Below are 72,089 nucleotides of genomic sequence, written 5' to 3'. Positions count from 1 at the left end.
ATATATTTAAAACGTCAATTTGGGTTCTTACTTGATAGCACTATTCAAGCCCGGAACTGTTCAAGAGCTACTCGTAGAGCATGGTCAACAATAAATATCTATCAGACATATTGGTATTTGATGTAAATGCGTGTTTTTGTTCAACAAAGTTTTTTTGATTGGACTTTAACAGCAACATATATTCATTTGTCTCATAAACACGATATCTTAAATTGTAAATCGTTAGGAAAGCCGTAACAAATAATGCGTGATATGAGTTATGAACACGCGATGCTTGTCATGTTCATCTATTTTCAGTAACTTCGTTCTATGCTAAGTTGTTTCATTAAAGCAGATAATTTTGACACACGTTTTAATGATCAAGAATTATTTTCTAATGCTTTGATTGCGACGTAGTTTAAATGATGAGTAGAGCATAATCATGTATAAAAAGTTGTTTATGAACGAAAAAACTAAACGAGTTAAATTTAATTTCAATGCAATACATTGACGTTGGAACAGTGTCATAAGCAGTAGTTTTCTACTTCTTCTACAACTACTTAAACAGAATATCAACAGAAGCATCAACAACTACTACTACTATTTACGGTTCTACTACTACTATATGATTACATTTAACGCCGTCATGTTAAATTCGGAAAATTCTTGAGTTGTTTACTTCAAATGCGAAACAAAAACATTCGTTCAACATGACATTTTGTTAACTGAGCAATATGTCTATAAGGACATTTTGTACAGTTTTGTGTGTGACATTTTGTCGCATTCTAAGGTTAAGGACACATATATATTCGCGGAAAGTGTAAACATGTTGCGGTATGACGCACGCCATCTGTGAATGTTTTTAACAAAAGGGTATATAAAATAAATAAACATTTTATTTATTGTTGAATTTTACATGTATGACAAAAGAACGCAAATTTTTATAGTACACTTTGTCACAATCTTAACACTCAAATCAATCTTAAATTGTTATTGTTATAATACGCTGGTCTAATTTGTGTAAACGAATAGATTCTGTATTTCAGTAAATAATCCATAACAAATAGCGCGTGATTTGAATAATAAACATGCGATTTAACATGTTCATCTACTTTTAGTAACTTAATGCTGCATTTTTTCATTTAAGCATTTAATATCGCAGAAAATTTCAAAACACGGTTTTAATGATTAGGAATGTTTTTCTTTATTGCGATGTATTTTAAAATTATGAGTAGACAATCATCATCTTTTAAACAATGTCTGAGCAATTTCAAGGCAACGGAAAAACTTTAGTACAGTTTTCTAAGCGTTAGTTTTCTACTTCTACTACTAAACTACATAGTCAAATTCCTTGATCACTTTTATTTCAAAGGATGAAATTATTTTTCATCACGACGTACAAATGATCCAATAATTATAATGGCATGTAAATCAAAACACAATCACAATAAAACATACTTGTAAGGTTATGCCCTCCCCTTCCCTATGATTAATAGTCTTATTCACATATCAAAATGAAGGAGTATGAAAAAGGATGACTGCTATCTGCACTAAATAATGATCGAGTATTAGTTATCTCCCCCCCCCCAGGGATAATCTTTTAAGGCTACGTCAAAAACTTAGTAAATTAAATAAAAAGACTAACAGTGTATGGAATTTTGACTTAAACAAAACTACTTGATGGAATAGTCAATAGTGGACTGCCATTAAAACTGAATCACTATCATTATGGAACAAGGCCTTCAAAGTCGGATTATTTACACGGATTGCCTAAACAATTTGATCACAAATCACAACATTACAAGGCTATCCCTCATTGTCCTGTCTCGAAAGTCGAAAAGGTGCTTATTTACACCCAGACTGGTTGTGCGGTTGAAGACGAGCAAGAGAACGCGGTACTCGGGTCGCAGTTGGCGTAGAGGTCTTATTGTTCAGTTGACCAAAACTAAGGTGCTTGGGATTCAGCCCTGGATGGTCGGTTGACTTTGGAATGAAAGCACTGGTTGGCAGTGGTCTTTGTAGTCATGCCGATGAGCTCCTTGGCGGTGCTGCGTTGGTGTTAAGAGGCGTGTGGTGAACTTCTGGCAATGATGGTGTGGAAAGCATCCATGCTTGACGCCCGTGATTGGTGGTCCTTGTTGGATCTGTGTCAGGGTTGTCAGGCGTGCCCAAATCACAAGGTGGAATAGTAGGCACAGACACAGAGTAGCTGTAATTGGAGTCGAGCCATTGGTAACTACCTCAACTGATTGTTCTACAGTGGGTGCACTTGATAAGCTTGGTGTGCATGGTGAGACAGAAACTAAGTCCAAGTTTCATGAGGAGTGTATCTTCCCATTGGTATTGGAATAGCATCCCGGATCGGTCGTCAAAACAAAATCAATGCAGGGGACACTTTGGTCTCCGGGTCAACAGAGTTACGGTACATCAGTAGAGCTCTCTGGTACTTGTCTATATCCAGAGACCCTGTCGCAGTAAAATTGTCCATCAGCATGCGCTTGACACTTTTCACCGCTAGCTCAGCATTACAGTTGTCATGTAGGTTTGAGACGTATGATATTCTGTGTCGAAAACTCCGACCTTCACAAACGCTTGAGTCTTTCCAGATGTGAACTGTGGTCCCTCATTAAATGTTAGTTCCTCGGAGAATGCCGAACGTTACAAATGTCTCCGTTAGCCGTTTCACAAGGACTTCGGCACCTGACTCTGATCTTTATACCACGTCCAGTTGGAGTACCTGTCTACAGTGATCACATATTCTTTACTGTTGAAGGTGAAGTAGTCACTGGATATCATCTGAAACGGGTAGTCTGGCAGAGTAAGGTCTGACGGGGGCTGCATCGGGTTTGACTTAGCCGAACGAGGTCCATGTGTACTTTGGTCCCTTATCCTTGCAATGTCAATTGTGATATCTGGCCAGTACACAAAATCCATTGCCCTTGCACGCATTGCACTTACTCCTTGGTGAGCTGCATGGAGTGCATTGAGAACTGACTGACGAAATTCTGGGGGAATGACTATTCATTGGCCAATTAGAATTACACCGTCCACGACACTCTCCAGGAATTTGATAAGGCTTTGAAAGGTAGGGTATGATGTTGTGGCCTCACTATCATGTCCCATGTGACAACAGAAACAACAGATTAAGAGCACATGTTGCAGCTGCGACCGTAGAGAAGTCATCAGCCACATCAATATCGCCTGCATGCTGGAACATACAAAATGACCAGTTTTGACTCCAACGTCATAGTTAAAAACACTTTATTTGTACCTTACCACTTTACCACTTTACAATTGTTTATATCAAATACTACAATGCGGTTACAGAATACAAATCGTATAAATATATTATCATATTAAAGTGCATATAAATCATGTGATTTTCGGTTTGTGACCAATTGTAACTCAAGGTGTATTATTTGAATAAATCTTGTACCGCTCAATTATAAAATGTTACACATGACTATACAAGGGGCCTTTTCACTCTTTGGTAAATTGACAAAATTGAAAAAAATTGTTTCAGATTCGCAAATGCTTCTTGAAGTTATGATATTTGTGAGGAAACAGAAAAACTGAACATTTAACCATGCTCTAAAATATCCATTATGTGCATCTTTTGACGATTTTACCTGAAAATTATAAAGCGTTGCAACGCGAAACGATTGAATAATTTGGAGAATTCGGTTGTTGTCGTTGTATTTTTTTGATACTACGAGGATTAAATATATGAAGAAAAAACTATATTGGAAATGGCGTAAGAGTGGATGGTCTAGTGGATAGAGCGGTAGACTTTTTCTCCATGGCCCCAGGGGACAGTGGTTCGAGTCCTGTTGAGGGTTACTTTTTTTAAATTCTTTAATTGTATTCTTGTTTTTTTTACTGGAGATTTTTAGACCCAATGTTCACATTTATCAATACAAAGCAGCATTTAATGACAAACTTCAAAACATGCCAAAATCTGTGAAAAGGTCCCTTTAAATCCTTCGGCCTTGTGGTTTAGAAGCAACGGCCAATTACGTTATTATCGAATAAACGTGTATATAAACACCTTGACTGACATAATATGATCAGTGTTTGGTCAGACCTGCGTGAATATTTCTTTTCAACGATCCGTCGGTGGTGGAGTAAATCATGGATGGTCGGTCGGTCCACAGACAATTCCATTTTCGCGAGCTATTTTTAGAACGCTTTGACAAAAACTCACTGGTCTGATTATTACTTAGGAGGAAACCAACACGTTTATTGCATTTGATATCAACAGTTATAGGTCAAAGGGGCTTTTAAGATGCAATGCGTATACTTTTTGTTTTCGCATTAACCTTCGATCAGGCCCATTATAAACATGATTTACACTACAGAGTTATAATTGTCACAATTATCTTAGAAACGGTTCTCTTTTTAAATAATTTATAGTATTATTGACTTACGAAATTGTAAAAGTACGAAACGATAGTATGAATTTTAATATAAATTAACACATTTTAAAAATCTTGCTGATAAAACAAATGCAATCTGTTGTCAAGAGTATGCTTGTAATAGCTTATATAAGACATTAACGCGCAGCTAGCTCGCCCATTCCAGTTCTTTAGTGGTGTTTATCACATACAATTGTGATCAAATGTTTGAAAAATGAATTCATCACGTTAGTTAAAAAATCTTAAAAACGCGCTGGCATGTATAGCATTTCACGAGGAAGAAATCGTTAAATCGGTCATTCTTCACATGCTGCTTATTAGGTGCCAATACAATAAAGCTTTATTGTATTGCTGCCAATGCAGTTAAGCCATAAGTTTGTTTTATGTCGTTGTCATTTTTTTAAGTTTAAGTACGACTGCGAAGTCCAATTTATTATTATAACGGTTTTTGTAATGACGATAAAAAAATATAGTCTCATATGGGTCCAGTAAATCTTGAACTTTGATTGTTCGAATTTCGACATATTGAAGTTGATTGAAAATAAAACATATAAGCGTACAGTTGCGTATCAGAGTTATAATAATCATACTCCGACAAACAGACAAAATCAAAAGAGTTAAAGTGCCATACATTGAACATGCGATTGTTTAAGATGATAACTTGAAAACAATAGATTGCGCAGATTATCACATGTTAATTGAAATAGTTACAATGCGTATTATTGTTATTGTTATTATTGTTGTTACGATGAGGTGAATACTACTTATTGGTTATGCATTAAATCACACAAATGATATAAAATAGTAATTATCCATATTTGTTGTTTTTCTATCTCAAACTCAGTCATTAATTGTTATATAGCTCAATTTATCTTGTATTTTTCTCTTTACCATTTTTTGGAGCCGTTGGGAAAAATTTGTTGCTGAAATGTCCTTCCGGTGTGTTCGTATGATGGAAAGGTGAGGCGGCTTTAACAGTGAACATTCACTTCTGTGCATTGATTTACATCGTGACAAGTAAAATTTTCCGTTATGGGCTGATTTGATTTCCTTGAAAGTATGTCTATATCATGCAAGCATTATTTTAGATGTCTGTAATAGATGAGTCAATCTTGGAAAAGGAAAGTGAAAACGTATAACTCTTAAGCTTGATTAATGAAAGGCTGTATTAGAAGTGTGTTAAGCTCATTCGGAAGATAATCCGCCTTGATTGCAGGAGGTTCCGGGTTCAAGTCTCGGACTTTTTCAACGGTTAGGTGAAATATCTTTAATTATCGTATTTTGTTTGAACATTATAATACCAGAATTAAAACATTCAACAACAATGACATTGACTCCAAACAGTGTGTTTCGCATATCCAAACCATTCTTTTTAGAAAGTATTAAAACATAACACGAAAATGTAATACTATGTAAAATATGTGCTTCTTGGCGTTTTTTTGGTTTAACATGCTTCTTTAAAGAATGGATAAGAACCTGATAACTGAATGAAAACAAGGCTCCGTGGTGTAAAAACATGTGTTTATTTTTTAAGAGGTGAGGGTTACAATGGAAATTGGGCAATAACGCCATGATGTTAAGCAATAAACAGCTCTTTTTAGGTAAAGGACGGCATCGTTGACGCTCCGTATTATTTACTTTAAAAATTTGAAAAAAAGGAACCTGTTAATTATTGCTGATGGAGTTAAAACTAAAATAATGAATTCCAAATTTTTAATTAATGATGTTTTCTATACAATTCGAAAGCATAACATGAAAGGGGATCGGAAAATTACTAGAGACATATGAAAACTGACACAATATATTTTTATTAATGCAATCCATAACGTGTATATGTTTTTGTATCCGAATTAATACCCACATGTATTTCGATCAAAATCATCACCAATTGAGAGTTTGGTCACTTCAAAACTACCGTATTTGTTCTGTGCGAAATAATCGTTACGATGTGTGGTTCTAATTGTTAATTAACATTGGATTAAAATCGTAATTCTGTACTAATGAACAATGTTTCTTTTAAAAGGTTTATCTACCAAAACTAGAGATTGGTCACAGACGTGACGAATACCCCCACATGCCGCATTGCCACAGAATATGTTGCATGTTGTCTAAAACAAACAGCGGACACCATGCTCAATGTTTAAAACGCACTAAGTGACCTCGTGACATAGTTTTTGACCCGGTATGACCCATATTTAAACTTTACCTACACATCATCTAGATACAACTTCCTACCAAGGTTGGTGAGGATCGGATGAAAACTACTTGAATTAAAGAGCGGACACCATGCTCAATGTTTAAAACGCACTAAGTGACCCTATGACCTAGTTTTTGACCTGTCATGACCCATGTTCGAACTTGGCCTAGATATCATCTAGATGCAACTTCTGACCAAGTTTAGTGAAGCTCGGATGAAAACTACTTGAATTAAAGAGCGGACACCATGCTCGATGTTTAAAACACACTAAGTGACCTTGGGACCTAGTTTTTGTCCCGGCATGACCCATATTCGAACTTGACCTAGACATCTAGATATAACATCTGACCAAGTTTGGTGAAGATCGGAAGAAAACAACTTGAATCAGAGAGCGGACACTTAATACGGACCGACAGACAGACCGACAGACCGACAGACAAGCTCACTCCTATGTACCCCCTAAACTTCGTTTGTGGGGGTATAAAAACATTACGTGAATTATTCTATCAACTTTCGTATCAAAGCATGTCATTAGAATTATTTTTTTATAATCTCGCTGAAGGTAATTAAATACCCCTACTAAGTGTCGTCTACAATTCCTTTTGTCTGTTTTCCCGTTATTGCTAATGCGTTAATTGTGTGTTAACTCATTTGGGTGATATATTTACAGTGTGCTACATTATGTTGACGTGATTTTCTCGGAAATAAGTCTACTTTAGTGCATTCAGTGCTTTGATTATTATTTGTTAGACCCCTTTTACTGCCGAGAAATTCTGAAATGTATTACAAACAATAGGGAAAAACAACTTGTTGATTGAAAACAGGCAAACCTATTTTTGAGGTATGCTTCCATCATGTCATTTTTTAAGTCTCTTAGGAATTGCCTCGAAAATAATATTTAAATCTGATTTGTTGATGTTTGTCTGTGAATCAAGACATCTTTACAACCCGAAATGTGACATCATAGAGCGGTATGGCGCAAACTACCCGCGAACGGATCTAAGCATTACAACATATAAAACAAATATGCGATGAATTATTTCACGAAGCGAACACAGAACGCAGATGCTGTTTTACGGCACATGTCAAAATTGTATTATCAAAGTACTGGTGGGACGATTTTGCTCCATTTGTGTGGTCGTAAAAACACTTTACACCGTGATGCAAACCAATCACCTTTGTTGAATAAAACAGTCGGAATTAAGGAAGGGTGACAGGCTGTCAATAAAATACAATTTTGATTATTATCATTTGAACTGGTGACCTAGGTTTTTACTCTGACTTAGTATTTTATTAATGAATTATTACCCATATATATATATATATATATATATATATATATATATATATATATATATATATATATATATATATATATATATATATATATATATATATATATATATATATATATATATATATATATTATATATATATATATATTAATTTATTTGCTGGATTTTAAGTCACACCGACACAGTCTATGTCATATAGCGACTTTATGGGAACAAAAAAATAAATGTTGATAATGTTCTACTGTTAGGACGGCCATATACGAGATTGTTATGATTAGTTGGAAAACATTAAGGTTCATGGGGGGATAAATTTCATTAAAACTACGCTTTGGTTTTTCTTCATTGAATGTGGTACAATATGGTCAAACTATATAACATTTTAAAGCTAAAGACGGATAGAATAACATAAACACATTTTTGACATTCAATATTTGTGTGCTTTATTCATATTTTGGTTTAAAACCAATACATCATTACACTATTTTACAAAATCTCAATCTAAAGTTAGGAAGGATATGCACTACCTTAAGTTGAATAAATACAAAGCTATATACATATACAAGGTCAAGTTAGAAACATTTCACAGAAAATAATTGTCATAAAACAACAAATGAGTTTTTATTCTACTGCCTTTTTTGGATAAATATCCTAAACAAAGTTCTAAAAATAACTAAATCGTAACTACTTTTTAAAAATCCAGGTATGGTGGATAATAAGAGTCACTATTCTATTTCAAAGGCTTAACAATTTTGTTATTAACCTCTCAACCAAATTGCAAATTTTAAACCATCTCAAATTGAAATAGATTGCAGACGACATATAAAATTGTAAAGGAATAAAGAAATTGGCAAAACTATTGATTTTATATTTCGATTTCTTATATTCTTTTTGAAAGCGTGGCCATCGCTGTGATCCGTAGAAAAACGTGCAAAACAAATCGGTCGAAACCACGTGCAGTGGTGAGAAAACCGGGTATGTGTATACACATACCTGAGAAACACACATGCTTATTTTGACAGTTGGGTGGCAACTAGTAAAACAACTATTAACATTAATCAGCAAGAGATCGCACTAAATAACAGAAATGACCACGTAGAGATATCATCACTTACCCTATTTCGAATATTTTCCAGCTGAAAATTGTCCCCCACACGTCTTTTTTAGTTTATTTGTTTTGTTTTTCTTGAGCCGAAGTGCATCTCACAGAATATCCATCCAACTTCCGTTGTTTTCACTTACGTTATTAAAAACTCCGTTTAAAAGCATTATTTCTACTTTTAGATTGTTAAAGCGATGTATTAATATATATTATCAGTAGAATGGTATACCGTGATGAATTGAAAGGAGTTACGTATCGATCTTTCTGTCAGTCTGTAAGCGTACTATTTTATGCGCAATAATATAAGTACAGTGATTCGACAACGATTGTAAACATTGGTGAAATGCTTCTTACATAGTTATTCTTTTGAGTGTTTATGAGGTCTGATCGTGCAGTTTGCAAACATCAAAGGAAAGATTTCAATCCAATGCATTTGTCATCGTCAACCGTTTGGAATGTCAATAAGGCGATGAGTGAGTTTTTAGCATGTTTCTTTCTATTTTATTAATTTAAAAATGGCTGCCCCAATGGTGATGAAATGGCATGTGTTCGAGTTTTGATATTTCTAGATATGTAAACTTTTTTTACTATTTAAGCGTAACTTGCCCTCGTCATTGTCGATATTATTCACTAGTTATATAATTTTTCGCCGAAATACGTGGAATAAACATGATTCAGATTTTTGAAAATAATGTATATTTTAGTATTAAAATCGCTTTGTATTTTGATTGATTTTGTGGATGTTATGATACGTTGATGTACAAAATTGGTAGCAGTTTGAAGGAAAAAATCCTTGAAAGCATATATGTATACATTTTCAATGTGGCACGCTTCCTTTAGTCAAATTTGAGTTCAATGCTAGGGGTCCCACATTTTTCAAAATGAAGCCTCTACATGAACCTTAACGCAAGTTACCGGTAACGAACTGCTGTGAAACTGACAACCACAACATAAATTTCGTGTGAAAGGAAAAAGTTCAAAGCTGGCATTACTAGCATGGTCGAATTGTCATATGAAAACTTTGTAGCGCAGAGAACATTGCGATGTTTACTTTGACAGTAAAAAAAATGAAGTACGTGGTAAAGTATGTCGCTCATATCGCGAACGAAGTTGCTTTCTTAAATCGAAAGAACATAAATGCGCTGTATCGGTTAAGAGTAGATAGTTCAGTATTGAACCGATATTTCGTCGCTGTATACACCTTCCATGACGACTGAGTGTAACTCGGGTGCTAATGCCACAGTGAAAGGACGTTTCCATGGATGGAACGCGCTCATCGGAGCTATTATTGTTTGCGAATGCAGAATCTGATAGCTAAGTAGTCAAATGCAGTAACGGACTACATTCTTCGGTATACGTATATTATGTTACCTATGGGGCGAATAGCAGGAGGTAATCGCCCCAAAAATGTATTCTTCCTGATGTAAAGCAGTTGATATTTCAAAGAGAGATTGAAGATTAACAACAAAAAAGTGACAGCGGATTAAATAAAATGCACGATATATGCATGATAGACGCTTATTAATAAGATACGCATTGGTAATTGATGTCCACACCTCTAATCGATGTATGTTACATCAACAGGCTTGAACATACAATTCCCTATTTTTGTAACAGAGAAATTTATCTCAAACAGAAAAGAAACAGACAGAAGATGGACAGACGTAAATTTTATTATTGCGAAAGGTGTATTACATGTGAAGCTACTCAAATGAGGGTAATAATCGGTATGCTATTTTCGGAAACTTAGTCTTGAAAAACTGGTATGTTATCTGACATTTGTGACGTTGACAATCTTTCTTCACTGATAAGTGAACCATAAATGGATTATCTTCAAATGCACAGCCTTTGTCCACTGGTGTTTTGTGCTGCATGTTCTTTTTCTTTTAATGGGAGGCAGTAGTGGCAAATCATTTATAGTGGCAATACATTTTCTTGGATTTGAGGTGTCGCTCTAGAAGTGCAATGCGTATATGTTTTTGCTTTCAGACGTGTCTCGTATTTTTTAAGCTGATCAATGTCATATTAAAAGAAATAGTAAAGAACAAAACTTTCACATTCCGTCATTAGAATTTGTTGTGGTATTCTTTTAAAAGTGACTTATTCGAAACAAGAAAAACAATGCCATCTGCCACAACCATATATTCACAATTTGCAAAGATTTTCACCCTCTGCAGGCTTTTAAAATGGGTACAACTTAAATCAAACCGTTCTATGTTTATTCTTGTAATGATTGTTATTGATCTGTCCCCACACAATCTATTTATATGGCAATTTGAATTCGATTTAACTGGTACACTCATACAAATGCGCTCTATTAAGTTGTGTTTGTATTTTGTCATACGAACACGATATGTGGGAAGAGAATGCGGAGATCAGCGTTATAACTTCTGTGTAAATACATATTTGAATGCCATTTTTACAGAAATATGACTTATTTTGACTTTGTTGCTGATATGACGAAAACATTACACAGATTTATTGATTTTTTTAAAACAAAATGTGCATATATTGAACACGTTATGATAACAGAGGGATAAATTTTGTAAAGACTATTTTACAAATACAATGCTAGATAAGTTTTCCTCCCCTTAGAAAAATTATCATGTATTACTTGTGGTTCAGAAAAAATTATGGAATATAGTCAATGTTTAAATTATATACTTAATATATTAATATACATGTATAACAATTTGAGCGACGTATACAACATAGTATTGTACATAACAATCATATATGAGTCATTATACTGAGCTATGTAATATATTCATGTAGGAATAACAATCGCATTTACACTTAAACTGAGGAACATATACGATACACTATACACACTGATTTTTGACAAAATTTGTCTTGCTTAATTCGTGTGTACTACACATCCTTGTAAGGAGAACACTTCTAATATGTTGAGTTTTCGTTAATTACCGTGAATTCTTCAATACGACACGATTGTGGAACACGGTTTATGAGGCATCTCTTCCATTTCAATGGTTGTCGGATTATTTCTATATTCTCTGGGACAACTGGGTTTTATGGATATGCGTAAAGTTTCTCCGACATAAGCCAATGCAGTCCGCAAGGCTTATCAGAGACGTCCCTTTCCTTTGTATTGTATGTTTCATTCAAAGGAAGCTTCTTCTTAGCAAAAATGCAGTTTAAGCGACCATGATTAGCTTCTGGTCAATCAAGCTATGGAGTTTTCGTTAATCACTGTTACTTCTTCAATAGGTTCAATTGGGGGTTTATAAGACGTCTCTTCCATTTCAATTGTTGGCAAGTTACTCCTGTATTTTGATGTCAAAGCTTTAAGCGAGGACACGCTCTCCATTATAGGCACCGTATTCATTCGAAGAAGTTTTTTCTCGCGTTCCACCATTGTCAATGACATTTTACGGCTGTAGTTTTTGTAAATAATACTATCTTGAGGTTTCTTAACTATTCTTATTGTGTGCAGATTTTTTGGACTGTGCTTGAAGCGAGGTTCCTGTGGTTCTAATATCCGAATATTATCCCACTGCTTCACAAATAACACCATTGCGCATGCCCAGAGACACACTACTATAAATAGAACAATGGCTTCCTCCAACTGTATTCCCCTGGCTGTGCTCTCAACAAACTGTATCCCTGAAAAGAAAGAAAAGTAAGGATTAAACTAGTAATGTTACCATAGGAACATGTCCCATTATATTCAGCCTTTGTTTGAAAAGGTTAAAGCCACACACCTTGCAATGAAATACATGTTAATCAATAAATAAAGATGTAATTTGAAAAGTGTGCAAAATTGTCATTAAATATATAGCCTACTTAGCAAGTAATTTATTATTTTTCAAACGGTAGGTACGCTTTTAAAACCGAAAGTAGGATTTCTATAGGTATACTTTCATTTTGACAAACGCGATCATTTTTTAGTTTTAAAGCGCAAAAAAGACGGACGTCAACCTTGTAACCACCAGATGTATTCTTATTGGCATAGATAAAATTAAATCTATAGCCTAGTTAGACAGTAATTTTCGATTTTTCAAACGGAACCGCTTTTAAAACTGAAAGTAGGATTTCTAGACGTATACGTCCATTTCGACAAACCCGATTATTTTTAAGTTTAAAGCGGATTTCTACCTTGTAACCACCAGATATATTCTAATTGGCATTGATAAAATATGTTTCTTATTTATACTTAAATTTACTATGCCAAATAAGATGTGTGGCTTTAATATCAAAGATTGCCATGGTGTTATCTTAACGGTGCAAGTAATACGAATCGCAAATAGCGTATACCATGAAGATCCTGATCACATTTATTACATTCGCAATGCAAATATATTAAGTTTTATATATAAGGCAGACGTGAATTATGTTTAAGGTTTAATTTCTTCTACAACATCTAATATTGTCTGATGAACAAAAATGTGATCCGGCATTGCTCTGTTACTGAAAGCCTTAATTAGACATTTGACCTTTATCTTGCCCTTTTTATTAAGACGTAGTAGTATTTTTGTCGAAAAAGTCTCTGTTTCAACACAAGTCTTAGAAGACCGATTTAATTTTCGGACTTCGAATGTAAACTCTGTATGATAGTGATGGACATCATATCATTATATCAACATAAAGGACTAAATTGTGTAAAATTACTTACAAATGCCAAATTAATGTGTAATACATGACAGAAATTAAATGAACAAAAATGATTGGAAAGGAATGATTTAACATCCATGAATCTGTCCGCATTCAACAATATACCAATGCATGTATTAAACAAGCGTGTTTACGAACATAATAGACAACTAGTATGCAACGATAACTTAAACGTTTTGCGAAGTGTGTACACATGCATAAGTTTGCCATTAGGTGACAATTTTCTTCAAATTTAAGTGCTACGTAACAAGGTAAACAATGACGAACACTTACTATATAATGCGTGTTTTCTGTTTTCAGTCAGTCGTTTATAACATTGTAAATTATGGCGAAACAAATCTAAGAAAAAAATATTACATATTTCTCCGAATAAAAATTAATTGTATTTATGGCATGAATAAGTTATCATTCATCCTTACTATAATTCGAAAATGTTTGAGTGGTAATCGTATAAGCTTCTATAAAGATGGGACTCGTTCAAAAATTCCTTTCAGAGCAACGTTTTATTTCTCTTTGAATGTGTTTTTTCTGACATTTATACTTTAACTGTTTAGTTACTTGGCACTGATATGTGAAGATAAGAAAATGACTGACGTACTTAAAATATATCAACAGATATTGGAAGCTATATTTAGAACGTAAACTAATGCAAATCAAGTCATAATTTCTCATAACAAATTTGTTCAGCACATAAACACCGACTATATTAATTTGAATATGTAAGAATATGTAGTGCATGCGTTTTATCGTATTGTAAACCAATATGTGTTCAAGCGAATTGCAAAAGCCAATTAGTCCCCTATCGGTGAAAACGGTGAGGAATTTATGGTTTGCCCTCTGTGTGTCTGTCACACTTTTCTGGATCCTGCGATAACTTTTAAAGTTCTACATATTTTTTTATGAAACTTGAAACACGGATATATGGCAATATGGAAAGTATTCACGTGATTTCATTGTGTTCCTACGTCAAGAATTCTGGTTGCTATGGCAACAAATAGACTAGAAATATTGCTGAAAATGGTGAATCCTGCGATAACCGGTAGGGAACTTTTATTGCTTGGTAATAGTCTTGTTACCTGTGACATTGTTTGTGGTGAACTCCACCACCTCGCTTTGATTCCTTCTACCCAGATCCGTTATCGTAACCATGTATATACGGTATCTAAAACAATGTATTAGCAGAGAATGTGCATGATACGATTTGATAGTATTGCATTTATAGCAAGTTTCCAATTACTGATATCATCCAATACAATACATACGAAAGTACTTGACAAACGAAAAGACAGGTATTGTAATCATTGTATGTCAAATGCATTCTCTCGAAATGAAACGGAAAATGTCAATGTGTTTGAATAAAACTACTTTCTAACATCATACATTAAAGAGGCGATATCTTCAAATATAGTTTTCAAGCTTTATGTGTAGCATAAATATATCAGCTCTGAACTCAAAATTATTTTGTCATTACCAACAAAAAAAGGGGCCAACATATCACATATATAAAAAAGTTTAGGCAAGACATATTATCAAAAGAGAAATTTGTGTTAATCACCGGTAGTGTTTTATTTTAAGCGATGGTTAAATGTCTACACAATACAAGTTTAACACATTATAAAGGAAGCTGCATATGAGTAACACATAATTAGCAGAAAGAGGGAATGAGAGGTGCACGAGATAAGTTGTTTCGTACTATCCTTACTAAACAAAGGTTATACGATAAAACAGCTCGCAATCCTGGTCGCAGATCAACAACAGTATGTTTAAATGCGTTTGGAGTTTAAACAAAAACCCAGTTAAATGCAATTTTGAATAGCATCAGTAGGAGAAAATTCGCATCATCTCTACGATGTATTTTCGGCATGTTACAAATTGCACAATAACTTAACATGTGAAAAATCACATTTAAACTTTTTAAACATAAGTTAACTGTAAGACTGCATCTGACAAACAAGACAAATTCATACTTGGTGAAAGGTAAAAGGCCTATGATTCGAAAGGTTCTCTGGAGACGGCTTATCCCATACGTGAATATCGCAGTACCACTTGATTCTACGAGCTCGTAGAATAATTCAAATCCAGTCACGTGATCGGGGTTGCCTTCTATTGACCAATGAACAAACGCGGTTGTGTCTTGGATGAAAACGCTCAGATTTGTTTCTCTTTGGGCTTCACCTGCAATGACAATACAGTGTCATGAATGATAATGCGTTATAAAAAAAAACTTGAATACGTGACTTGACATAGGGCTGTGTTGGAGTCATGCGCTAAAATTGTGTTTTGTCTAGGTAACACATGTAATGGCAATATTTGGAAATAAAGTGTCACCTTTCGTTAACCGGATATTGCTTAAATAATCTCTATAACGCAAGTTAATTCTACCATACACCTGAAACAGTAACATGCGCACTGTTCTCTCACAGAAATATGTTGAGTGTACAAGAGCGCGTTGCTCTTTTGTGTAACAACTGTAATTGAAATATACGGTCACTTTCTGTAATTGACCAAATATTAATACCTAACTAAATTATATAGTTATCACAACTCGTAGAACACTCTTTCTGAAATAGAAATATAATATAATGTAAACGATTAAATGTGTTGTTCGTTAGACATCGAAAGTATGGTACATATTATAAAGAACTATATATTTTTAGTCAAGGTAATTGTCAGGATACTAATGTAACATATATCTGCTTGAAACTAAAGCAAGCACAATGTAAAGATCTACTAAAAACCCCAACTTCTTTTGAATAAAATCACGTCTTACATCTGTAGACCTCATATCTAAAAGCGATAAACATTTATGACGAGCCCAGTCATTCATAAGAATTTGCGCCATATCAGTTTTCCACTCTTGGGAAACAAATTCGATCCGTATAGTCAACTTAATGTCGTTGGCATTCGTGATGAGTAATTTTGTTTCATGCCGGTGATTGAACTTCGAGGCGGCTTATTTAGCAACTTTGTATTATGAAATCACACTATGAAAATAAAGTTTGACTTTAGATGTTTAGTATGTTTCTAAGATAACAATATAACTTATTCAGAGGAGCATGAAATTTGTTTACATTTGAAAAAAAACATGCAGGAAAAACAAACGTTAACAGCAAACAAATGTGTGCATATATCCACATTTCTTTAACCAATGTGATTATAAAACACGACAAACATTCTTTAAAATAGGTCTGGTTAAATAATAATTTTCCTTATCACTATGAATACATGATTACGGTAAAGTTAATATAGTTTGAATCGTTGTTAAGTGTCCGTTCTCAACTGAACATTCATTGGAATAAGGATAATGATTTGCGAAAAATGGTGTTGTTTTTTCACAATAAGAACTGATATACATTTACATCAACATACCGTGAAAATTATATGACGCTTCATCACATAAGTAGTACAGTGGTTATGTTATCAGTTAATTATTTCTTATTTGCAGTAATTTTACAACCTAAGCATTTCACCGATTATTAACTCTCGCACGTTCTTTATCCAACAACAATACAATGGCTAGATATAAAACACAGCGTATTACATGGTCGTAATCACCTGTGAAAAATTGATTCACGTGTTTTAGTTTTTTTCATCGTAAAGGCAAGGTTTATGTTTTAGGCTCGCAGAGTGCCTACTGTTTCTTGTAGTTTTCGGAAAACACGCGGACATCTTTTTTTATTTTCATCGATTATCAACTCTCGCATGTTTGCTATCCAACAACAATTCAAATGGCCTAAAAATAAAACAATGTTTTACATAACCTTAATCACCCTTGAACAATCGATTCACAAGTGTGTGTGTGTGTGTGTGTGTGTGTGTGTGTGTGTGTGTGTGTGTGTGTGTGTGTGTGTGTGTGTGTGTGTGTGTGTGTGTGTGTGTGTGTGTGTGTGTGTGTGTGTGTGTGTGTGTGTGTGTGTGTGTGTGTGTGTGTGTGTGTGTGTGTGTGTGTGTGTGTGTGTGTGTGTGTGTGTGTGTGTGTGTGTGTGTGTGTGTGTGTGTGTGTGTGTGTGTGTGTGTGTGTGTGTGTGTGTATGTGTGTGTGTGTGGGGGGTGTGTGTGTGTGTGTGTGTGTGTGTGTGTGTGTGTGTGTGTGTGTGTGTGTGTGTGTGTGTGTGTGTGTGTGTGTGTGTGTGTGTGTGTGTGTGTGTGTGTGTGTGTGTGTGTGTGTGTGTGTGTGTGTGTGTGTGTGTGTGTGTGTGTGTGTGTGTGTGTGTGTGTGTGTGTGTGTGTGTGTGTGTGTGTGTGTGTGTGTGTGTGTGTGTGTGTGTGTGTGTGTGTGTGTGTGTGTGTGTGTGTGTGTGTGTGGTGTGTATTTTATCGTAAGCAAATAGTTAATGTTTTTAGGTTCGCAAAGTGCCTAATGTTTTTTTAGAGCTGCATGAAATATTATTTGACACTATGTTTTCACGGTCAAAACATGCCGTATAACTATATTGATGTTTATTTACTGCATATCTAACCATAATGTTGTTGCTTATAATATGCAAAACAAAAATAATACAAAAACGGTAAACATGAAGAGCTCATTGTCAATCGTAACCGAGATCTCTCTAAAAGTGTATACACACTAAAATAACTAAAATGGCCCGGAGTTGACTATGTGTTGAACAGATATATTCAGCGAGCAAAGTACTTGTATACTCTGATTTTCGTCCCTGTGACTTTCTTGTCTACCATTGCTTTAATTGACCAATAAATTTAGAGGAATCGTGGCACCAAATTACCCCCGTGTCCCGTTATTGAGATGCAAACATAAATCGGAAATATTTCCATTATCTTATGTTACAAGCCCCCCATAAGACAGATCTTACTACTTCTTTGTTATTGTAACAAAAATATATTGCGATGAAGTCAATTGATGGCGCAATTTGCAATATGAACCGAACGACGTTAGTGCAAAGGCGCGTTGAAAGTTTTCATAACAACAAAAACGGACGGATGAACAAGAAAAAAAATACTTATTTTATAATAAACTTTACATAAATATGACACATATGATCTTATCATTAATTGATTTAAACATAGGTTTTCCATCTAAAAAAATATGTAGTTTTTTATATTAACACAATTATGACTGTAAAAAGCGCAGTAACGCGCACACGGCACTACGTAATATTTATTAACAAAACCGAAAACGGTTCTTATCGCCTTTGTCCTCTGTGATTACACTTATCCCATTATTTGCTCCATAATGTGTTTTAGAGATCAATGCAATGCCGCCATAGGTGCATTCGACATGCGAGTAATGGCTTGTGAAAAGTCTGAACACACAATAAATGACGTTCAATGTATTGCTTTAATCTGTTGTCTCAGATAGTATACATCATAATCCAGGTTTCGAGAGAAACGCTATTTGAGTTGTTAAGTTCTTTCAAAGTCATGTTTAATTTTCATTTGACAAGTTTATTGTTTGTAGCAGAAAGATTCCGCTTTGGTGTGATGCATTTTTGTATTGATATTAGCAATATGTGTTTGAATCCGACATTCCTTGTTTATCTGGATCATACTTGCGCATACTAGAAGCTTTTCTTTCTCGTATACCGACCGCACACATGTGGCTTGGTATTTTTTATAGTACTGATTAGGAACAAGCAATTAAAGAGTGGTTTCAAATATATATTGAAGGCTAGCCTTAAAGTATTACCTTAAGAAATTGATCAAACCATTAAGACTTCTCGTAAATGGATATCATATACAATAAAGCATACACAATATGAAAAGCGAGCATTAGTTATGATCCGTTTAGTACCAACGGTCTTTATAAGTTATCGTATATTCAAGTTTAGTTATTGACTGTAACTATTCTCCGTTATGTAAAACATAATACGCCTCTCAATATAAAAGAGCACGTAGTGTTTGCTAACCCCTCAAACGCAGCAATATAAAACCCCAACTTGTTTAACGTCCATCGTTACATCGTTCCTTTATTGCCGAAGTGTTATAAAACATTGTTTATCGGGTAATAAACAGGTCGGTGACGAGTAAGCTGACCCTTACACGTAGTTTATATGAGTAGAACTAGAACTAATAACGCAGGTATGCTTTCGAAAATTAACGGACAATATTAACCATACTCAGTGCCAACATTGGAATAAATTGTATCGCGCTATATAAGCAAAATGGATACTTTAACAATATTACTACTAGTATAAACATTCAAGGAAATCTAAAATCCCTATGCAATTGTAGGAAAACAGAGAAGAATACAAAATATTTCGTGTACCAAGAAATTGTTGTAACATGTGTGCAGACATTGCTAATACACTATAGAATGACCTTTTAAAGTCTTTTCCTATTTGCGCAAAATTCTTCGAACAACTTATCAAACCTCCAACTTAAGTAGCTTCGTTTTGACGAAGACCAGATACAATTGTAGGTTTGTAATTGTACTACTATAACAATAAATACATAGTTCTTCATTATTGGAAAATATAAATATTTGTTAAAAAACAACAGATTTATGTTATGTAACAAGATTTCACATTCAATATGCAAGCACACACAATGTCGATTTATAATTAACAATAATATAGTATTGTTTGATCTACAATCGATTTGAAAATCGAGTCCATATGATACTCTAGATATCTAATTCCGATCGTCGATTCCAAATTACCATTGTTCAACATATACAACTGAAAGTGTTTTCGCATCTGGTGTATCAATGGACGGGAATTACGCTCACACACACAACACTCTAAAGGTATTCGAGGTATTAGAGTTCAAACAGAAACAAAGTGTCTGCTAATTGCAAACACAGACCAACTTTTCCAAACCTCAGCGGATTTTTTATTAGTTCATCTTCGAGTTCCGAAATGTCCTACGCTCGTCACTTTATACTAGTTACATAATGAATATGGCACATATAAACAATAACATTTAGTCTTGTATAAAATTGACAATATATATACGAAAACGGATTTGAGAATTAATTTATTCGATATTTATCGATAATCATCGAAATTGTAATACTGCATGTTTTATTCTAAGATAGACACAAGCATAATAATATAGGCCACAAGTTGTTGCATTTCGTAAACTATATATAACGGTTAGTAGAAAAGGGTCAATATATGCAAAGTACTACTTTCCGATATTTAGCAAGTACAACACCTTGTTTGTCAAGCTTCTTAAGCATCACATATTTTTGGACCTCCCACTTCACTTTGCCCTTCAAAAATGAGTTTAACATGCGAACATAAACAAAACCGCTTGTTAATGGAAGGAACGGGGTGCTTATCATAGTGCAAATTAGTTTGTAAAACATATTAAAAGAAAAACAGAACAAATATTTTTTAACATATGCTGTGTATAAGGATGAATAGAAGTGATGTTTGATCACATTGAAAAATGACAATTTGAAACCACAAAGAAAAACTTTAACTAAAGGACAATTGTTTTAAAAAGTGATATAAACCTCCTGACTCAGATGCTGTTTTTCTAATATTTATTTAGTTATAAATTGGTATTATTAAAAATCATATTTTGATCGACTGTTTGGCTTATTTACATATAATATCATCAAATACATTCCAAATAGCTATTATAAAATTTAAGACTAGTCAAACCAGTATATACTTATTAATTAATATATTGCACGACAGTCACACAACGACAATATGTGCTAACAATTTAGTTGTTAGTATAAATATTTTTTGCAACTTGTTAAAAAGCACCACATTGTTGTACCATCGTTATTTGCATAAAACTAGAATATTCTGCATTGATATGCAGGTTAACCGAAGAATATTATGCTTGTTTGTGAATAAAAAATACATACTTATAAGAACAGTTCATGAAAGCAAAATGATGCGATTGGTCATATGTGTACATGTATTTACCTGCGAATTAATATTCCATAATAATTAAGGAATATAATACGTATGCTTGAAAACGATCTAACACCTTCACTTTTGTTCACCACCAACCAAAACATTTAAGTAATCTTTTTAACAGATATTGTAAACATTAAGCTGTTCTACGGTCGTTTGCATAAAGGTATTCCAACGCATTTATGATGCGGTGCAGTGTCAACGGATATTTCTATCTGATATCAACTGATATTGATGTTGCGACCGTCAATGGAATATACCAACTCCGGAGGTGTTATTTGGAATTTGAAAGTCCACTCCCAAGCTTTTAAGCATGAACCGTGCTTTGTGCACAGGCTAATCATGAATGACACTTTCCGCTATTATTGATTTTTTCGAAAACAGAAAGTCTTCTTAGCAAAAATACATTTAAAGCGGCAAGTGTCGTCCCTGAATAGACTATGCGGACTGAACAGGCTACTCTGGAATGATAATTAACGCACATAAATTAACCCCTCCCCCTTTTCACAGAGCACGGCCAAAATATATCCCCGTTTTCTTAAGGATTGGTTAGTTAACCGTTATATAATCTTTTCTAACAGCCATCAGTTGCGTACTCTAGCTAGTTCGAGGAGCGTATCGTTTATTAGAATGGAAGCGCGATTTCAAAGAATCAAATCATGCATATTTAAGGCGCTTGTATCTAGATTTGTACTAATTGAAGCGTGATTACACTCCATGGTGAATTAAACACATTATGCTTGACAATGTAATTAGAATTAAGTACAGTATCACATACATTGTTATCGGGTCGTCCGATCGTTGGTCCAATTGCCAATTAAATTATTGGGTAACCACTTCAATAACACCTAACGTGGTGTAACTTGATTTCATCATAAGTAATAGTTAATGCTATTTTTGCGCATTCCGCATTTATCTCTACATTTTGGAAGGGGATGTTAATTGCACATGATGATTTTTATGATACACGACAGGTTCCAATCATCCGTTTTACAAACAATATTTTGATGACATACAAATACAACCTGCCGTAACAGATTGCGAAATGAGTATCCTTTATGTGTATCGACGTGTTAATACTCGAATTAGTTAGTAAATCACGTATCACTCATCAACCTAATTGGACAACGGGGAAAATGTTTAGAGTTAATACATTCTATATCCATTTATTTAATACGTATTTTTACAACTATCTTGTTGATATATAAAGAGTATAATCGGACATTGAAGATGACATAGGGATGTAAAATACACAAACGAGGTAAACAGCGAGACGAATGAGATATGTAATATGGGATGCGCTTGGTAACATATAGAAACACTACAACAGCAAAACCAGTCTTTTGATGGACAAACTGCATGTTACACGCAGGTTAAATTTAAATTTAGGCAACTAAAGAATGCTTTAATTGCATTGCAGTACACAAAATATAACATATCTTGTAGTAGAACGAATGTCCGCTACAACTAACGCCCCACTTGCCACAATTGCAATATCAAGACATTATTATGACATTCAAACCTGACATTGTCAGCATTGTCAAAAATAGCAACTTTTTTATAAACGTGTAACGATATCAGCGCTACATGTATATAAGCTACAGGGATTTGAACGGATAATATTTATGCACAAAACATATTATTAATGATCAGTTTAAAATTGATTGATGAGAAAACCTATTAACGAGCATGCACACACACACACAAATAAAACGTATGTGAACATCAATAATCTTTGGAATTGCTTAGGCACGATAACTATGGAAATAGAAAGCTACGCCATCGTGGTTTAATTCCTACGCATCGGAACTCCATACCGTTGGTTATTACCGCAATAACCAACGGTTACCCGTGGATTATTTCTTAAATATACCACTGTTATATTGTTCTCTCTCGCTCACATTGTTAAACGCTGTACTAGCAATACCTTTCTCTTGATCACATTATTAAACGCGGTACTAGCAATACCTTTCTCTTGCTCACATTGTTAAACGCGGTACTCACAATACCTTTCTCTTGCTCACATTGTTAAACGCGGTACTAGCAATACCTTTCTCTTGCTCACATTGTTAAACGCGGTACTCACAATACCTTTCTCTTGCTCACATTGTTAAACGCGGTACTAGCAATACCTTTCTCTTGCTCACATTGTTAAACGCGGTACTAGCAATACCTTTTATGCACTTAGTACAGGTAATAGTGAGGTTTATTTTAATATGTTTAAGCGCGTTAAACATAGCTACACATGTCACAATACAAAAATCTATATTACTGTTAGTTACAAAATTATTTCAAGACGTGATGTAATACAATCACGAATTATGCTGAATGTTCGAGAAACTAAAACACTAAACAACAACATGTTTGAAGCGTAAATGCGAGTTTCGATAACATAACACTTTTGCAATTAGAGATTGATCAGTTTTATTGAAAAAGTACATGTTATATAATGGTGAATAAAATCAAAACAAGGCCGGTGACCCTATGTTTTTATTTCATTTTTCATATATTATTTGTATGTATATCTTAAATATATTTTTTTGACATAATCTATTTGATAGAAAAAAACACATCAAAACTGCAGCAACACCCCTTAAAGCAACAAACATCCATTTTTTCTTTCTTGTTTGTATATTTGTATTTTAACCCTTATTGACCTGTGTAACGTTACACCATTTTTGCAAACTTTTAAATATTGTTTGAAACTATTTCAAACATATTCATTTCACGCCAACTATTGTTTTCATAGATGCTATGTTTCACAAGTAATATAAAGAACTTTGTGAAACATTTTGCTCAATGTATGTATTTCTAGTAATATGTAATAAGCAAAATACACATGCTTTATCTACAACAATCATAGTATTTGCAAAATGCTATGTACCATTATATAGTTATACATTGTGAAACAAACATACTAATTGTTTGTATATTTGACATATTATGTATTATGTTATATGATATATATATATAGTAAGTGTATCATGTTTACGAAGGAAATAAAAAATGGAATTAAAAAAAACACCATAACACTTTTGTTCCATTCGATGTCAGATTTTAAGCGTCTTCCTCGGTTCACCTGTATATCAATGCAATACGGTTTTGAATGAAATCCTATATATCTAGTCATACATGTTTAACTCAATAAAAAACATTATTTCACCACACTTATTCGTGCAAATGTTTCACATTAGCATAAAGGTACCGATAATTGACCAAACTCCTTAAAATCCATTCGTCCATAATTGTATTTGTATTGATAACTTTCCCCTTATAATAGACCATGAATAAAATGGCAAATCCAAATTAAAAACAAACCATGTGAACTTCAGAGATATGTGAAAACAAAATTACATTAGCTTATTTACAGGTTGCTTGAAATATTCAATATTTTCCCCTGAGCTTTATAACGTAAGGCTTTCATATACAAACTGTATTAAATTATTGAAACCGTTAATCGAAAAGTGTGCTTATTGATCCGATAGACTTAGTCGAAAGGTTTTGAAGTAAGCGTGGATTAAATGTTTTGAGGCAGATATGACTTAATTCCTTATAACCTTCTGTTTCCTCGACGTGAGGTTTTGAAGAAAAAATACGTTTCATAACGATGGTTTAGCGCAAAAGCGTCATATCATGATATTACAGGTGAAGCGGTGTACCTTAACCGTTCGATATGAGTGTACGGATTAAAAAACATATTAATACGTACACCGCATATTAAAGTGCAAAATAGTCCAATAAAGTTCGAAATCCTATATTAAAAATAATACAGAAATGCAAAATACTTACCAGTTCATTACTACTCCAGAACAAGTATACTTTGCACGCATGAAATGTTTCTTAATTTTAAAAATATATTACATCAAATTCCAACAGCCTCGAACACATTTGCACTCCGACTTTACTCTGATACCATAGGGCTGCAATTACTAATACTATATTCCAAACGTTGTATGCTGCTTTGTGAAACAGATATTGACAGACTGTGCCACGTATTACGTCTGTTATGGGTTCATATTGGAAATTTTATCTTCGCTCTGTGGTTGTTCAGTTTAATTATCCCGCATTTTATTCTCTTTGTTTATTTGCAATAATATAATACCAAAATGTTGCCTTCTTACCAGATGTGTGCTTCGTATTCAATACATACGGCGGCATAAAGGGGACATAGGAAATATTTTATTTAACTATTTCTATGACGTGCGCACGTCATAGAAATAGTTATATAAAATACTTCCTATGTCATATTATTTAACTATTTCTATGACGTTCGCACGTCATAGTTATGACGTGCGCACGTCAAGGCTATGACGTGCGCACGTCATAACTATGGCGTGCGCACGTCATAGCTATCGCGTGCGCACGTCATATCTATCGCGTGCGCACGTCATAGCTATGACGTGGGCACGTCATAGAGACTGTCAAATAAAATATTGCCTATGCCCCCTTTATGCAACTCTATGACGTGCGCACGTCATAGCTATGACGTGCGCACGCCATAGAGACTGTTAAATAAAATATTGACTATGTCCCCTTTATGCCACCGTAAATACATAATCAATATTAAAGAAGTAATTAAGCATTTTGTAATAGTTCATAATTAAAGCTATTTTCGTTGACACGCAAGTTGATATATGACAGAAAATGATGTCATGTGTAGAAAGCAAAATTATCAATATCAATACGCAACAAAATATAAAGAGACATTTTAAAACAAGGCTGTGTTTCAGTCGAAATGTGTTTTATAAATGACGCATTACTTGCCTTATCAAAATAATTATCTCAGTTGGCAAAGTAATTATACGCCAGTTGTTGGCACAGGTGGTTAGCGTGTGGCTATGATATTAATAAGTGAAAACATCATTTTGAATGATAAATAATCATATTATAACGAAAAATTAACTTTTCTGAAAAAAAAATATTTCACTATCAAATATATATATAACAAGGTATGCAACTCAAAATCAGCCCAAAACGGGGTGCATCGCTTTGAACAGCCATATCTTCATAAATTTTGCAGCGATTTTCACGATCTCGGTCTTATTCAACGCAGAAATGAATTTCCTTTCTGGAAATGTATATGTCTTGCAATATTTTAACAAATGCTGGGTCAACTTTTAAGAAATAACACGATACACAACACGCATGACCCAGTTGACAGTGATCATGCTGTCTTTAAGACTGAAATCTTCACGGAGTAAAGGGCAACTTCCCTACAAAGTTCATGTAGTTCGATACCAAAATTCAATAAAACGTATGAAAAAACATTATTACCGTTCTTGTCGTTACATTCTGCATCAAGACTAACTGTCCAGCGCCGTTTGAAACCTTTGTTTACATACATTTCAACTAACTGACATTTTAAACATACGAGTGATTTCATTGGTCCAATGCGGAGGTGTGTCTTTACAACTGGAGATTTCATTCATAAAGAATACATGATCACTGTCAACTGGGTCATGCGTGTTGTGTATCGTGTTATTTCTTAAAAGTTGACCCAGCATTTGTAAAAATATTGCAAGACATATACATTTCCAGAAAGGAAATTCATTTCTGCGTTGAATAAGACCGAGATCGTGAAAATCGCTGCACAATTGATGAAGATATGACTGTTCAAAGCGATGCACCCCGTTTTGGGGTGATTTTGAGTTGCATACCTTGTTATATATATATTTGATAGTGAAATTTTTTTTTTCAGAAAAGTTAATTTTTCGTTATAATATGATTATTTATCATTCAAAATGATGTTTTCACTAATTAATATCATAGCCACACGCTAACCACCTGTGGTTGTTGGCGGTGTACTCAAATAAAAAGTTTTGCTCACTTAACTGCCAATACGAGCCACAGTGGTCGTAATCGTAACAATTTTCAAATGCATTTAGTCATAATTGTTATCACAAATTTTAGCGTTCTTATAACTGATTCCCGCAGTTAAAATGTCAACCATTTTGATAAATATGTTCACTAGGACCACTGTACGTGGTTGAATTACTACAAGTACTACTACCTGAATCAATGTTTGTCTTGATAGAGGAGAACATTCTAAACAATCTTATATTACCCATTATGTCATACAAATACATTCCATCGGGATATTGATGGGCTTTCCCTATTACTAAATAAAATGTACGTTCACAACTCGTCTAAAGCTACAGGCCAATACCAAAGTATAAATGAAATTTATGTTCGCACCAGATTGTTTAATTTTAAATGTTTTCTTTCACGCAGCTTTTATTTGAATTGTGTTCTCGAATAACTGATGTAATAAGTGAACTGACAGACGAAATTTAAACAAGTACTGTATCATTGTCGTAATATAATTTCAACTGAATGAAGCACCTCTCATACATTTTACCGTTTGGCTTATATTTCATTCTAATGTAAACGCAATATAGACACTTTAAATCTGTAATGTGCTTGAAACTTGTTCTGTTGGCAAACCAATTATATTAGCGAGTTAATTCGGAAACCCAACATGCCTGCCAGACAACATTACGGTTGTGTGAACAAACATAATCAAGCTGTCGACTACATGATATGCATTTTACGTCAAACTTATCTTGAAAAAATAATATAGCTCATTAACTGCCATTTCAATGTTTTTAATTTAGTAACTAAAATACACCCAAAAACAAAATAACTGGTTTTCATATTTATACACAATTATAAGAAATATGTTTTACACAATAATTCTAAATGAACTTAACATCACAATCTGATGATAATAATCATTAACGGGAAGAATAATTATTATATGCCATAATCTCTTGAATAAATTTGCTATTAAACACTAAAGTAGCGCTTGGACTATGTACAACAAAGTTATATTCTGCGAGAAGTGTACTTTTGTACCATTATTTCCGTTCCAGTGAGTCTGGTCTACCATTTGTATAATCGGACCATAAATATAGCTTAATCGTGGCGTCGTAAACCCCTCTGTGTCGCATTATAGATATTTAAAAAAAAAACATCAGTCAGATTTATATCATTATTGTAGTAAGCCTACCATTAGACAGATCTTACAGCTTCAGTGGGATTGTTCACAAATATATGTCCTTGAATTGAATTGATTGGACAATCAATGTGAACCGAACGATTTGTCAGAGCCAATGAATGATGACAGTACTGATAACAGCAAATACGAATAATATAAATATCAAACGTTTAGTTTCATTACAAACTTAACATTTATGATAAATTGTTCACGTATCATGTATGGCTATAAACATGTTGGCATAGGCATAGAGGCATGGTAACGTGCACACAAATTAAATAGCAAATTGCAACGTTTACAGAAATAACACTGCTCATCCTTATTGAACTCTGTGTATAAACTAATATGTTCCGTGCAATGTTTTAGGGGTTAATACACAACCCCCATAGGTGCATCGAACATGCGGCTGAAGTTTTTTGGAAATTTTGAGAAAGCATTCTGATTAAGTTCAATGTCATATTTAAATGTTTTGTTGGTGACAAGTTTCACCGTGATCAAGGTAAGCCATTCATGACGATGTTTTATTTCAAAGTCATCATGTATTTGTCTTTTAAATATTCACTGAAACTATTTCGTTTGGCTATGATTTGATACATTTCCTTTTTATTGCAATAAGCCATGCCTTTTTAAGAGACATTCCCTTATAATCTTGATCCTACTGGCACTAACTGGAATCTTTGCCTCCTCGTATACCGACCCATAACCTATGGTTTCGTATTGTTTCATATACTGAACACGATTACCAATACACGACAGATTTCCAACATCAGCCGGAGGCAATCGAAAAACAAAATTCACCTTCGGACATAAAACATTTAGATTTCTTTAACGTGGATATATATTAAATACAATTACGTATACGGAACATTAAAACGGTATTATTATTTATGATCAGTGCAATACCAACAGTATTTATCAGTTCGTTCGTATAATAATAATTATTTATTGGTTTTCCAATATCAGATTAGTTAACAAGCCAACACTCATTCTCCTCTACGTTATGAACAGAATTAAGCAAACACAATAAAAGACGAGCTGCTTCAATAAATAAGAACTGAGGAAAATGTATATCCTTACTTTTTCAGGCTTTTCATGATTCGTTAAAAAAATCGGCGTATTTCAAGCATATTCTTTAACTCATTTTAACTCGCTGTATTTTCCAACCATCTTACTCTCACTTGCCATTGGCATTAGTTTCTACCCCCCCCCCCCTCTCTGCTACACATCTTTCCCAGCCGCACCCCTCCCACACTCTAAATTGTCCATTTGTCATACAGAAATAAAAACAACAAAAGTTAGTTGAAATAAATATTAAAAATCGATGCCTTTCACAATCGCTACGCCATTGCCCAAGAACAGTCACACCTCTTTTATAAACCAATGAGAGCACAACTTTGTTGAAAACTATTTTAAACCGGACAATGTTTGATGTTTGTTATCACGAAGCATCTGGTATCTATATCCTGTGTATCAATATGCAATTAATTGGACAGCCCGAATTAAAACACGCGTTGTAAAGATAAGTTCTCTGAGAAAAGAAATCACTTTGACAATAAATTGTATACGAATGCCTTAAATATTCGATTGTATTATTATTTTTTTTAAAGGATGGCATACTTTATTAAAACGCCTTTATTAAATTGTGGAAACCGTTATTCGGAGACTGTGTCAATTGATGTCATAGCAGGTGAATCGGTCTTCCGTTACACGTCGATATGTGCGTTAAATTAGAAAAACATATTGTAAGAACTTCACATATAAAGGAACAAATTTGTGTAAATATTTTTTTTTTAAACTATATGACATATACAACGGAAAGTGTAATACACTAACAGTTTCATCAATACGCCAGAAAAAAATGTTAACTTGACGCACTTGAACTGTAACCTAATGTTTTAAATTAACTATAGTCATTTGCTGCAACCACGACTATATTTGCACTCAAACGTCGCTCTCATACTAGTTTAAAATTGATCAAACACGCATGCCATACGCTGTGCGCTACCTTTTTTAAGCAGATATCGACAGACAATGCCACGGTCAGAGTCTTAATTGAAGGGTAGTTATGAGTTAGTCAATTTCAACAATAGTCTGTGGTAGTTTAGTTCCATTTCCCCGTATCTCGTGTTTATTGACAATACTACAAAATCAATGTCACCTGCTAGCAGGTGTTGTGCGTCGTGTTTCAACACACATTCAAGAGTATAAGATTATTTACAATGTAAGCTTATGCAATTGTTCATTAAATACAGCTATTTTATTGACATGCTTTTTGTTGGTTTTACTGCAAATAGTGGAATATTTGAAAAGCAACAAAGGTTGTTTAAAAATGAGACCCATTACCAGTCGAGTATGTCTTATAAATGGCGCGTTACTTACTTATATATACCATTCCCATATATTGAATACATAATACGCTGTGTTTTATTACAATAACCAAATGTTTGGTTTATGAATGTCAACACAAACCTTATATTGCTTATAAGCAAATTTCAGTTAAAAGTGTAAATCATTTTGGTACATGAATCCATCAGAAAAAATGGGTGATCTACTGCAAGCCTAGTTCATACCGGTATTAATACTTGTCTACACAATGGAGAACATTATAAACACATTGATATAACACACTCTTTCATACCAATACGTTCCATGTGGATGTTGATTTTCTATTCTCTGATTTTAATACAATGATTTTCTATTCCCTGACTTTAATAAAAATGCTTGCTTACATCTCGTCTGAACTAACATTTGTCAATACCAAAGTATACATAGGATTGACCATGCAGCTACATTGTTTTGCTTTAAATGATTTCTTTCATTTTCCTGCAATTTAAAAAAGTGGTATTTTGTCCTGGAATATTTACGTAAGAAGTGTATTCGAAGACGCAATTCAACAAACTTCATCATGACACCAAACGATTGATATTTCGAAATATGTTACATAATCATAACTTTAAATGAAACAAGGTCCAGTTTTTAACACATATACAATAACGGTACTGTTTTGATAATTAAAAGATCGGGACTATATGAACTCAGACAAAAACATTGGTTTCAAAACAGTGTTCTGTAATTTTGTATTAATATAGACACAACATATGTTGATGATGAACATAAATAAAACTGAAAGTAAAAGGTCGTTTTCTGAACAACTATATATAGGATCTGGCACGAGTTGACATATCATACCATATTTTATTGAATGAGTTCAGGAATTGTGTTAGTTAGCGAGCCTTTGGAGTGCTTACTAACGAATTTCCTGGACGAGTTTAATAAAATATGGTATGATATAACAACGAGTGTCAGATCTTTTTTATGACATGCTTTTAAATGAGCGAAATAAATAAATATTTATTCAAGCATAATGATAAATCCCAAATGTTGTTTACATTTCGTGACGTCTTTGACTTTGCAACGTCATTTCAGCAAAATAACAAAATGCGATTGGTCAATCGAACGAAATTAAGCCAATGAAAACACTTAAAAAGTATATTACACATGTGAAAGATAACAATATTCGTAATGGTTATATTAAAGGGAAACAGGGTATGGCATGTGATAAAAGCATATTGACAATCCAGAAACACCATCGGGGGATGCACAATTGCATTTATTGCATTTTCAGATCTTACCGTATTGATATTTTGCATGAAAAACTATAAATAATAAATACACGGTAAACAGAAAGGTTAAATATCAATCAGAATTGCAATCTATCGAATAATTGTGCTTTTATAAAATAACCAATCAATTAACGCGTGGACTACGTGCTGAACATGTCATTATATTCAGCGAGCAGTGTACTTTTGTGCAATTTATTCCGTCCTTCTGATTTACGTATCTCCCTTGTGAATAATCGCTCCATAATTATAGCAGAATCGTGGTATCATGTATACCCTCGTATATTCATGCAAAATAAAGGATTGGTCTGATTTTAATCATCTTACGTAATAAGTCACCATTAGCAAGTCATTACAACATCATTGCGAGAGTATCAAAATGTGCGTTCTCGTAAGCGCACGATATTAAATGAGAAGGTATAATATATAAGTAAGCATACTAGCAAATAGGACGGTTGGTTAAGATACACACACAGCACTTAACATGAAAGTTCACTATCTTCATAACTTAAATGGATATAAAACATATGTCAACATAATTTTCATGAAGAATATTATGGAAACGTATATGGTACACCCTGATACTGTGATGATGTCAACATTCTATGACGGCATTATATGAAAAATGTGTCATGTCGTCAAAAATAACTCATCGTGTCGACTAAAACTACGATTGCAAGATATTTTCAAAAGAGCATGACGCCTAAAATTATGTTGATTTGTCGACATAAGATAAGTTGTCAAGACTTAAACAACCCGCATGTTGGCATAAGAGCCTAAATCTCTGACGATATTTTAACCTTTAGCTGTCTTGTAAATTTAACTATTTTTGTGTTGTTTACTGTATGACTGCAATTATCTTGATGACTTGCAAGTAACATAATGTTGACATGGCGATATAACTGAAGGAGTCGATATAATTTATGTGGACAAAGGGCGTTGCTTAAAAATTATGGAGGGTATATGGTACCCAAATAATATGGTCATGCCGGATTAGTTTATATCGACTTACTGTGAAGTAACATTTTTAGTTCAGATTTTATTGTGCTATATTCTTTTATTTATTTTTGCTCATGTTTTGTTCAGTTTTTATCGCAAATGTTCTATTGAGCGTACTTCCGTTATTTCAGTACGATTCATCCATACACTAGTGCTGTATGGCTTTTATATAGATAGTGACACTTTTGTCTAGTTCTTTCATATAAACCTAATTAAGGGACATTTTTTTTTAAGTTAAAACTTGATATGTATGTTGTTAATCTTGATTTTGTTATTTCCCGCCATAGGCTGTTAATAATGGAGAGATGGCCCTTTATGTCTTGAAAAAATCCTTTTTAATAGACATATTAGAGCTTTATCTCCATTAACACATAAGTCAGAGCCATGAAACTTGCCATAGTTGTTCTCAATCATCTGGGGGTGCTTCACATTCAACACCCATATTCATACGGTCTAGGGTCAAGGTCACACATTGTGGTCAAAGGTCACAAATTTGGTTCATTATTAAGTCATTCCTTTACTATGCATCAAGGGATTCTGTAATAACTGCATTGTATTGTCTGCAAACCCATCACAGGTACAAATGAGTTAAAAAAATAATTGAGAAAAGGCACAACCATTCACTTATACCTTTTCTTTTAGTTCTACACCCATCCATAAACACAATTTATATGGCATGGATATCAATTAAAGGAATTTGCTTGTTATCTTAATGTTTGTATGTTTATGATATATTATTCTCCAAATGATGAAGGTCAAATGTTTTTGTTTTTTATGCCCCGAATGAGGGTAATAGTGATCGGACTATCCGTCATACTTTTTTTGAAAAATGCTCATTACTTCTATCTCGCTTCAGATGTAACCTTCATATCTGGTATGCATGTGTATATGTACAAAGCCTTTCCATACGCAAACAAATTTTGACCCCTTTGACCTTGACCTTGAACTCAGGGTCCGCGTTTGGGTTTCAAAATCTGCGTTAGGGTTTCAAAACATGCTCATAACTTTTATGTCGCTTCAGATGTAACCTTCATATTTGGTACGCGTGTGAATATGGACAAGACCTTACCATACGCACACATTTTTTGACCCCTTTGACATTGACCTTGAACTTAGGTTCTGCGTTTATGTTTGAAAATCAGCGTTTAGGTTTCGAAAAATGCTCATAACTTCTATCAAAGCATTTTTCGTGAACCTCTGCCTTGTGAACACTAGAGACCGCATTTGTTGTCCGATCTTCATGAAACTTTGTCAGGACATTTGTCCAAATCATACCTCAACTGTGTTCTAAACTGGTCATGTGGGGTCGAAAACAAGGTCACTTGGTCAAAAAATAAAGACCTTGTGAATACTCTAGAAGTCACATTTACTTTGCCAAAATGTTTGTGTAAATGATATGTCGCTTTTTGAGTTCGAAAATGGTTCTGGTCGTTGAAAAACATGGCCGCCAGGGGGCGGGGCAGTTTTCCGGACATGACTATAAAGTTACCTTGTAAGTCACATTTTTCCCTATCATGAAACTTGATCAGAATATTGATTTTATTGATTTCATGGACGAGTTCGAACATGGTCAAGATCGGTGGGAAAATATGGCAGTTTTCTCTATATGTATAGTTTGTTTGAAACTGGTTCTGGTCCGACAAAAAACATGGGCACCGTGTGGTCATTTTCCGTATATTTGATGTAGTAAAAGAAGCTTGTGAACACCCTTAAAGTCACTTTTTTTGCCAATCATTATGAAACTAAGTCAGAAAATTGGTATTATTGATTTTTCAGACAAGTTCGAAATTGGTACTGATAGGTGGGGAAAAAATTGGCCGCCAGGGGGTGGGGCAGTATTCTCTTTATTTTATAATGTAAACATGTGAAAACTCTAGAAGTTGCATTTTTAGCCCAATCTTCATGAACTTTGGTCAAAACTTTTGTTTCCTTGACTCTTTTGAGTTGTAAAATGGTTCTGACCAATCAGTACTAAAAAACCATGTCTACCAGGGGGTGGGTTAATTTTCTATATATGCTAATATTAAATACTTTGGAAGACCTTTACCTTGACTTGAAGTCAGCCTTTGTCATATAAATGTTCTGAATTATTTGCACACGAGTTTAACTTGTCTTTCTTTTCATCTCATTCCCTCAGGTGAGCGACACAGGGCCTCTTAGCCCTCTTGTTTGTGTTACTTGTTTTGTTGTTTAAGGACATATCACTTTTTCAAATTGTCAGAAGTGGTTGGAGTAATGTCAAATAATAATTCCTCATATAAGCAGTCTACATTAAGTTTGGAACAATATGCAGAACTAAAATAACATATACTTCAGTGATACATGAACCAGCTTTAATGAAATCTTTCAAAAAGAGTAAATTATCACATGTTTTCACCTTATAAACCACTTTTTTCTTGGGCGTTGTAAGTCGTTATTTTTTTTTGTTCATTAATCCATTGACACCAACTGGAACCTACACTACTGTAGAAGATAATGTTAGAGTATGATTAAATATAACAGACTAGAAACACTGAAAAAAATATCGTTTTTTGTAAGAAAAAATGTAAACAAATTGTGTCTAAAAACAGTTGGAATAAGTATGGTTGACCAGGATGACAAATATAAATTTGATTGAAACTTTTGGAAACAGTGTAAAATATCACTTAAACAAACACATTGATATATCATTATCTTTATAGTATTAACATACGCTATAAAATTAAAGGGATTTTATTAACATGTTTTCAATATTTATGTATATTATATTTTTTTAAATTATCATTTCTGGCCCATCATACTTTTTCAAGTGTACTATTTGTTGACTCTAGTTGTATACATTTTTTTCTTGCACAAAAGTATCCTTTTTCCGTGTTTCTAGTGTGTTATATTTAATAATACTCTAACATTATCTTCTACAGTAGTCTATTATCACGGAGAAATTTAAGAAGGGAATGACTATCAAAATGCTTGTATTTAAGGCATTGTAATTGATATTTAACCGTTAATTTTCTTCAAGAGTTGATGAAAGCCCAAAACTTGTCTTTGATATTCAATTTTGTGACCCGCAGGTCAGGGTCAAAATTGACACAACGGGCATACTTTGAACAAACTTAGTAGAGGACTATAATATGTTTCTGCATACCAAATTTGGTAGCCATAGTCTGAATGGTTTTCGACAAGACTGTTCATGTTTTGGTATTATTGACACAGCTGAATAGGTGATTTCGCTTTAGTGAAAATTTTGATGGACGACAAAGAAAGACCGATCACATTATCTAGCCCTAAAATTGATCTACAAATAGCCCAATTTTGTGTCACATTTGAATAATTACTTCTTTCTTAAAAAATAATTATTTGACCATTCAAAAAAAATAAAGATCGAATTGCAGTATGAACATTTTTTTCAAACATGTACTATATATTCTGGAGTTTCAGGAACAGAAAATCAAGTAAGAAAATACAAAATAAACATATCATATGTTTGCTCCCGTGTTAATATTAAATATAAGATTTACATCAGACGTTTCGTTTAATATATTGAAGTTTGAAATGAAATGTTAATAAACCTTTTGAAAGAACCATATTTTGAAAGGAACATTCCACAATTTACGAGGATTTCATTACTAAATGACCGCCATGTTTTCAAACAATTAGTGACGTTCCATTAATTCTTTTGCAATCTAACAATGAAATGAAGATCATGATTAATCTGTTTTTGCCAAGTTTGCAATGTCTGTAAACGTGTACAACAATATGAGTGAATTTATTTTAGCAAAGAAAAAAAAACGTTTAACTACTTCATGATCAATTCCAATAACAAGAATATAAATTTTGTGTTGCTTATCGACACATTGTAAATAAACCTCGAAACGAAACTTACTTGAACTAAACTAACTTAACGATTAAATTTGCAAAATATAACCACTTTTTTAAGCACATATTATTGCATATGTAAGTAGTAACCATCCAATATTTCAGTCAAGGCAAAGAACAAAGAAGTCGCACTTTCAATCGATTCAGGAATTGGCAGTTGCTCCCGCGGCATTTCACACACACACATGTTCTAGGACGGGTATGAAGTCATCTTTACACCCAAAATGCGGTTTCTTAACAAAGTATCTCTCTTGAATACGATCAATGGTTTCCAATTCGCAAGGAAGCCGAAATGAAAAATCTCGGGTTCCATACGCCTCTGGCTGGTAGTACATTACCATCGGTATCCCATTTGGTGCTTCCACATGTCTTTGTTGCCGAATCCGATGAAAATTCCATAGATGGGTGAAAGAGTTCAGATCACGTTGTATTATTGGTATGAAACATAATCTCAAGCATTCTAAATGCACAAGATCATCAATCCGAAGCAAGCCGCTGTCTACCATATCCTTAAAACTGTCCTCCAAAACACAGTAAAACTGACTCTTAAATTTACCCAAAAACGTTCTTTTTTTTTTATTGCCAGTGGATCTCCCAGTCATGTAAGTGTTCATTCCAGACATGTTATCTCTGTCATTAAACCTAAACGCTATCTGCATAGCCCGTACCCAAACGCTTGCTGTACCTGCATCGCCACGAACCAGACGTGGAACGCGACCAATCCGTTTCACAAAGTTAACAAAGAAGCCCGCGATCATTCGAGGGTCATTATTCGAATAGCATGCATCCAGCCATAATATGCATCTGGAAAATCCATCAACCGCCCCGTGTATAGCAATTCCAAAAGGCTTTAGCTTATCATACCCATCAATGTGTATAGTAAAATAAGGACCTTGATTGGTATAGACTCTGCGTCGCAGGCGACGTGCAGACCTGAGAGCAACAACCTCAGGATCAATTACCTTCAATACACACCTTGTTGTTTCTTGGGTTACTTTGACATTTGTGGTTGTGTTGACCAGTTTCCATATAGTTGTATAACCACATTCAGCCATTCCTCTTTTATATACTGAACGAATCGCTCGTATAACGTCTTGAAGAGGAGACGACGAGTTGCGTCTTTTGAGCCCTAACCTTCGCAGTATCCGTTTTAGTTGACTTAAACTGAGAGCAGTGTTGTGTAGGAAAAGCAAGAATCCACATATATCCAGACGCGTATAGCCCTGTTTGTGATAACGCGAAATCCAAACATCCCTTTCTTGATTTGAAAGTACAGCTAACGATGAGTCAACATATATCAGTGCCACTAAGACATAGATCTGCAATTTAAAAAAGTTGTGAGTCGTTAAACACACATTTTGCATGTATTAGTTAAAGAGAAATATCTAAATGAATCAATCGAGATTTAAGCCCTCTAAATCCTCATACAACCCAACGAACAAATTAATATTTATTGTTTGCAAACAGTGTATGTTATTTTTACCTTTATACCAAGCATTCCTGCTGTAAAAATGGACTGTCTGAGGCCTTGCGTGTTTCGAAAAAATATACCAGAAACTAAAAATCTGTACGACGCCGGAATTCATCAACCAATGTTGCAATAATGTGATGATGTCAAAATTCTACGACGACATATTATGAAAAAGGTATCATGGCGTTAAAATAACTCATCCTGTCGACTAAAACTATGATAGCAAGTCATTTTCACAAGAGCATGACGCCAAAAATTATGTACATTTGTCGACTTAGATCATGTCGACCAAATATATTTTCGGGAAAAGCCGGAAACATTTACGTCAAGACTTCAACTTAATGTCGTTATGACGAGTAAAATTAAGGTGGGAAAAGCTACAAAACTATGTCGACATACCATGTTAGTTCACAGTAAGTCGATATAAATTATTCCGGCATGACCACATTATTGGGGTGTACCATATACGTTTCCGTAGAATATGGAAAGCTCAACTTCATCGTATAATTAACACGCCGAATATTGTTTATCTGATAATTAACATGTCGCTGACGGTTACGCTGACATTAGCACGGAAGTCAATAAAGAGAACATTCTCTCTTGCATACTGCCGACAATTAATGGAGACTTCAGTAATTGTTATTTACGTTCCGACAATTATACTCCCAGCATATGGCATTAATACAGATCCTAATGTATTACATGTATTTTCCTTAGCATAAGTCATAAAACTTCTGAATAGTAATACAATCTCAAAAAGTGTGTTGTCTCAAACCTTGCGTCTTTACAGTGTTACTTCTGGGTGCAAAATGAGGCTGCATTATGCGAATGGAGTTTGTATAAAGCACAACATCAAGACAAGCAAAGTAACTTGCATTCCCAAGCAAATTGATACAATATATAAAAACCATTCAACAAAAGCTTTGTATTTTCAGCAGCGATCAAAACAAGGATCTTTTCAGATGACATTATTATAAAATAGAATATAAATGTGTACTGATATGTGTATATATATCGACGAACGAGGCTGCTGATATAACGAAACCACAACCAGAAATGTGTACGCGATAAATTAAAAATATGGATACAAAAACAGTATTACAGCTTATATAAAAATGTAATGGAGGCGTCAATCCCTATTCAATCGTCTTAGTGAAAAATGCAGTATATTACGTGTACCAGGAACAAAATGGTAACATCTGTTCAGACATTGCTTATAAACAGATGGAATGTCTGGAATTTAAATCCTATGCTTTTTAAACGGCATACTTCAAACAACTGATCATTATTTAATATCGTACCTTTATATGTTTGCCTTCAGAAAAAAAGAAAAAGCAATGTAGATTTGAAATTTAACTTTCTAAATAATAAACTTGAACTTCTTCAAGATTATAACAATACAAGAAATTGCTACAGAAGCTGTTAATTAAGTGTAAGTAGATCACGTACACTCTACAAACAAATACTATGTCAATTTACAATTATATAATACAATATCAGAGTGTCATTATTGTTTTCAACAGCATACTTTACATTCCCTCTTCTGATCGTCTATTCAAAATTTCCAATGTTTAACATGTGTTCTAGCACCTGGCACAGCAATTCACATCAATTACTTACAATGCTTTCCACCAGAAACAAAAAAGCTCGCTAATTGCAATCCAGAACCATCTTGTCGAAATCTCACGGGAGTCATAACTGGTTTTCTTCCGTGTTTAAGGACGGAAGTAACTGTGTCTTACGTATGACATTTTATATCGGTAAAAAATGTAATACCGGATATGTTAAGACCGACTTCATGTGATATAACTAATTATACATATTTGAGAACGGATTTGAGAATAAATATATGCTATATTCATCACTTAAAACTATAATTTTGCATCTCATCTTGAAAGGCATGATGAATCATGCTAAGATATGCCACAAGTAGTTGCATCTCGTGAACTTTAAAAAAAACGTGAAGAGATTTTCAATTGTAAATCAAAGATATGTGATAATAAATTTAAATCACAATAAATTTAAGTGATCGCATACATTAAATCGACTTTAAAACCTGTATAACAATAACACCCAAATGGAATATATCTATCTTGATACTCGAGGTAATGTTTACTTTACGAGTTTCAATTGTCTAATGTTAAACATACATTTTCGGTAAATTTCTGCAACCTCAAACACATATGTAATTAAACTTCACTCTTACACCGTTAGACTTTAGTGATGAAGTGGACAACGATTCAAAACACCGTGTGCATCCTTTTTGAAGCAGATATCGACAGAGCATTAACTCGTCTAAATTGAGGGCGGTTTATGTGGTTATATTGGAAATCACGGTATCGCTTTCTCGTTGTTATGTTTATTTACCCCGCATCTGGTGTTATGTGGTAATTTACACTGACCTAATATACATCTGTCTCCTGCTAGCACGAGGTGTGTGTCGTAGTTCAATACATAATCAAGACTACACAATAAAGGAAGCATTTTGTAATCGTTCAGTATAAAGCTATTTTCATTGACATGCTATTTGATATGCCACAGAAAATGATTTTATGTGAATAAAGATATGTTATTTCACAACGTAACACAACTTAATCAAAGGATTCAACAAGAAAATATTTCCATGCGAACAAATGTAATGAATGACGCATTTCTTACTTATTAAAATTAGTCTATCAGTTGAAAACTTTAAGTATCAATCAGTCATATGCTTTATACTCAACTCAAATATATTGCTATATTGACATCTTTTACCAACCAAAATGATATTTTTCTGTACAATGGCTGCCAAATTAATTACGTCATGAATGTAATCACATTGCTTGATTATAACCTATTCCCACAGTTTTCAACCATGTTGATAAATAGATTACCACCTGAAGCAATATTGTTTTAGGAGAAGGAGAACCTTCCAAATACACTAACATCGTCCGATATTTCCTTCCATTACATTCCATGAAGATGTTGGTTTCCTATTCCCAGTGTTTACTAAATTGTTAGCTTAGAACTCAAATAGAGTTACATATACCAATACATTAGTTTAACATTGGTTTTACAGCTACATTCTTTTGCTTAAAATGTTTTCTTTCCCGACGCTTTAAAATAGTGGCGTTTCGTGCTAGAATTATTTATGTAATAAGTGTAGAGACAAACGTTATGCAACATACCTTATAATTGGAGCAAACTTTATAATTGGTGGATGCAAGTAACACTTCCAGAATGGAGTGTTCTTTTTTAAATTATAATAATGACTTTAAATGAAACATGAAACATGGAATTCCCGGTTAATACCTCATATGAAATAAGGGTAGGATCAAATTACTACTTACGACTGGGAACATACGAGCTAACAAAAGACATTGCTTTGTTGTTTTTGAATACTAACAAGCATAATACAACGATTTGTTTCAACATATGTCGGAAGCAATTGTAACAATTAAATACCGAAGGATTATATTAAAACGTTTAGACTTTTCGTACGAAGATATTATTAACAATAACTAATAATTACTATTTGCAGTGCAAATATGATTGATTATAAGTCTGTTCCGTTATTCTTTATAAGGAGTCCTATATCGAATTGGCTAATCGACTAACTCTCAGTCTCTTCTACATTACGGTAAGCACGCAAAGTAAGGCAAACGCAAAGAAAATACAAACTATGACCGTACATCTCAACATGATGAGACGAATATAGAAAGCTAAAATTATTCACCTACCCGCCATCGTTTATTTACAAAGAACATCATAAAATAGCCTAAGTGTTATGCAACATAAACTGTAGGTTTACTAAGAAATCGCGGATACGCTTCCACATCGTCAATAAAGACACACTTTACTGATGGCGCATACATACTTATGAAAATAAACAGACAATATTAGTCATTGTTAATTTTGTTTCAATTATTTAACCGCATTATATTCTCATTATCAGGAATAAGCACTGTAAATACACATCCAACGTATTTTCATGAGCATGGAAATCAAAATTCGCAAAAAAGTGTGTGTTTTTGTTGTAAAACTTTGTACCTGACAATTGTTATTGTGTACAAAAAATCTGTAAATACTATTTTGCAGTCGTTAATTTGTGCGCAAAAACTTCAAATGTGATTTAAGTTTTGCTCATTAATATAAAGAACACGAACACTGAATGCACCTTGATACAAATATAAAAACACCGTTTTCGGAAAAGCTCTGCATTTTACATCAGTGATAGAAATTAAAATCTTTTAAAGCGTTATTAACGTATGACATTAACTATATATAACGTATGTACTGATATGTTTGTGTATTTCGACACAAGACGTTTTTGAAATATCGAAACTTCGAAATTGTATTCGTGTCAACATCGAAAAAGTATTTATTTCTCGACTTATTTATAATGCAATGATGTTTCTATAAGAAAAGTAACTATTATATAAATGTACAACGGCGTTTAAAATCTCTTGTTATTTTAATTTCCATTCTTAAAAGAGCCAAATGCAATCCATTACTTGTGCTAAGAACATGATTGGAGCATGTATATTACATTTAAAATAAACATATAGATTGTCTGGACTCAACATGCCCTGCTATCACGGCATTAATAAAACAACAGATCAAACTTTCTGATCAAAACACTTTGTTACAAACAAATACCCTGCTAATTACAACCACAGACCTGTCACCATCTAGTCAAAATTTCAGCGAATTCCGTACTTGTTTATTTTTGTGTTTAAGAGCGGAAATTACGTCTCTTACGCTCCACGATTAATATTGATTGATGGATGAATATTGCAAATATTGTCACATTATGGTTAGAAATTGTAGGTGAAATATGTGGGTTTATCTCATGTAAGAAATATTGAAAATTTTATCAAAAGGGCCAGTAAACATGACAGTCAGAAAGTGCAGATATGTACAAATAAGCTTATCGATGAGGGAGTGATTAAAGAATAGTATAGTTGACACAAGGCGGGTATGTTTGTATTGGTCAAGCAAAAGTGTTTATACAGTAAAATCTCTCATCAAAAGGTTTGATAAAGCTTGTAAATATTTGGATGGTCTGTTTATCCCGTTTTCAGGGCTTCATTGATTCAGTATCTTAAGTAATCTAGCCAACCAGCAATAAGCACTATAGAACACGGACCAATGGAATTCATAACTGAGTTTCACGGGGCAAATGTTGGAGGAAAATTATCAGTTAGCATTTAGATCTAGACGTGAACAGATGGAAAATGACACAATCATGTAGAAATCATAACGTGTATGTACAACTAAAAATATTAGTTATGTCAGACATTAAACTGGATTAGAAACTGATATATGGTGTTGTTGAATATTTTTTATCCCATTTTCACCGCGACATTGACGGTATAACACGTTGTGGAATATACTTGTCTGTCTTCAACACTGTGGAATATACCTGTCGCGTGCACGGACTACTTTTCAAATGACGTCATGCGATACGCGCTAAAATTAGATCGATATTGTTTGGTTCATTGATCGACTTTAAAGGTCACCCATTCGAAGAAAATGTGCATATTTTGCAGACAAATATATATATGACATATTCATCAAAAGAAATGTTGAAATAAAATTACACGATTTTTGTTTTGTTATTTTTTATGTATATAAAAAAATACATTTTGTACGGCCCTGTTCAGTTTATAGTAAAAAGGTTGTCTGCTACAAAATTTATTGAAAAATAAATAAATAAGGATAAACATTGAAATAAACAAGATTTGTAAGTAAAATGTCTGAAAACACATATGGTTTCAATATTGTTTGGGATGATTTAAGTGAAGAGCAAGTTAAACCAGTTGAAATGACTTATGAACAGTTTAAAAACGAATTTGGTTTTGATGCAGCTGAAATTGTTGATGAGTTTACACCTTGTGCAGGTCCCATGCTCAATAACTTAGCAAGTGGCCAACCTTTAATTAATGATCAAAGTTTTGAAACAAATGAAACTCCAAATTCCAGTCTTGAAAGTCCCTTGGTTCAAAATGAATTTAAAGACATAAATGTTTCTGATGTTCAACAATTCATCAAAAATGAAGAAAATAAAAACACGGCCAAAAAAACTTTGAACGACACCAACAAGTTCAAACGTTTCCTTGCATCGCGTGGCGAATGCAGAGAAATGCACCATATTGAAGTTGATGTTCTTGACGACTACATTTCCACCTTCATATTATCACTTCAAAAATCCAATTGCACCGAGTATGAGCCCACTAGTATTCGAGGAATCCTTGGCAGTCTTGACAGAAAACTGAAGAGGCATCGTTTTCCATACTTGATAATGGCTGGCAGTGGGCCCCACATTTCTCTGACAAGACAGACCTATAATGCCAAGAAAAAAAGCTTAAATAAACAGGTAATCCATAATGCCATAAATGTTCAGACAAAAACTTGTGGGTACCCACACTCAAACTTCCAGGATTTTTTTCCAATTAGCATTACAGTACTGTAATCCAAGTAAAAAAAGTAATATGCCCTGACCCATCTGATTTTATTGTTTTTTAAGCCTTGAGCGAGGAAATTTTAAATAACTAAAAATAAACAACTGTGACAATTATGATCATTGTTTATGTTATAATAAAAATGCAGCAGTTGATGATGGGTACATTACATGTAGCACATAATGTACAATTAAATAAATCAAAACAAAATGTGTATGTTACTTTTCTTTATTCATGTGTCAATTTATTTAAACAAAGCCCCCTTAAGATGTGTTAACATTCATTGTATTTTACCTATGTTTTTTCGTCTTCTTAAATTAGGCACCCATAAAAGATACCTTCTAAATAAAAAAAGATTAATTTTCCCAATTCCCAGATGAAAAATTCCCAATAATTAAGATTAGCGTGCGGGTATGAAAAAATAGAAATATTTTTTCAAAATAAACAAAGAGCTGTTTTACTGCTGTTGACCTTAAAAAATAGAAACAAACAAACAATAAAACTTTTTACATAAGGGTAAAGGGAACAGGCCATGTGAAGCAGCACCACGAACCGATGGAGAGCTTGAAGTCATGTGGCAGAAAGGTGTCCTCGGATCTCACAGCCCAACAGCGCTGGTGAACACTCTTTGGCTCAACAACTGTCTGCACTTTGGCCTAAGAGGCACTAAAGAGCAGTACAATCTGAGGTAATAAAGTTGAAGTTGTCCACATCTGAAAAATGGAAAAATCATTTAAATAGCCATAAATAAAATAGTTACATGTGTATTAACATTATAAACCAGGTGTTGATTTGTTTTGATAATGTTTCAAGCACAAATATGCCATGCATTTGTTTGCAACATGTACATTTTCATTAATTTACCCGCCATTTATAAACAAGAAATATGTTTAAAAAAATGAATTTACTATTTATAAACGCAATAATGGCCAGAATAATTTGTTTTTCAGAACTAAAATCAAATTGTATTACTTAAACTATTCTAGTTTTTCCCAATTGACACCAAACCTCCCATATTGAGATGTTAGGGTCTTTTTTTTCAAAAATGTTTAAATTTAAAAATACAAACACGCAAATTAATGTTAATTTTTGACCCTTTGCATGCTGGGAAATTTGTTGTCCGCTAAAATGTTGTCTGCTCAATTTCTAAAAAAAGCATTTTCTTCAATTGTTTTCAAAGAATACTATCGGAATAGCAAACAGTTTGGATCCAGGTGAGACGCCACGTTCTTTGGCGTCTCATTCGGATCTAAACTGTTTGCAAAGGCCTTTAAAATTCGGTTCCCGCACTGAAAGAGTTAAAACAATTAATTGCACATTATACAGATGGGGTGACATTACATTGAAAGCTGCTGTTGATGGCGCAGAATATTTGGACTATAACGAACGACAGACAAAAACCAGAACGGGTGAAAATGTGGCAGATGTGCGAAAAGTGACACCAAAGATGTTTTCAACTGGAAATAATGATTTGAGAAACCCTGTTGAAATTAATAAACTGTATGCGCAGAAGCGGCCCACTGGTTTTTCGGCACCCGAAGACCCTTTCTTTTTGGCACCGAACACAGTTTTTGGAAAAGATGTTTCCGGGAATAGTGGTGAGGGAGAGGTTACTTGGTTTTTCAGACAAAGGGTTGGGATTAACAAAATGGGAAAAATGTTGAAAACAATGGCAAATGATGCTGGATTACAAGGGAACAAACTATTAACAAACCACTCTACCCGGAAACATCTTGTTCAAAAACTGAGGGAGCACAATGTCCCACCAACGGATATTATGGCAATAACTGGGCATAAAAATGTGCAGTTGATTATTAATTATTCTTGTGTCAGTGAAGAGCAACAACAAAAATGCTCAAACATACTTGCCTGTCACACTCCACGTGCAAATAACATCAGCAGCTCTACCGCCTCTACATCCCGTATAGCCCATACTGCTACCTCTACCACAGACAGTTGTGACTCCTTTCCTCAAACGTCCAACTGCCCCGAGATGCAAAATGTCAATACACACCACCACCCGATCAGCTTCCAACAGCAATTTGCTAGCTCGCTTCAATCACAATTTTCCGGAGCAACATTTCACATTGCAAACTACCATGTTCACAACTACTTTACTCGCAACGAACACGACAATACACATAAATAAATCCACAATGTACGAAACAGTGCCAAGCATCACATTTTTATTCATCTTGCTTCTTCCACTTTTTTGAAAATGTGACCAGTAAAGGTCATGACCGCATATGTAACACGCGTGTATTGCTCTATAATTAGACATGTTCAATATCACTACGCATGTGTATTACTAGTATATTTCATTTTTGTTAATTTTAAAGTGTTTTGGTATAGCAAATGTTTTTGTTAAAGGTATTAAATTATTTCAAATATTCGTAAACAATAAATATTGTTGATATTTCTATTATCGTTTATTTCTTTACATAATTCTCGAACTATTTTTTTGAATTTTACGGGTGTTAGCAGTTCACAACAAACATAAACAAACAATCGTTCGCCGTGTTTCATTGTGTTTGAAGTTTCCAAACATGCCACGTTTGTTTATTATTTATCTTATTTAATAAAACTTCGATGGGATAAATAGAATACTATGATTAGCGTTGAATACAGAGAAGTTTATGTTGCTCGGCTCGAACACCGAAAGCGCTCGCCAAGGCTCGCGCTCCCGGCGTTATAAGCCTCGCAACATAAAATGCTCTGTATTCAACGCTAACCTAGTATTCTCTATATCCCACATTATGCAGAGAAATTAACATAAATAGAGAGGGACGGACTTGTCCCATGCGTGACACGGGAAAATGGTAGTTAATGCAAATCTCGTCATCATGGCAATACGCGCAGGACGTGATATTGAATGATAGGCTTCACACCAGTAATTTAAGAGTAATGAACATTGTTACAACTATTTTCCCGTGTCACGCATGGGACAACTAATTTTCAATATTTCTTACATGAGGTAAACCCACATATTCCACCTACAATTTCTTACCATAATGTGACACAACCTATCCTATCAATTTAATTTTTATGTATTTTAGGATACAGAGAAATCTTTAAGAATTTAAGTATGGAAGTAAACGCAAACATATTAACACATACGATGAAAAAATCAAACACGCAAACATGAAAACCTAAGTGACTAAATCATATATATGATGAAAATCTGCAAATTATTAATGAAATTTTTAACGAGTGTTTCTGCTAAATGATAAAATTTTCAATCTTTCTTACATGAGGTAAACCCACATATTCCACCTACAATTTCTAACCATAATGTTACAATATGAACACCGACATTAAATCCTGTAAAAATATATATGTATTGGTAAAACTTTATACACTGGATATGTATCATTTGAATCTAAAATTCTGCATCGTATCGTCTGAGAAACAAACTAGCAGATTTGTATATGCCAAAAATTGTTGAATTGTGTACACTTTATAAACGGGTAAATGGATTCAAGAAAATATTGTCGCAGCACTGTTTTACTACCTCTAGCAAAATAGACAAGCTGTGTAAACACCACTTAAACTACCTTACATATTTATGACGATTACATAATCAAACATAACATACTTGCACGAAAAAAATAGAATTTACGACATCTAAAATATGTTATATGATAAACAAATCTTCTTAAATTGATATTTTTATCCGCTATATTTGCATACAGTTATCTGTCCTTTCTCTCGCAAGAACCAAACCGAAATGCAATCATTTTTACTTAAATGGCAAGATACTTTTTGTTAATGCATGACGTTGCAAAACAGAAAACTATTTGTTAAATGTACATTTATTATAGAATCTTATGTGTGTATTTAAATGAAATATAAAAATAAATAAATGACAGATGCATAAAAGCAAAATGAAGTGATTTGTCATATGAATAAATAACAAATATTTAATATCTTACAAAACAGCATATGTACCTTAGTAATAAAGGTTCAGAATTATTAAGGAATATATAGCGCATGCTTGAATACTATGTGTCGCCTTCACCTTTTTTTTCCACCAACTCAAGCACGTAAGTTATCTTTAATCCGGTAGTGAAAACTTTCGTCGTGTATATACTATTGCTTTCCAACGCATCTCTGATACCAAAGTGATTAAACAAATATAGCGAACGTTGAGACTGATGCCGATTTCGAGAGCGACGATAATATCTGTCAACTCTGGGAGAAATTATGCGTTGTTGGAAATTTGAAAATCGCTTGATGTTCTCCTTAAGGATTGGTTTGCTGACAGCCATTTGATTGTCTGCAATTATCAGTTGCGTGCGATAGCTAGTGCTGGTAGTCTATCGTTTATAAGAAATAAATTTGAAACATGATTTAATAGCCGGAAAGAATGCATATTAAGGTGGCCTTATTCATCATGATTAATAATAAATGGGGCATGTTAAGACTGCATCGGTGAATGAAAACAAATTATTCTTGACAATGGAATCAGACATGTATACAGAATGACAATGAAGAGTGCAAAGGGTCATTTTATCGTTAGTTCAATTGTTAGCTATAATCATATAATAACCATTTTAATATCATTTCACGTATAACATCATATCATCATGTTTATTGTGTGATTAAATATATGCGCTGTTCGCAATGCACCATATACACATGTATTTGTGCGAAATGCACAAGCTAATCTGGAACGACACTTTACGCACATGCATGAAACCCCCCTTTTACAGAGCATTGCCCAGTTCACGAATGTCAACTTCATATTTCTAGTTACTTCACGGTTTCAATCGGATAACATTATGCACAACACATATATTATGGCCCAATTAAATTTTTGTGACAACGGTGTCAAGCACATGCGCAAAAAAAACGGATGTAAGCAAGATCTTTCTTTGGAAATGGTTTTGTAAAAATTAAATGGAAGTAACAGTGTACATTTGAACTTTATTAAGCTCTTTCAGTTTCGTAGTGTGAAATTGTATTGTAGTTTACTTATTGCTTTTGCATCTGTAATGATATTCAAAAGTGCTATTGGTTTATAAACCACTCCTTAAACTCATTGTTTCGTGCTATTTTAGTCATACTTCTTATTCTCTTTTCGATGTCAGGACTGGGGTGTTTTCGTGAATTAACCTATAAATCAATGCAATTAGACAATTAATGAAACACAAGATATCAAGATAGCTTCAAGTAAAACGCAATACTTTACCATTTGCAGACTTTCACATCATCTAAAAGGTAACAAGTATTGACAAGTATTGACAAGTATTAAAAATTTGTCGTAAACGCCAAATGTCAATCCTGTTAAATCTCGTTATAAATGTCAACTATTTGCACTTCAGAGAACCACACGTACAGCGACGATTTCTAGCGTTAAGATGAAAGTCGTGTTCGTTAGAAAAAACAGTGTCTGTGTTATAATTCCCGTTATTATATATATACAATGGATACAATAACCAACCCAAATAAAAAACATTATGAAGCTCTAAGGCCACTGCAATAACTGTTCGTATTATTTGTTCTGTGAAACAAACCATGGCATAATAAACAGAAACAAATATTAAATTGTTGAGAACATAAATCGAATACAATGTCAATGCTCAGGAAGACTGCTGCGCAGAAATAAGTTCCTTTAATCGAGTTACTTAATTTTAGGTTGCCTTAAATAGTGTTTGAATTATTGTATCTGTTGTAAAGATGACATATTAAATGTAATCAATTTTCATGAAAGTGTTGATATCGTTAATCGAAAACTGTATAAATTCATCCTAAATATTCAGTCGTGAGCTTTGCGTGTTTTAAGATGCTCCATGGCAGATGCAAAGTAATTCCTAATTGCGTGTCGGTTTCCGCGACGTGAAATGTTGAAGATTGGATACGATTCGTACCCATGCTATACTAAAAAGCGACTTAGTACCACAACACCTCGATATATAATTATTTTAAATAATACTTTTTATAACAACAACACGAATTAATTAACACATGAGATCAATCAATGTTGAAAACCTTTATTACAAATAACACAGAAAATGCTAAACACTTACCGTTGCATTTGTACTTTATACTTTACTTTACGAATTTTAACTGCTATCAACATTTGATATAAAGTATAATCAATTCCTGAGACGTTCAACACATATGCACCCCAACTTCGATTTGATACCAAGCGATATCAATCATTGATTGAACACGTTCTCTTAATGTTATTGTGCTTTCTGTGACAAGCAAGTTGTCACATTATGGTAGGAAATTGTAGGTGGAATATGTGGGTTTACTTTATGTAAGAAATATTGAAAATTTTATCAAATGTATCAAATGGCCAGTAAACATGACAGTCATAAAGTGCACAGATGTACAAATAAGCTTATCGACGAGGGAGAGATTAAAGAATAGTATAGTTGACTAAGGGCGGGTATGTTTGTATTGGTCAAGCAAAAGTGTTTATACAGTAAAATCTCTCATCAAAAGGTTTGATAAAGCTTGTGAATAGTTGGGTGGTCTGTTTATCCCGTTCCCAGGGCTTCATTTATTCAGTATCTTTAGTAATCAAGCCAACCAGCAATAAGCACTATAACACTGACCAATGGAATTCATAACTGAGTTTCACGGGGCCAATGTTGGAAGAAAATGATCAGTTAGCATTTAGATCTAGAGGTGAACAGATGGAAAAAGACACAATCATGTAGCAATCACAACGTATTTGTACAACTGAAAATATTAGTTATGTCAGACATTAAACTGGATTAGAAACTTATATATGGTGTTGTTGAATATTTTATCCACCATTATGCAGAGAAATTAACATAAATAGAGAGGGACGGACTTGTCCCATGCGTGACACGGGAAAATGGTAGTTAATGCAAATCTCGTCATCATGGCAATACGCGCATGACGAGATATCGAATGATAGGCTACACACCAGTAATTTAAGAGTAATGAACATTGTTATAACTAAGTGTCGTCTATGAATTATGAACAATTACGTGACAAAGTATCGACAACGGAATACCGTTAGTGCCATCGTGGTTACACGTTAAAAACAAGAGGGCTACAATGCGAAAGTACGATGGCGACAATGCGATAGTACGATGGCGACAACGCGATATTACGATGACGACAATGCGATAGTACGATGGCGACAATGCGACAACGCAATAGTACGATGGCGAAAATGCGATAGTGCGATGACGAATGTGCGACAATAAGATGGCGACAGTGCGATAGTACGATGGTGACAATGCGACAATACGATAGTGCGATTATACGATGACGACAATGCAACAATACGCTGGCGACAGTGCAATACTACGATGGCGACAATACGATAGTGCGATAATACTATGACGACAGTGCAACAATACGATGGCGACAGTGCGATAATACGATGACGACAGTACGACAACGCGATAGTACGATGTCGACAATGCGATAGTATTATTGCGACAATGCCATGATACGATGGCGACAGTACGATATGACTATCACATTGTCGCCATCGTACTATGGCCTTGTCGCATTGTCGCCATCGTACTATCGCATTGTCGCCCTCTGTATTTTAATGTGTAACCACGATTGCCCTAACGGTATTCCGTAATCGACAAACGTTGTCACGGATATTGTCTAATGAGAGCGGATAATGGGGGCAAATTGGACAACTCAGTATCGTTGTGTGGTTGTTAAGTGTAATTACTCCACATATCGTATTGTTTGTTAATTGGCAACACAATAATACCGCTCTGTGACCTTCTATCAATAGTTGGGACTCGTATTTCAAAACTTATCAATAATATAATAATGATAAAACATTATGAAATCGTTCATTGAATAGAGCTATTTTTGTTGACATGTTATTTTATACATAAGAGCAGATGTTGTGATATGTATAAATCAACATTATTTCACTACCAAACAAAACTTAAGGATAGGTCATATTTCAAATCGTTTTTCCTTATTTTGGAAATAAATGGATCCAATTTAGAAGGATCGGAGAGTCCACTAGCTATAAATGGGTTAATAGGTCGCTGACAGGTAAGATAACGATAACCCGTAGGGTTGACAAAGAAAGACACTAATGACGCAGCAATACTTTCGAAAAATAACAGAAATATCAGTCATTTTGTCCCAAACATTGTGTCTTCTTGTATGTTCATTATACGGTTTTTAAACTGATGAAAACGCATTTAACCAACGCACATCTGATCCAATACTGATTCAACAGATATTTCGGACTAATTTAAACTGATATCGATTGTGCGATGATGCGAGCGGCGCGACTAACCGTCACTTCTGCGAGAGATTATATGTTATTTGAAATGTGAATACCGCTCTGCAGCTTTTAAACGAATATTCATGTCTCCTTAAGGATTGGTTTGTTGACAGTCATATGGTCGTTCTTAACAACAATCAGCTGCGTAATTACGTTTGTGCCGGAAGGATAGAGTTTTATAAGAAATACATTGGAAACATGATTTCATAGCAACAGAGAGCGTATATTTAAAATGCTAATTTATCACGATAAATATTAAATGAAGCATCGTAAACCTTCGTTGGTAAATGAAAATTCATGATGCTGGACAGTGGAGTCAAACATATAACAGTATTGCAAACAGTGTCATGTTGTCAACTCATCTTTGGTCAAATTGTAAAATGAAATCATTGACTAGCCAATTTAATATCGCTACGTTAATCGTAACATGGTTATATCACGAGTTATGTTTGATGTCATGTGTGTGCAGCCTGTATTGATCTACATACATCTCAAAGCGATGTTTAACTACACACAATATGTTTCAATTATAAGCTTTTCAACAAAAAAGTTAAATACAAACATATTTGTTGAAACCGTAACAGATTTCGAAATCGTTATCTTTAATATTTTTCGACAAATTACGTAATTACCCTCATACATTTTATTTTCGGCAATTATAGAACGCACATGACACTGAACATCTGGGAATATTCAAACAGTGAATGAACATTCAGTTCGAGTATTACTTAACTCCAAGATGCCAAGTCCTACAAGTCAAACTCAATGCTAAAACTGTTAAACCACTCTTGCATGCCGTACTTTTTCTGGTAAAGGTAGCATTAAAAGTTACACTAACTGATAATATTCTGTAAAAGCCATACGCCCATTGTTGTATCGCTATATGAATATTAATTGCGTTAAAATAAAACATTGTCTCCTATTTGTTATCAAGAAGCTGCGCCTGGTATCTTAATCTCCATGTATCCTTATTTAAAAGACCAAACCGAATTAAAGCACACTATATGGGGTATAGGTTCTGGTAAATTAAGTTCCTTTAACAGAAAATATTTAAACTAATTTGAAGTTATAAACGGCTGATTCCATAAAAAAACTAAATCTAATTTTTGAGACCTTATTTTGGAAACTTTTCCGGTAGACTCAGGCCTAAAGTCTTGAACTAAGCCATGCCTGAGAAGTTTTAAGGCAGATGGGACTTTAAACCTTATCACTTGTTGGTTTCCACGACGTTGTGTTTGAGGAAGGGATACTTAATGTTACACTACAAAAGCGACATATCATGTTAAAGCAGGCAAAGCGTTGGACCGTTACACATCGATATTCGTAATTATTATTTAACAAGCATATGGGTACACACACAAAATATTAATGAACACTTAAGTTAAATCAGCATTGACATCTTCTAGTTACAAATGACAAAAAAAATACAAATAACAAAAAGCATACAATATTGTACCGTTGAACTGATACTAAGGAACGAACATTAATGTGCGCTTGAAATGTAACCTTATATTATGTATACATCCTTGTAAATTCCAGCACCCTCGTACATATGAGCACGCCAACTGCTCACTGATACCGTAAGACTGTTAATTACTGTTTGAGCACTTATTCCGAACGCCATGTGCTAACTTTTTGAAGTAGATATCGACAGATATTTCCAACGAAACCGTCTAAATTGAGAGTGGGCTATTATACATTTCGGTTTAATTACCCATCATCTCGTGCTGAATTTTGATCATACCATAATAATCGTCTATCGCCTTATAGCATTAGTTGTACGTCGTATTTCAATGCACAATCAAGAGTGCAAGATTAATGAAGCATTTTGCAATCGTTCATTGAATATAACTATTTGTGTTGACACGATATATGATATATAACAGACAATAATAACGTGTGTATAAATCAATATTATGTCACAAAGCAAGAACAATTAAAGAGATAATTCGAGACACATTTCCAATCAAACACATTTTATAAACGACTCATTTCTAACCAAATACAATTATTCATTTATCAACAACCAGTACCAGTCTATCGTTTGTGGGATACTTAAACAAAACATACAGCAAAACAAAGTGCTTATGCAAACCAGACTCATCGTTGTCCTTAGAATCGCTGAATAGAATACGTCGTAAATTTAATCACACAATTTGGATTGTTTATAACTGTTGTTTCAAATGTAAACAATTTTGATAAAAAGATATATCAGGTAAACTGACCAAGTGTGATATAATAACAGTCTTATTTACCTCTTTTATCTTGGCAAAGAAAGAATTCTAAAAAGTTTTGGTATTCCAAATTCTTTCCTACCGTTACATAACATAGAGATGAAAATTTTCTTCTTACTCACGGATTTAACTAACTGTTAATTTACAATTCGCCTTAAGTGGCATATGGCAATACGTATGATGAGATTGTTGGACACACCAGATTGCTTTTTTTTAACTCCATAAACATTGCATTTTCAGATCTAACCGTATTGATATTTTGCATGAAAAACTATAAATCATGTAGACACTGTAAACAGAAATGTTTTATAACTATCATAATAACAATCTCTCGAATAAACTTACTTTTGTAAAATAACCACTAAGTTAACGTGTGTACAGCGTGCTTAATAGATCATTATATATTTAGCGAGCAGTGTACTTTTGGGCACAGGATACCGTCCTTCTGATTTAGGGTGTATCTCTTTTGAATAAAAGCTCCATAATTATAACACAAAAGTGGCATCTTGTTCACCCTCATGACATATAATTCAAAATAAAGGCATAGTCTGATTTGTATCATCTTATGCAAGTCATTACAAGTTCAATAAAGTCTATTAAAATGTGTTATCTTTTATTGAGTTTATGGAACAATCCGCAAAACGAAGCGCCAGATATGTACTTGAGAAGGTAATGATGTACATACGCATACTAGCAAAAAGGAAGGATAGTTATGATACACAAACACATGTTTTAGTCATAACTTCATTTATTTGAACTTCAATTAATTCATAAATGGATATACAAAATGTTTACAACCTAATCAGGCTGAATATGGAAAGCCCTACTTCTTCAACCGTCCACCATCGTTGATTTATTGTCGAAGTGAAATAAAACATCGTTTATCGTATAATTAACATTTCGCACATTGTTTATAGAATAATTAACATGTCGCTGAAAACTACGATGACAATAACACGATGTCAATAAAGACAACATACACTAAGGAAGCATGCATACTTCGAAAATTAACGGAGAATATCATTAATTGTTAATTACGTTCTGACCATTCTTTCGCATTATACTCCCTGTATACGGCATTAGCACAGATGATAACGTAGTTAATGTATTTTCCTTAACATGAGCCATAAAACTTCTAAATAGGAAAACAATCTCAAAATGTGTGTTGTCTCAATCCTTGCGTCTTCAAACTGTTACTTTTGTCAAACAGCAATTCACATCAATTACTTACACACGCGTATCTCTGTAGTTCCACAAAAAGCTCGCTAGTTGCAAACCAGAACCATCTTGTCAAAATCTCACTGCAGTCATAACTGGTTTTCTTCCGTGTTTAAGGCCGGAAATAAATGTCTCTCACGCTCGACATTATATATCGGATAAAAATGAATATCGTACATATTAAGACCGACTTTATGTCCTGTAAAAATAATAATAATACATTTTGGGAACTGATTTGATAATAAATATATGCGATATTTTTCAATTAAAACTATAATTGTGCATCGTATCTTAAAAGGAATGACAAATCATGCTTAGATATGCCAGAAGTTCTTGTTTCTCGTAAAATTCGCACAACCGCGAATAGATTTTCAAGTGTCAATTAAGGATATGTAATAATTATTTTAAATCACAACATTACCAGAAACACAGATAATGGAATAATCCTTCATTTGCCTTGATACCCGAAGTAACATGCTCTTTACGAGTTAACATACATTACGGTTAAGCTCTGCAACTTCGAATACATCTGTTATCAAACTTCACTCTTATAACGTAAGGCTTCAATGATTAATTGTACAAGGATTCAAAACACATTGTGCTTCTTTTTTAAAGCAGATAACGACCGACCTCGAGATCGTCTCAATAAAGGGAGGTTTATGCATATATGAGAAAATCGCAGTATCGCTTTCTCGTTGTTATGTGTATTTACCCCGCATCTCGAGTTATGTGTTTATTGACACTGGCATACTATCCATCTGTCTCCTGCAAGCACGTCATGCATGTCATATTTCAATACATTCCCAAGACTTATTAATTAATGACGCATTCTGTAATTGTTCAGAATAAAACTATTTTCGTTGACATACTATTTGATGACAGAAAATGATTTCCTGTAAAAAATATATATTATTTCACAACGTTACACACTTTAATGAAAGGTTTCAACACGAGACCTATTTCCATGCGAACAGATTTAATGAATGACGCATTTCTTACCTATAACAATTAATCAATCAGTTGGAAACATTCAGTATCAATCGGCCGTATGCTTTATATTCAACTTAAATAAATTGCTTAATTGGCCGCTTATACCAATCAGAATGATAATTGTCTGTACAATTGATGCCAAATTAATTACGTCATGAATGGATCCTAGTGCTTGATTATAACCTTTAACTAAAATAACCTATAACCTATTCCCACATTTTTATGTAAACCATGTTGATAAACAGATAACAACCTGAATCAATATATTTATTGGGGAAAGAGAACCTTCTAACACTAAAATTGTCCGATATTTCCTTCCAAAACATTCCATGGAGATGTTTGTTCCTCAACCCATTGTTAAATAAATTGCTCGCTTAGAACTCAAATAGAGTCACATTTTAGCAATAATAAAGTATAAATGAGATTGGTATTACAGCTACATTCTTTCGCTTAAGATGTTTTCTTTCCCGAAGCTTTAAAATAGTGGCATTTAGTACTATAATTATTTATGTAATACGTGTACAGACATACGTCATTGCAACAACCCGTATAATAGGAGCAAACTTTATAGTTGGTGGATGCAAGTAATTATTCCAGATTCGATTTTTTAATTTTTATAATAAAGACATTAAATGAACCATGAAACACGAAAATACCTCATATGAAATAAGGGTTAATGTAGCTAAAATTATTACTCACGACTCGGAACATACAAAAGAAATTTGTTGTTTTGAATACTTACAAACATAATTAAACGATATGTTTCAAAATATGTCGAAATAAATTGTAACATTTATATATCGAAGTATGTGATTAAAACGTTTAGGCTTCTCGTGGGTAGATATTATTAACAATAATTAATAATTACATATTACAGTGTAAATATGATTTATGAATTGATAAGAATTTTTCCGACTATCAGTCTCTTCTACATAAAGTTCGGCATGCAAAGCATAGCAAACGCAAAGTAAATAATAATTATGTGCGTACATCTCAACATGATAAGACGAATATAGAAAGCTCAAATTATTCACATTCCAGCCATCGTTTATTTACAAAGAACATCTTATAATTGCCGAAGTGTTTTACAACATAAATTGTAGGTTAACTAAAAGGTTGCGATGACGCTTCCACATAGTCATTACACACATAATTAATGACGCATGCATTCTTATGAAAATAAACATAAAATATCAGTCTTTGTTAAAAAGTTTCCAATTATTGCATCGCATTACATTCCCATTATAAGGAATAAACACTGTTTATACAAATTCAATGTAATTTTATGAGAATGAACGAATAAAAACCAAAAAACTGATAGCAGACGAAGAATCGCAAAACAAGATTGTTGTTTTATATCTTAAAAGGTGTACCTGAAAATGATTATTTATTGTGTAAAATCGTTCATTGAATAAAGCTATTTTCGTTGACATGTTATTTGATATATGAGCGCAGATGTTGTGATATATTTAAATCAACATTATTTCAATACAAAACAAAAATAAAGGATAAGTCTCAATTCAACTCGTTTTCTTTATAAATGACACATTATATACATTTTTCAATTATTATTAGTATCAGTCAATGATTCCCGTGAAACTCAAATCAAACATTAAATAAATTGTTTTCACAAACCAAACAATCTGCTTTCTTTAAAATTGCAAAATATTTGACAGCATTCTTGAAATCACAAATCTCAGCTTGCTTATAACCGCTTTTCACAGTTTCAAATATAAACCAATTTGATAAACACATTCATAAGAAACAGTGCACGTTTTTTATGTACTACTAGTCTAAGACACACCTGTATAGATATTTGTCTAGGCAAACGAGTAGATTCTAAACGCTCTGCCATTATCCATTTATCCTAAGAAATAAATTCCATGGAAGATTTGATATTGTATCCCCAGTCTGTACAAAACTATTAGACCTAATACTCGTCTGGAGTAACATTTGTATTAATGAGAAAAAAGTTGTAGCTACATTGTTTTCTTTGATATCATCTGTTTTATGCAGTTTTAAATTTGCGGAATGTCGTCCTCGAATTATAGATGTATCAAGTGTAGTGATTTGACCAGGCATCAACATTTATAATTTATGTTGTCAATGTGTTATGGAAGTAACAAATAGCAATCAAACATTAAAACTTCCGTTTATATCACAGTAACATTAACAGCAGAATTTAACTCAATTTAAACTACTGGCAGCACTAGAACTAAGACAAATACTTAAGTTTAAAACCTTATTTGCACAGATGCTATACATGTGATTTAACTTAAATTAAATTGCAAATTACTAGTTATTAATTGCGTTGAGTATTTCACACAATAACGATAACTACCACTTAAACCTGAATTCACACAATAACGAATAACTACCAATTAAAGCTGAAATATTATTTACGATCAATGTAGTACAAACGGTCTTTATAAGTTGTCCTATAACATATTGGTTCATCGGTAAGCTCTCAGTTTTTCCAACGTTTTAGTGAGCATTAAGGGCTTACACATAATGAATAAACAAAAACTATGTGCTCAACATTTATCTGTAAAGAAATATTGAAATAACAAATTGCTCAAACCCCCACTATCGTATATGTACATGTAAAAGAATTATCTAATATGTACCGAAGTGTTTATTGTTCATCGGAAAATTAACCCATTTATGCCTAGCGTCTAGAAAAAATGCCTTTGCAAACAGCGAAGACCCAGATGAAAAGCCGCATGATGTGGCGTCTCATCAGGGTCTGCGCTGCTTGCTTAAAGGAATTTCTGTAAGAAATATTCTAAATATAGAAATAAATATACTAGACATCCCTAATTTCGGAAATAAATTGATCCAATTTAGAAGGATGGGAGAGTCCACTAGGCTTAAATGGGTTAAAACATTGTGTCGTATTGTATGTTCATTATACGGTATTTGCACTGATGATAACGCATTTAATGTACTTTTCTGAGCATGATTCAAGGATACCTCATCAGCGTAAAACATTCGTACACAGTTTGTTTTCTTTGCGCCTTTAAATGGGTTTTCGCTGTGTTTAAAATGACGCTGCAATATGTGAATGCCTTATATCGTAATCGATTGTTCGTTTAAACAAAACTCAAACTCGATGTATTTACTTACTCATGAAAATAAAGAACAACACTAATAAAAGCAAAGTAGATTTCTTGCCCAACCACATAAATAACAAGAGGACCTGAAAGGCCCAAGGTCGCCCACCTAAGATAACATGATATTATTGGGACAAATAATCTGACCAAGTTTCATGAAGATTGGAAAATAAATGTGGCCTCTAGAGTGTTAACAAGGTTTTACTATAGCCATATAAGGAAAATTGCCCCGCCCCCTGGCGGTCATGTTTTTCAATCAACCGGCATCATTTTCGAACTCATCCAAGATAGTATTAGTATGAATCTTCTGACTAAATTTCATGAAGATCAGATTATAAATGTGGTATCTAGAGTGTTAAAAGGGTTTTACTAAAGCCATATATAGCCATATAAGGAAAAATGCCCCGCCCTTTGGCAGCCATGTTTTTCAAGCAAACGTAACCATTTTCAATCTCATCCAAGATATCATTAAGACCAATTTTCTGGCCAAATTTCATGAAGATTGGACAAGAAATGTGACTTTTAGAGTGTTCAAAAGGCAAATGTTGACGGTGCACGACGGACGACTGACGACGGATAAAAGGCGATCACAAAAGCTCACCATGAGCACGTTGTGCTCAGGTCAGCTAAAATGTATAAACGCAATTTTCAGAAGGGCCATGCGCTGCGCATTCTCGATCGAAAATAAATATAATTTTCAGCTGCAGTAGTATAAGAATTGACTATAAATATGTACTGATATTTGTCTTTATGTCCACACATGACGCGACGCTTTCTTTATTTTTAAACTTTGTTGATGTATCCATCTTAACATCAAAGTAGCCATCTTTTCGAAATGTTGATTCAGTCACACAATTAAAGTTGATACAAATATGACACGGATTCTAAACTCCCTATGTCATCGTATTCTCATAAAAGTAAAAAACTGCGTATTAGAGAAGTGAGGTCATACCTGATTTTATGTCCATTGTGTATAAAAATAAGATAAATTTTAATACGTATTAACACTATAATATTAATCTATCTCACATATTATTGCATACAGGGCATATGTGTTCTCTCCATTTCTTCTATCGATCGTCGAATTAAAATTGCCCTTGTTCAAAATATAATACTGCATGTGTTTTAGCATTTGTCATACCAATAAACATTAATTATTGATAAAGGTCTAAGGTGTAATGTATTCCAATTCCAACAGAAACAAAAGAGAGTTTCATTAAACGTGAAAAAAAAACATCTTGTAAAATCCATATTGGCATTGAAAATAGAATTGAGACATTCATTATTACAACTTGAACCCATATGTCATATATAAAGCGACAAAATATTGAAAATCAAACAGAAACAAACATGTATTTACCTGAGCATATTAATGGTCCAGACTAATTTAGGAATAAGGTGCGCAAGCTTGAACATTATAAATCACTGTCACTTTTTCAAAATCTACCTTAACACTCAACATGTAAGTTATCTTTTACACAATAGTTTAAACTACCGTTTCAAGTAGCTCTACGGTTGCTTTCATCAGGTATCTGTATACCTCCAACGCATTTCTGATCCAATACTGATTCAACAGACATTTCAGACTGATATAAACTGATATCGATGGTGTGAGCGTTACTTCTGCGAGAGATTCTGTGTTATTTGAAATTTGAATACCGCTCTGCAGCTTTCAAAAGTATATTATTGTCTTCTTAAGACTTGGCATGGTGACAGCCATATGGTCGTTGTAAACAACAATCAGCTGCGTGATGTAGCTAGATCGGGAAGGTTAGAGTTTTATAATAAATACGTTAGAATATACTTCGATACGTGTACTTATTATTTTACTAGCACATGAGTACGCACACAACATATGAATGAACACTTAAGTTCAATTATCATAGGTTTTCTATCTTTAATTATCGTATTTTGTTTGAACCTTAGAATACCATAATTAAAACATTCAACAACACTGGCATTGATTCCAAACAGTATAGTCCACATATCCAAGCCATGTTTTAGAAAGTATTAAATGAATAACACGTCAATGTATGTATAATAATGTGCTTGTTGGCGGTTTTGTGGGTGTATAACATGATTCTATTAAGAATGGATATATACATATATATGTATTATATATATATACTATGATTGCCTCAATTGTATTAAGATGTACATAATACAAACAAACGATACAAACATAGCACAAATACAGAAGATAGTCAATGTAAATAAGTAGAGATTAAGTTAAATGGTAATGTATATAAATACTTATATAGTTTCTGAGCATGACCCTTAGTTATCGCAAGGGTGTACTGTATTTCACAGTTCTTTGAACACATCATCGTGATACCCTAATAAGTTTTACGAACAAAAAAATGAGCGAAATTTTGAAGTGCCAGGTTTAGGGTTCGTCGAAATGCATGGAGTTTTCTTAATGAGTAGACCGCGAGTACGAATTGTAAGAAATTGGCACAGTTAATCACAAACTCTGTATAGAGTTTTATAGGCATCAAGTCTGCCATGACGTCATCGATAATTCCGATGAGGTACAGCACCAGTGTTTTAGGTTCTGCGTTTTTTAAGTGTTTGTGCAGTCGTGCGCTTAGTGGCCGAACGGTTTCTAGGAACATTTGTAGACGTGTCGGCGAGTCGGTAAAGGGGCACTCAAAAAGTGCGTGTACCACTTCGATGTGCATGTTCTGGTGTGTGCACTTTGAACATAATACGGGTTGTTCGGGAGTTTTTTGCAGCATAAAGCAGACAGGCTGTCAGGGCAGATATTCGCGACTCCCCATATGGTAGCCGTTTCTAGGCTCTTGTGAACTTCTTTGAAAAACTAAAAATCGTTATGTTGTTCAAGCCTCATTTGCCAGTTACTGGTTTTGTGTTGGCGCACATCCCTTTTACAGACAGATTTCCATTTCTCTTTTGACGGGAATACACATTTGGTTTTAAAGCTCGTTAAATACTATTCAAGGTGATATTTCTGCAGAATTCTCACAATATCTGAATCAAGCCAATTTGTCGGTTTTCGCACAATAAGATATAAAGAAGTGAAACTCCAGCTGCTGGAGTAGTATTGAATTATTATTATAAACAATTAGTAGGTCCTTTATTCAAGCCAAACAGACAGTCTTTGAATAAATAGTTAATGACACGGTTCGTCTGTAGGGGATTTGCATGATGAGCCAAGGAACGCTATATTTTGTAGATCGATTTTCGCTTCGGTGGATGTCACTCCTGCAAAGCGACCCTACATATTGTGTTTATGTATAAAGCGTCATCGTGACGCTCCGTCTAATGTACTTTGAACATTTGAAAAAAACAAGGAATATGCTAATACTTATTTAAGGAGTTAAACTGCGGTTTGAAGTAACTGAACTGGAGCGCTATTAGACCTCGTGTGAATGAGTAGAGCTTCACATTAACAAAGCAACGAGCGCATATTCATGGCTATGAAATTCTGAAACATCATAGTTTCTGAAATAAACGTATTCGGTTTGAATCACTTTGTTCAATTTAAGCAGCGTTTGCAAACGGTAAGTTTAGTCACTTCAGAACAAAACTACAAACCGCCATTTTGTCTGTTCGAAATGATCGTTACAGGGTTTGGTTTCACATTTTTAGTGAACGTTGGATTAACATCGTAATTCTATACTAATAAACCATGTTTTGCTTTAAAAGGGTTCTATGCAGAAAAAATAACATTAAGCGAATTATTATTTCACCTTTCGTATCAATACCAGTTATTATAATTCATGTTTTAATATAGGTATAGCGAATTGAATACCCATACTTAGTCTCGTCTCCATTTCCTTAAGTCTGTTTTCCCGTTATTGCTAATGCGTTATTTGTGTAAAAACTAAGCAGGATGATATACTTACAGTGTGATACATTATGTTGGCGTATTTTTCTAGAAAATAAGTATACGATACAAATATATGTTTTATGACATTTTAAAAGGTCTAGGTGCCTTTGCAATAATAACGAGTACATATTTAAATTTAATATTTAAAAAAAAATCAAATAAACCAAGCGTCGTGCGACAAGGTATTACTACTACTACTACTACAACTACTACTACTACAACGAAACCTGCAATAACAACTACAACAACAAAAACTACTACTACTACTACTACTACTAGTACTACTGCTACTACTACTACTACTACTACTACTACTACTACTACTACTACTACTACTACTACTACTACTACTACTACTACTACTACTACTACTACTACTACTACTACTACTACTACTACTACTTTTACTACGTACAACAACTACATTTACTACTAGTACTATAACTTATATTACTACTATTACTACTACTACAACAACTACTACAAATACACATACTACTACTACTACTACTTCTACTTCGTATAATTGTACTACTACTACTACTACTACTAAAACTACTACCACAACTACAAAAAAACAACAACTACTACTACTATTACTACTACTACTACTACTACTACTACTTCTACAACTACTACTACTACTACTACTACTACTACTACTACTACTACTACTACTACTACTACAACTACTACTGCTACTAAAACTACTACAACAAAAACAACAACAACAACTACTACTACTACTACAGCTACAACAACTACTACTACTAATACTACTACTACTACTACTACTACTAGTACTAATTCCACTACTACTTATACTAATACTGCTACTACAACAACTAATGCTACTACTACTATTACTGCTACTACTACTACTACTAATACTACTACTACTACTTCTACTACTATTACTACTACACTACTACTACTACTACTACTACTACTACTACTTCTACTACTACTACTACTACTACTACTACTACTACTACTACTACTACTACTACTAGGGAAAAAAACGTGTTGATTGAAACCAGGAAAACATATATTTTGAGGTATGCTTCCATCATGCCATTCTCAATATGTTTCTTGGGATTTTCTTTGAAAAGTTTCATTTAGGATTTGTTGTTGTTTTCTGTGAATCAAGACATCTTTTATTTCCCAAAATATGACGCACACAACCTGCGAACGGATCTAAGCATTACAAACTATAAAACAAACATTCAATATATTGTTTAATGAAAAGAAAATAGAACGCAGATGTTGTTTTAAAGCACATGTCTACAATATATAAAAAAAAGTATTCTTTCCTAATGTAAAGAAGTGGATATTGCGATGAGAGGTTCGAAGAAAACAAAAAAGTGACAGCTAATTAAACTAAATTGACGATAAATGCGTGTTAGATGCTTATTAAGAAGATACGCATTAGTTATTGATGTCCACACCTTATATCGGTGATTGTTACATCAACAGGCTTGAACATTCAATACACGTTTTACGTGAAGGCAACATTTATATCAAACATAAAAAGACAGATATACGGACAGACGTTAATTGTATTATTGCAAAAAGTGTATTACATGTGAAGCTACTCAAATGATGGTAATAATCGGTATGTTTGTTTCGGTATGTTATTTGACATTTGTGACGTTGACAATCTTTCTTCACTCATAAGTGATGCGCTTAATGGATTATCTTCAAATGCACAGCCTTTGCCCACTGGTGTTTTGTGTTGCATTTTCGTTTTGTTACGGGAATGCAATATTCGCTGTACATTGTCTTGGATTTGAGCTGTCGCTCTAGCAGTTCAATGCGCATATTTATTGAAAATAGCAAAACTAACTAGCGCTTTGTCACAGACGTGACGTATACCCCCATGTGCCGCATTGACACAGACTATTTTGCATGATCTCTTCACAATACAAGAGATTCTAATTTATGGCGATTTTTAAGAATTAATATGCACTTATCATTTATAGCCAATTTGGCCTTTGAACTTTTGAATTATTTCGCATGACACGCCGGCCAATGACTGTGAACAAAATTAATGTACATAGTCATTTTAAAATCTCACAATTAATGACATTAATGAGTTATTGCCCGGACAAGCCATTTATGGCCATTCTTTACTTTGGAACTCCATGAGTGGCATTGACCTTGGAAATATCGACGTAATTCTTTCGCGCGACACACCGTCCAATGATGGTGTAGTGCCAAATGATTTTAAAATCCCACAGTGAGCGACATAGTTATGGCCCGGACAAGATCATTTATTGCCATTTTTGACCTTTGACCTAAAAGCGTGACCTTAACCTTGAAGTTATCAACGTAATTCTTTTGCGCAGCACAACGACCAATAAAGGTGAACAAATATGCCAAACGATTTTAAAATCACACAATTAACGACAAAGTTATGGCCCAAACAAGCTCATTTATGGCCATTTTTTACCTTTGAACTCAAAGTGTGAGCTTGACCTTGGAGATATGGACTTTATTCTTTCGTGTAACACAGCGCCCATTGATGTTGAACAAATGTGCCAAATGATTTTAAAATCTAACAATGATTGACATAGTTATGACCCGGACAAGCATTTGACATTTAAATTCCAAGTGTGACCTTGACCTTGGAGATATCGACGTACTTCTTTCGCACGACACACCGTCCAATGATGGTAAACAAATGCGCCAAGTCATTTTTAAATCTAACAATAAATGACATTGTTATGGTCCGGACAAACTTTCGGTTAAAAACGCACTAAGTGACCCTGTGACCTAGTTTTTAATCCGGCATGACCCATATTCAAACTTGACATAGACATCATCCAAGATACAAATTCTGACCAAGTTTGGTGAAGATCAGATGAACTTTTCGGGACATACAGACCGACAGACAGACAGACAGACCGACAGACAGACCGACAAAGTGACTCCTATATAGCCCCCATTACCAATGGTAATGGGGTATAATACAGATAACTTTGATGTCAATGTGTAGATTTTTGTAGAATAATGTGTTTTGATTTGCTTGTAAAAGTGTCTCGTAATGTTTAAACTGGTCAATATTATAAAAGAACAAAACTAACACACTTCGTCATTTGAATTGTTTGTGTTATTCTGGTTCAAGTGACTTATTGGACAAGAGAAAGACAATGCCATCTGTCACAGTTATATTTTGCAAGGTTTCTCACCTTCTGCAGACTATGAACACGGGTAAAACTTCAATCGAACCATTCGATGTTTATTATTGTAACGAGTGTTACTGCTATGTCCTAACCCAAGCTATGTGTTGGGCAATTTGAATTCACAATCAATTGCGCTCCATCAAGTTGTGTTTGTAACTTGACATAAGACTACGATATGTGGTAAGAAAATGCGGAATTCAGAGTTAAAACTTCCTGTTAAAATACATATTTGAAAATCACGTTTACATAAATAAGACTTTTTTGACCATGTTGTTGATATGACAGAATTATTACAAAGTTTTATTGATTTTATATAATAATATGTACATATAGTGAACACGTTTTGATAACAGAGGGATAAACTCCGTAAATGCTATTCACAAATGCAATACTTGATTAGTTTACCGCCCTTAGAGCAATGAGCATGTATTACCTGTGATCCAGAAGAAATTGTGGAATATCGTCAATCAATATATTATATACTTAATATATTAAATATACATGTATAACAATTTGAGCGACGTATACAACACAGTATATTAATAACAGCCATATATGAGTCATTATACTAAGCTATGTAATATATTCCTGTAGGAATAACAATCGTATTTACACTTACACTGAGGAACATATACGATACACTATACGCATTTTCGACAAAAATTGGTCTTGCTTAATTCCTGTGTACAATATGTCATTGTAAGGAGTACACTTCTAAGATGTTGAGTTTTTGTTAATTACCGTGATTTTTCCAATAGGACACGATTGTAGAACACGGTTTATGAGGCATCTCTTCCATGTCAATCCTTGTCAGGTTTTTTCTGTATTTGAGTCTCGCTCTGGAAAAACAGGGTTTTATAGCTGTGCGAAGAGTTTCTCCGACATTAGCAAAAGCAATCCACAAGGCGTATCAGAAACGACACTTTCCGCTTGTATTGCATGTTACATTAAAAAGAAGCCTCTTCTTAGCAAAAATGCAGTTTAAGCGACCATGATTAGCTTCTGGTCAATCAATGGAATTTTCGTTAATCACTGTTACTTCTTCAATAGGTTCAATCGGGGGCATTATAAGACGTCTCTTCCATTTCAATCGTTGGCAAGTTACTCCTGTATTTCGATGTCAAAGCTTTAAGCGAGGACACGCTCTCCATTATAGGCACCGTATTCATTCGAAGAAGTTTTTTTCTCGCGTTCCACCATTGTCAATGACATTTTACGGCTGTAGTTTTTGTAAATAACACTATCCTGAGGTTTCTTAACTATCCTTATTGTGTGCAGATTTTTTGGACTATGCTTGAAGCGAGGCTCCTGTGGTTCTAATATCCGGATATTATCCCACTGCTTCACAAACAACACCATTGCGCATGCCCAGAGACACACTACTATAAATAGAACAATGGCTTCCTCCAACTGTATTCCCCTGGCTGTGCTCTCAAGAAACTGTATCCCTGAAAGGTAAGGATTAAAACTAGTAATGATACCATGAGAAAATGTACTATTATATGCAGCCTTTGTTGGAACTGGTTTATATCAAAGATTGCCGTGATCGTTATGGTGCAAGTAGAATCGCAAATATATTTCATAACATGAATATCTTGACAGACATGTTTTATGTATACAGTGAAAATACTACTACAATGTCTAAAATCGTCTGCTGAACAAACCATTGATCGGGAGTAGATTTTTTTACTGAAATGATAATTACCTGTGACATTGTTTGTGGTGAACTCCACCACCTCGCTTTGGTTCCTTCTACCCAGATCCGTTATCGTCACCATGTATATACGGTATCTGAAACAAGGTGCTACATTAGAAGATTAATTAGATGATTAACAATATTATATGAGAGAATGTTCATGATACGGTCTGATAATAGTGTATTTATGGCAAGTTACCAATTACAGGTATCATTCAGGACAATACATACGAAATGGCAGGAACTGTTATCGTCGTTTGCCAAATGCATCTCTTGAAATGAAAGTGAAAATGCTAATGTTTTAATAAAATTACTTTCCAACAGCATATATTAAAGAGGCGAATTCTTGAAAGATGTTTTCTTTGTTTTTCAATAATGTGTCGCATAAATAAATCAATCCTCGATTCATAACTATTAATTAATTACCAAGAAAACAAAACACAGAAAATTTGCCAACATATTAAATATATATTATAGGCTCGACACTTTGTCAAGAGTTTGTTAATTAACGGTGGTGTTTTATTTTAGCAAGTGTGCAATGTCTGCACAATACAAGTTAATACAAACAACACAATATCTACCATATAAAAGATTTAGCAAGTGCAAACATAAACATTCATAACCTTTAAATTTAAAAGCGATACAAATTCCCATTATTCTGGAGAATGGATTGAAGATTGATTGAAACTATACGATTAAACTCCTGTAGCGGATGTTGCAAGTACAATAACGTACTGCAATGCAAATAAACCTATATGAATATGAAGGAAGCTGCATATTAATAAGACATTTTCTTTTAACTGGTTGTATTTTAACTTAAAAGAATATGCATGATCTATTACGACAAAAGTACAATAAGTTGATCGTCTATGTTTAATAACAACTAAAAACGGTCGGGCTTACCTACTATACGTAAGAAGCAGACAGAGCGAATGAGATCTACACGACATTATTTGTTTCGTACAATCCTTATTCAACAAAGGTTACACGGTTAAAGAGCTCGAAACATAGGTCGCAGATCAGCAACAGTATGTTTAAATGCGTGTGGATTCGAAACAAAAACCAAATGAAACTTTATTTTCAATTTCATCAGTAGGGTAAGTCGTATCATCCCTACGAGGTATTGTTTGGCGTGTTACCAATTGCACAATAACTTGACATGGGAAAAATAACATTAAGTATTTTAATCATGAGTCAACTGTCAGACTGCGTCCCACAAACAAGGCAAGTTCATACTTGTTGAAAGGTAAAAGGCCAATGATTCGAAAGGTTCTCTGGAGACGGCTTATCCCATACGTGAATATCGCAGTACCACTTGATTCTACGAGCTCGTAGAATAATTCAAACCCAGTCACGTTATCGGGGTCGCCTTCTATTGACCAATCAACGAACGCGGTATTGCCCTGGATGAACACGCTCAGATTTGTTGCTCTTTGTGCTTCGCCTGCAATGACAATTCAGTGTCATGAATGATAATTCGTTATTAAAATAATTGAATACGTGATCTGACATAAAGCTATGCTGGAGTTATGCGCATAAATTGGTATTTGTCTAGGTTACACACGTAATGACAATAGTTGCGTAAACCGATTATTCATTAAATATTTATCACGCAAGTGAATTTACGTCTGAAATAGAACATACGTCATGTTCTCTCACTGAAATATGTTGGGTCTACAGGGGCGTGTTGCTAGTTTTGGTAACACATGTAATTTAACTATACGGTCACTTTCATTAATTGACCATAATATAATTTTATCAATCGTAGAATACTTTTTCTGAAATGGAAATATAATTTAAACAATTTAATGTGTTGTTCGGTTTACATCGATAGTATGGAACATATAGTCACTACTAGAAAATGAAACGAATGGTCAATGGTGGGCGACCTTCTTCACAAAGTGATCGGAAATAAAAATAAAACAACAACTGATATTGACATCACTTTGACCGTTGTATTCCGGCAACAACAAAAATTCCCCATGAATTTTACCATTACTACAATTTAAATATTCATGATAGCTATATGTCGTATTCTGAGGAGCATGAAGTGTGTATACATTTGGAAAACATGCAGGAAAAAACAAACATCATCAGCAAAGAAATGTGCGCACATATCTACAATTGTTCAAGTTATGAGTATATAAAACACGACAAACATTTTTTTTACTTAGGTCTGGTAAAAAATACTTTTCCTCATCACTATGAATACAAGATTACGGTAAAGTTAATAAAGTTTTCATCGTTGTTTAGTGTCCGTTCTCAAATGAACATCAATTGGAATAAGGATAATGATTAGCGAAACATGTTTTGTTTCACAATTAGAACTGATATACATTTACATCAACATACCGTGAAAGTTATAAAGGCTTGTTAACGCTTCATATCAGTAATACAGTGATTAAGTTATCCGTTTATTATTGCTTATTTGCAGTCATTTAACAGCCTTAATATTTCATTGATTTACAACTATCGCACGTTCTATATTCAGCAACAATAAAATGGCTAGAAATAAAACAGTTTGAGTATTGGATGACCTTAATCACCTGTGAAACATCCATTAACATGTGTTTATGTTTCCTCGTAAACAAAAGGTTTAAATTTTAGGCTCGCAAAATTCCTTTTGTTTCCTTGTAGTTTTTGGAAAACTCGCGGACATCATTTTTGTGCAGACAACTTTGCGTTGGTTTAAAGTAAAAAAAACACTAAATCAAT

At 33.9% G+C, this 72,089-nt stretch overlaps 1 protein-coding gene across 1 annotated transcript; it reads right to left on the bottom strand.

Annotated features, from left to right (window-relative positions):
* Nucleotides 1-11,866: 11,866 nt before the first annotated feature.
* Nucleotides 11,867-70,815, bottom strand: LOC127831023 (uncharacterized). Its single transcript, XM_052356004.1, has 3 exons — nucleotides 70,611-70,815; nucleotides 69,384-69,469; nucleotides 11,867-12,609 (listed from the first exon to the last, which is right to left on the bottom strand). The coding sequence occupies exons 2-3, from the start codon at nucleotides 69,454-69,456 to the stop codon at nucleotides 12,170-12,172; spliced, it is 513 nt and encodes a 170-aa protein (XP_052211964.1). The 5' UTR covers nucleotides 69,457-69,469; nucleotides 70,611-70,815; the 3' UTR covers nucleotides 11,867-12,169.
* Between the last annotated feature and the right edge of the window lie 1,274 nt (nucleotides 70,816-72,089).

Source organism: Dreissena polymorpha, chromosome 5 (assembly GCF_020536995.1).
Source record: "Dreissena polymorpha isolate Duluth1 chromosome 5, UMN_Dpol_1.0, whole genome shotgun sequence".
NCBI classification, from domain to species: domain Eukaryota; kingdom Metazoa; phylum Mollusca; class Bivalvia; order Myida; family Dreissenidae; genus Dreissena; species Dreissena polymorpha.
Note: the sequence above shows the minus strand (reverse complement) of the source record. Positions and strands in the feature narration are given on the sequence as shown.

What these genes read in the sequence shown, in the direction of transcription:
- LOC127831023 (XM_052356004.1), bottom strand. Translation starts at nt 69,456, where the DNA reads ATGGTGACGATAACGGATCTGGGTAGAAGGAACCAAAGCGAGGTGGTG. An exon ending in CACCACAAACAATGTCACAG is followed by an intron (nt 12,610 to 69,383) that starts GTAATTATCATT and finishes CTTTCTTTTCAG; the next exon opens with GGATACAGTTTGTTGAGAGC.